Consider the following 72,089-nt stretch of genomic DNA (forward strand, 5'->3'; position numbering starts at 1 on the left):
CTCAGAGCAGGCGGACAGGTTATGGAGCAGCGGTCTTTAGTCATAAGTTGTTACCAACCTATGACCGGATGGTGACAAGGCTGAGGGGTGGGTCATGCAATGTAACACTTCACAGATGATCTTTTGGGCCTCATCAGTCATATGTAGCCATATTCCTCTAAGCACATTGGACAAGGAGTCCATGTCTGGTTTTCCCTTTTCTCTTAGGGAGACTTTTCCAGGGTCATATTACAAATACATATAGAAAGAGAAGTGCTCTACTGGGACAGAACACCAGCTCAATAACTTGTTAGCTTGTTCTATGGTGATTTACCAACTGGGAGAAGCTTCTTTTAGCCCAATAATGCTTTTCCCAAAAAATAACTTTCCTTAAGCATATCAGTCTGATCCCGCCTAACAAGTTCAGTCCAGCCCGAAATACCAGGCAAACCCTCTCTGTGCAAAGAACATGGCAAGCCCAGATGATCGTTTCAGCCTTCCATTGTAATCTAGGCCTATAGCTTTTTTTTTTTTTTTTTTTAAATAATTTTTTAGTGAGGCAAAAGGTAACAACAATAAAACAGAAGATATGTCCAGATACAAATCAGACTTGATGAAAATATCCATACCATTTTAGTTCAGAAGGGATATCAGTTCTAAAGACATTAACATATCAGGATAACTACTATACCAAGCCCACAAGAATAATAAATACATGCAGGTGAGAGCTTGGACTACATAGTGGGAAGTAAGGTAGTAACAGAGTAGTCTCTGACCAGGGTTATAACAATATGTCTGGGTTATGGGATGTAGATTGTGTAGATATATGGAGTTAAGAGTAAAATAAATTTATATGTGATAAATAGGAGTAACTGAGACACATACTAATGAGGCCTCGTTTTATAATCTTTAACATGAAAAAGATTAGAATAGTCCCTCATTTTGCTGTAGGAAGTATAAGGTAGTTTATCTGTCCGGTGCACATTGGGGCAAAATGGGGGGGGGTTAGTGTGGTGGTTTTATTTGGGGGAAAGGAAGTTCAGCGGGCAGGAGCCCCTTTAGTTGAAAAAGAGGGAAGGGGGGCGGAGCCGTCTTAAGTATCAGTCTAGGGGAGTTGCTAAGTCTTTAGGGGTTTTGTATACAGAATGAGGGGATGTGACTCCTGACAGGATTATGTGCACTAGAAGGAGAACTGATGCATGTTGAATGTTATTTGATGCAGGTACTCATAAACAGGTATAATAAATATAGAGCAATGTAGAAAGTATAGTATTTAGCATAAATACGTAAGTATGACACATATTACACAGAACGCCAGATACACCTGCTCATGTTACATGACATTAGCTAAGATATTGTGAGTAATTACATCCTAAATTGTATAATGTTCGTCTCTAGGGAGTAATACATAGTAGTGGCAGGTAAAAAGGAGGTATATTCACTTAGGTCAGATGAAGGTGACATTTTAAGCCCTGAGAAGCTAATAGTGGAGTTTTATCAATGCTTCACTGGGGAGCTAAATGAGATGGGCGAAAAAGAGGGGAGCCAACAGTTATGATAGACCTCAGTAATAGAGCGGAATTAGCCTAAGTATTACATAGTAGGGTCAGCTGTAAATGCAAAAGTGCTGAAGAACCCGCCAATGCTAGAGGTAAACAATACATATCCTAGTGCTGTAAAAAAAGGGTTTTCTGTGTTGTGAAGGAGTTGATATTAATAACCTAAGGTATTGATCTTATAGTCAGGAGTTGCTCTCACAGATAGAGTCATCTATAAGTTAAATCAAGAGGCCCACTTGAGACCTGTTGAAGAAAACAAGTAAATCTAATAACCCAGTTTGACATGAAAGGGGAATATAGAAGGTTAGACCCGTAGGAGTATGATTCTATCCCTGGATTGACCAGATAGTATGCTTCTGTCAAACTATATGAATGGGTTGCCTACCGACAGTAGTACTCCTGTATTGGGGCTAAAATAATATTGGTAATTCAGGAAATGGCACGGTGTGATTAAGTATTGGGGGGTATCACTATGAGTCTGCAAAATAGCTTGATAGTAATGTATAGAAAGGACTCCATGTTATTAATTTATGGCTAAAAGGTATAGTGTAAGAGGAGTAAACTGTAATTAGGAACAGGCCAAGTGCTCCAAGAGTTAGGTAGAAAGGGGGAGCCATATTGTCTCTACAGAGTATTCTCTAGTATAACACATACAGGACATTGTATCAAAAATAAGATATTAATGCCAATAGATGGCTATATTAAAAAGTAAATATGGGGGAGGTTTATGAAAATAATGTAGTCTGTAACTACAGAAGCCTATTAGTGAGATTCAGGATAATAACACATCTAGTGCGGGGTAAATCTTTCTATAGCTGTGTGGAGTATAAAGAGGGTACCCCTACAATACCAAAAACAGGAACAATAAAAGCAGATAAACCATGAACCAAGAACCATAAATCATGCAACATTTTCATCTAAACAATCATAAACAGAGATAGCCAATTTAAATGTCCAACATGTAGTAGTCTAGAGATAGGTAATAATAAAAAACAATCCTAAATTAGCTCCTATCCCTAGCATAGTGGGTTTAAGGTAATTTTCCCTACTATAAAAGTAGTAGGGGTAGGTAGAAAAAATATTGAACAGGGGGATGCAGTGGATACTAGAGCAGACAAGAAAAATGTTTGGACCAAGAACAGTCTCTCAAGCTGGGTAGTCAAAGGATGAGATGATTGAAGGTGTGGGATTAGCGTGGGAGATCCAGCCGTGAGTGCAAATATACGGAAAAAAAAACATAGGAAACAATAGTTAGTATAAACTGGAGAACAGGGAGACAAGTCTGGTGTCAGGCAAAATGGTGCCTCTCCATGTAAATAAATGTTGTTAGCCTATCCCAAATCGCATCTGCTCCTGCAAACGTCGCATGTCAGGAATCCTAGCCTGGAGGTTATGGATGTCTCTAAAGGGTGCCTTAGCAGCAAAGTTCCAGCCTCTGTGCAAAGAGCTCATATTGCGGTCGTCATATATGCGAAGACTCTGGGAAGCGGTGAGAGGGAGCAGGTCATTATAATCTAATTTGCCCTGGAGTCGAGGCAGCTTGTGGTATAATAAGTATACAGACCCATCGCACACACTGCAAGGCTGCATCATGGGCCAGAGGCGAGTTCCTATTTCTCGATCTAGATGCCGGTCTCTCCCCTTCTTACAAGTCTCCTCTTTAGAAAAAAACGGATGTGTAGCTGTAAAGAGCCAGCAATCAGGAGGGTCGTCCACAGTGAGGCTAAGCGCAGTTATGTCAACCTCAACTCCCGCCCCGACCGGCCGCTCCGAGGCAGGAGCCGGGTGAGTGGCGGAGGAGTCACAAGTGACATCAGACTGCCGGGGGAGTGCAGAAGGGTCTTGTCCAGTCGTATCCTCCATCTTGTCCTGCCGGTATGTGCCACCGACCAAAGGGGATAAGATATTAGAATCTCCCTCTGTTATGTCAGGAATTGTCTCCAACCTGAGCGATAGGCACTGGGAAAGAATGCTGAACTGCACATCCATGCGGCATCCCAGCATAGCTAGAGCTTCCAATATCATAGAGTCCATCTTCCTGGTTTGATATGAGATCAGGTCAACGCTCGGAGTATTAGCAGTAGAGAAGAGTCCAGATACTAGGTGCTTTTAAACCTAGGGTTTGAGAGCTCCAATATATAGATGATTGGTCTTTCTCTATTGCAGGGATTACCATTTTCTTGCCGCCATTGTCTCTACGAATATCTATTAAAAGGTCTTGTATCTCCTTAGCTAGGATATCATTTTAGGGCTATTTAGTAGCTTTTGATAGATTATTAGAGCAGGAGCTCCTAAAACCTGCATCTGCTCGGTTCAATAGTTGGCTCCGCCCCCCCGGCCTATAGTTTTTAAAATTATTTTCTCTCTGAATTTTATTAAAGTAATAAGATTTGCCAGACCCCAATTCAGGACACATCAGAACCACTTCATAAAATTGAGGAGTTGTTAAAAAAAAAAAAAATGTTTTAATTTATACATGCATGTCAAAACTAACAAAAAAAACTATTGCAAAGATAAAATTGTTGTTATCCTTACTGTAGCTCTAAGTGCTTCAACAGAGCCCTGGAGGTAGGCCTCGGACAGAGGGGCGGGTGACCCCTGGATAGGACCAATAGCAGGATGGTAAGAGGTGGGTCCCTGTGGGAGGTATTAAAAGGGGGTATAGCCCAGAAAAGAGCGCCAAAATCCCTTTGCAAGAAGCTGTGAGTCTAGCACCTACCTTGCAAAGTGATGTTGGCGCTTCCGGATCTGTTGGCTTCTGTTACGGCCTTGGCTAATGCCAGAGACCCTGGATGGGTGCAGCAGCAGATAGCGGCGATGGGTTCCATGCCCAGCGAAGGTCAGGAGGCCGCGAAGAGAGGACGAGAAGCATGGCCCTCTGGGGGAAGGCCTACCAGGAGGGCCCGCCCGCCGGAACGCCTGAGCCCGGAGCTACACGGCAGGCCCAGGACGCAGGGGCCGTGCTTGCGGAGGAGGAGCAGTGGGAGAGTGGCGGCTGCGGTGGTGGAGGCGGTGCTGCTGGATGCAACCCTGCACCCCCTCTCCCTTCCCTCTTCTTCCCCCCTTCTCCTCCTCTCCTCTCCTTCCCCTCCCTCCCCCCTCTCCTCTCCTTTCCCACCCCTCCTCCCCCTGCCCCTCTCTTATCTCTGTCTCCTGGTTCCCCCTCTCCCCCCCGTGGGTGTGTGGGCCAGGCTGGTGTATGGGTGATTAAAGTGGTTTTGCTGCCCACTGCCTTGTGTTACAGCCAGAGCGACGGAGGGGAGCAGGAGCAATGACGGCGTACCTGCGGAGCAGGGGACTCCCCAGAGGGAGCAAGAGTTCAACAACATGGACATGGATACCATCTTTCTGGGTGACTCATTTAATGAGTTTGATGAGGAGCTGCAGGAGAGTACGAGTGCGACCGGACCAGTGGCAATGGACCAGGTAGGGGACACAAGAGTTTTGGCACAACTGCTGCAGTTGATGTCGCCTGGGTCCGCTGGGATAGACGGGAGAGAGAATGTGGGGCAGAGTAGGGCAAGGGGCCCGAGGCCTGCGGCTAGCGGGAGCAGGGCTATTACGGCGTGGTCCGGGAGGACTGACCTTGATGGTGTGTTATCTTCACAGGCTGTAGCGGACCACGGCTTCAGAGTGAGCAGTCTAAGAGACGGTGGGTCGGGAGGAGACAGATGGAGGGGGAGGTCCCGCTCACCGGTGAATGTGGACAGACGGAGGGTTTCACATTCCTCCCCGACGTGGGGCAGGCTGGAGAGGTCGCCCAGTGCAGGGACACTGGAGAGAGGGAGAGATCGTGGGTCAGCATCAGTTCGATGGGCAGGCGAAGGGGCGAAGCGGAGCGTGAGGACAGAAGGTCAACAAGAAGAAGAAGGGAAAGAACGGAAGGTGGAAGACAGGAGGGCGGCAGCTATGGACCGGCAACGGCTCCTCCCAGTACAGGTGAGGTGTCACAAGCAGCAATGGGGAGCGCAATTACAACTAATAGCAATGTGGGGATGGGGACTGAGGGGGTTTTGGGTTTACTGAAAGGTTTGAAAGATTTGGTGGAACAAGTGGAGAAGCAGTGCAGTTCGGGAGTGGCGGGGGTATGGGGCCTGCAAGGGCAGGGTGCAGCAGGGGGAACAGGAGGGGCGGCAGCAGGGGGAGCAGGGGGGGCAGCAGCAGGCGGCACCATTAAGGTGGCAGAGGTGGCCTTGAGTAGGCCGTGCCTATGTACGATTGGTCCTCTGGGCATACACCTGACTCAGGATATCAAAGAGAAACAGGAATTCCTTGAGATATTTTCGCTGCTCCCTTTGGAGCAGTTTGTGGAGATAAAGGAGGATACTAAAGGCGAGCAGGGTAAGAAAGAGGAGGAGGAACGTAAGAAGAGATACAGGAAGCTGCCGAAGACATTCGGGAATTGGTCAAGGGCCTTTTGTATACTGGCAAGCGTGATGGCTGAGAAGTTCCCGGAGCAAGGTTCAGCTTTGTTCTGTTACTTCGATGAGATTTCGGCTGCCTATCGGACGTATGGGGGTATGGCGTGGTGGCGGTATGATGAGCAGTTCCGTCAGAGGATAGCGGTGAGGCCTGACATGCGGTGGGATGACTGCGATATGGAGATCTGGCTGGAGATGATGACCCCACTCCAGGGGCAGTCCTTTCGGGGGTTCGGAGGAAAGGGGACAGCGGCAAGTGGGCCTGGGGCTGCAGCGGCAATTAGGAAAGGCCTGTGCTTCCAGTTCAACGATGGACAATGCCGATTTGGGGGAGCATGTAACTTCAAGCATGAGTGCTCGTGGTGTGGAGGCTCTCACGCCTATGCAAAATGCTTCAAGAGAGGGAAGTTCCCAGGCAGATCAGGTGAGATGGGTACACAGGGCCAGGATGCCAGTGAAGGTCGAAAAGATGGTACCGTGGTTAAAATGGTACGCTAGGGGTAAGCAAAAGAGGGAGGGCACAGAGTTGTTGCTGACGGGTTTTAGCTCGGGATTTTGGATACCTTTCGTGGAGGGGGGAGGCTTTCGGGCCCGGGGGAATTTGAAATCGGCTAGGGAGTTCCCGGAGGTGGTTAGGGGTAAATTGGGAAAAGAGGTTGCATTGGGGAGAATGGCGGGCCCATTCAAGGATATGCCTTTGGTCAATTTGAGGGTTTCGCCTTTGGGCGTCGTCTCTAAGAAGGTTGCGAGACAGTTTAGGATGATCCATCACCTATCTTACCCAAAGGGGGCGTCAGTGAATGATGGGATTGACCCTGAGGCGGCGGTGGTTCGGTATGCGTCCTTTGATAGGGCAGTGGAGTTGGTTCAAGCAGCAGGGGCGGGGGCGAAACTGGCAAAGGTGGAAGTGGAAGCTGCGTTCCGGCTATTGCCGGTGCAACCGAGGTGTCACCATCTACTAGGGTGTTTCTTTGACGGGTCTTACTTCGTAGACTTATGTTTACCGATGGGCTGTTCCATTTCATGCTCTTATTTTGAAAAGTTTAGTTGTTTTGTGGAGTGGGTGGTTAGGCAAACGGCGGGGGTAGACTCGATGGTCCACTACTTGGATGATTTCCTGTTTTTTGGCCCGGAGGGGTCGGAGAACTGTGAGATCTTGATGAAGGCTTTCATGCAGGTGGCGGACCAGTTTGGGATCCCGGTGGCAGCTGACAAGACGGAAGGGCCGGCAAACTGTCTGAGTTTCCTGGGCATCCAGATTGATACGGTGCACATGGAATGCCAGCTGCCGGAGGACAAGGTGGAGGACCTATTGGACGCGATCGAAAGAGCATTGGGGAAGCCGAAGATAAAGTTGAGGGAGTAGCAATCGTTAATTGGAAAATTGAACTTCGCAAGCAGGATTATCCCGGTTGGAAGGATTTTCTCTAGGAAATTGTCATTGGCAACAGCCATCACACAGGATACGTTTGAAAAAGGAACTGAGGGAGGATTTGGAGGTGTGGAAGATGTTTTTGTCTGAATTCAGTGGGAAGGCCTTGATGCAGGAAGTGGTGGGTCCTGGGTTGCACTTGTATACAGATGCAGCAGGGGCGGTTGGTTTCGGAGCATACTTGAATGGTAGGTGGTGTGTGGGGCAGTGGCCGGCAACGTGGCATAGGGTAGGGTTAACAAAAAATCTGGTATTTCTTGAGTTGTTCCCACTGGTAGTGTCCCTGGAGGTGTGGCCACATCTCCTGGCAGATAAAAAGGCAGTGCATGTGCCAGGTAAGATAAACAGTATTGCTGACCCTCTTTTCCGTTTACAGTGGGATCGGTTTCGGGAATTGGTGCCGGGAGCCGAGGTGGAAGGGGATCGGTGTCCAGAATCATTGTGGAAGAGAGCATTCGTGACAGGTTGAATTTGGTGAGGGGGGCAGTAACGCCTGGGACATGGAGGTCATACATGCAGGTATGGGCTTTGTGGTGTCAATTTTTGCAAGGGTGTGCAGAGGTGAAAACTTCTGAGGGTAGAGCTGCGGCATTGTTAGGCTGGATGATGGAGTGGCGGAGGGCAAAGTTCTCTCGCTCTATGGTCAAGAGGCGGCTGGCGGCAATGGCCTTTTTGTTCCAGCTGATGGGGTGGGAGGATGTGTCGAAGAGGTTCATGGTCAGGTTGGCCACGAGGAGTCTATGTAGGGGAAGAGGGGTGCCGGACGGCAGGAGGCCAGTAGTGTATGAGGTCTTGTTGCGCATAGTGGAAAAATTGAGAGGTGTTTGCTTGGGTGATTTCGAGTATAAGCTGTTTAGGTTAGCTTTCGTAATGGCCTTCTTTGGGGCCTTTCGGGTATCGGAGTTGGTGGGAGTCAAAAGGCAGGACAAAGGGGGATTACAAATGGCAGATGTCATGGTGGAGGAGGAAGTATTGACGATATGGTTAAGAAGGTGGGTAAGGGTTGTCAGATAGCGCTAAGAGCAAAGGGAAAGTGCTGCCCGTTGTGCAGCTTTAGGGAATACATAGGGGTAAGGCCACAATTGGGATGGCCGCTGTTGATACATGGGGATGGGACCTCGTTGTCCTGTTTCCAATTTCAGGCAATATTTAAGAGATGTGTGGGGTTAGCACGATTGCAGCCGACTGAATTTTGAACACATTCCTTGAGGATAGGAGCAGCTACGGAGGCGCAAGCGTTAGGTTTAGGGGTTGCAGGGATTAAGAAGGTGGGGAGATGGGTTTCGAACAGTTATTTGTCTTACGTTAGACCAGCCTTGATATAATAGTAGTGGTGTTGTTGTTTTTTCTTTTGTTTACACAGGACCGGTTAATTGTTGGCTGATGGGACACTCTTACATTTACTGGGAAGGCTGCAGAGGTTAAGGTGCAAGGGGTTCAGTTGGGGTGGTCACCAGAGAAGGTCACCATCCATTGGCTCGGTTTCAGAGGCATGAGGTGGGACCAGTTGCTAGTTAAGGTGATAGAGTATGCCAGGCTGTTCTGCCCGCCTGATATATTGTTTATCCATGTTGGGGGTAATGATTTGGGCTTAAGGCCCCAAAAGGATCTAGTGGAGGCAATGAAGAGGGATATTGAAAGGTTGGGAGAATTGTTCCCAGGAATGATTATTTTATGGTCGGAAATTGAGCCGCGTTTGGCATGGAGAGCAGCTTGAGACATTAAGAAGCTAGAGGTGTCTCGAAGGAAAGTTAACAGGATGATGAGTGCGTTTGTTAAGAAGAGGGGTGGGTTGTCATTACGGCACGTAGAATTTGCAGGAGAGTCGGGCAGATGTTTTTTCCTTCAAGACGGGGTTCATTTAAACAAAATAGGTTTGCATTTGTTTAATTTTAATATAAAGGAAGGGGTTTCAAAGGCCTTGGGTTTAGTGGGCAGGGCAAGGCGGTGATGGCTTTGCCTGTGGCGGAGAGCTTGCCCGGGGGGATAGCAGTTTTGGTACCTCCTGAAGGCAGGAGTGTATTTATTTTAGATAAGTTCCTAGTGGAGGTGTCAACAGAGCCCTGGAGGTAGGCCTCGGACGGAGGGGCGGGTGACCCCTGGATAGGACCAATAGCAGAATGGTATGAGGTGGGTCCCTGTGGGAGGTATTAAAAGGGGGTATAGCCCAGAAAAGAGCGCCAAAATCCCTTTGCAAGGTCTGTGGGGAAGAACTCCCTCCCTCCCTGTAGAAGAGATTTCAAGTCGCAGCTAGATGGCGGAGAGCTTGCCCGGGGGGATAGCAGTTTTGGTACCTCCTGAAGGCAGGAGTGAATGGGATTGGAATATGTAGTGATGGAGTTATGTTTCTGCTATGGGCAAGCTTGGTTGGTTAGGATTTAAATGTGTGAATTATATGTTATGAAATAAAAGCTGCAGCCTTTGTACCCCATAACTGTGTTGTGTGTTTATTTTAGATAAGTTCCTAGTGGAGGGGTCAACCCCAAACATATTAGCTTAAGTATTCCAACCCATGCTGTAGCTGTGCTAAACTGGGATACACAACAGCGACCCCAGCTGGATTGGAGAAGTAATTGAAACTGATTTTTTGGAAAGTGAAATTCGTTCTTGCCATTTACACACTAGGACAAGGGACAGGAAACTAAATGGGACAATCCATTTTAGCTTTGCCCTTTAAGAATTAGGGACAGACTGACCAAATTCGGGACTATCCCAAAAAATAGGGACTTCTGATCTTCTTAATTTTATTTACTTTTTTATGGTAATTATAGAAAATTAGAGCTTTTTATCTTTAGTCTTTTGCAGATTGAATTTCAGCTCTGAACTACAATGAACATTAGAATCTTCAGGTTGTATTTGGATGTGAAAGAAAAGATACCACAACATTTATAACTAGAGGAAAAAAAAAACATATTTTGAGGACAGTAGAATCTGAAAAATATTATGTTACAGTTTGTCCCAGTTTCTGAGTCTCGAAACCTAAATGTGTCTTTCCCCAGGCTCATCATTTATTGGTACAGAGGCCAGAATGGGTGCATAGTTGTTCCTTCATGATAAATATTGTTCTCAGCAAGATACAGGTCATGAATTCAGGTATAAAATTCTGCAACTTCTAAAACAAATATTGGGTTGTTTTGCAAGCTGTCTCTGAAGATAAATGTAACCGCAAGTACAAGAAAGCAAAAGCTAGTGAAATATAACTTTTAAATCTTTCAAAACATTTTCTAAGTAAAACTTAGTTAAAAAATACAATTAAATAATATTCTCTGGCAGGTGTTGTGAACCTATGGCATAACTAGGGTTGCCACCCGCCCCATTCTGAGGCTCTTTGTCCTGTGTTCCGGAACTAGCATCAAATGCCCCGGGCTAAGCACTCCCCTGGCTTAGCAAGCAGCAGTGACCACAGACAATTAAAAAATTAAGCTGCCCAGAGGAGCGCTTAGCTCGGGGTTACAAAAAAACGGGTAGGTGGAGCCGTGGTGGAGTGCAGGAGAGACAGAGGGAGGGGGGAAGAGGATTGAGAAGGGGAGCAAACTCGTCACATCCTGCAGCAGAGAGAGGCAAGATATTGTGCGCGCCCACCCCACCACCAGTTTCTCTAGTCCGGCAGCAGACTATGTAGAGCTTCATGTCTCCTGTCCGTGAGGCTGGCTGGATGGCCGCAGGGCAGGAGGCAGGAAGGAATAGGATGGGCTGAAGAAAATGCACCTGCATAAGGTGAAGTGCACAACCAGAATCTGCTATGTAAAATTAGTAAATGTGAATTTCAAGGACACAATTTAAATGTATAATATAGTTTTACAAAAGAAGTGGAAGTATATGTAATATATATATATATATATATATATATATATATATATATATAGATTCATAATAAATTGGACACCAGGAGTAGCCACGCCCAAGCCACACCCCAAGCCACGCCCTGAGACACACCCTCTCCACGTCCACTTCAAAAATGTCCAGGAATTTTCTGGGCAAAAGGTGGCAACCCTAGGCATAACTTTGGTCTACAATTCTACTTACTTTAACTAGCTGCAAATTATTAAATTCTTTTTTTTATAAACCTATTAACTGTTGTATAATTGTTGATATATTTAATTGATTTCAACTTTAAAATATTTTAAATGTTTCTTGAATGTCCTTTATTTTTTTTTAATTTTTTTTTTTAAGAAGGTACAATAGGCATTTGAGATTTTTAGAATGTTGCATAGTTTTTTCTCACTGCAATAGATAGATAGATAGACAGATAGATAGATAGATAGACAGACAGACAGACAGACAGACAGACAGATAGATAGACAGACAGACAGACAGACAGACAGACAGACAGACAGACAGACAGACAGACAGACAGACAGACAGACAGATAGATAGATAGATAGATAGATAGATAGATAGATAGATAGATAGATAGATAGATAGATAGATAGATAGACAGATGGATAGAAATACAGAAAGATAGATGATAGATAGATAAATAGATGCTAGAAATGTGCATTCAGAGAATTGGAGGTTTCTCAAATCTGTAAATGTGGAAAAAGGCGGCTCTTTCGGCCAATCAGCTATTTTCATTGCTATATTAATTCTAGTGCAGCAGCAAGACGCTAAAATCTGTGCAAATCCAGATTTTAGTGTATTGCTGTTGTACAAGATTGAATTTTGCAATGAAAAAAAACCGAGCAGCACAAAGAACCGCCTTCTTGCGCATTCGTAGCTTTACAAAACCTCTGAATGCACATCTCTAATAGATACAAGAGGGTTTATATCTTTCCAAACACATCAATGAAAAGACATGAAAAGAATGCCCAAATTGACCAATATGCACATACATACTCAATCTGCTGGGGGCTCTTCCACTTATACTTTGGACTTCAGATACTTAAACAGAAATTCGCATTACAAGTTTAAAGTAAAATGTTTTCACTCTCGCTAAACTGCCGCACATAAAAAGATGAACTTCGAATATTGCGCATACCTTAACTTATTCCCCAATAGAAATCAATGGAGGAAAAAAAGGGGAAATACGAACACCCTAATCACACGCAAAACCAATCGCATATATTCAATTGTGCTCATTCTAAAGGAAAATATGAATATTTCACATTCCAATGTTCTTCACATAGAAGAATATGTTATATTTATTCATAAATACATATTCTTATGTATATCTGATAATATTTTGGTACAGTAATTATCTATATGATTATATATATATATATATATATATATATATATATATATATATATATATATATATATATTGAGCAGTATCGGGTTAGGTCACAAGCAATAGCTAATGGGCATTTCTTCAGTGCGCCTCTAATACGTCTATGGGGAGAAGAATTTAGCCTGGTTGCAAAATCTAAACTCCTTAAGATAGCGTGCGTTTGTCTTTCGCTCACAAGATAACTTTTGACTTTCATCTTGTAACACACATGATAATGTGGCAACAACAATTTTTTACTTTGAGTGCAGTTAGCGATCGAGGCCTCCATTACATATTCAGCATCGCCCGCAAAAGCCGGCGACGCCAGTTTTACGTGATTTTGCTATTACATATACGGCGTAGCATACAAGTTACGTGCGTATATTTCACCCGTCGCTCGCAATTATTACTCCCATAGGCTAACATGGGACCACGTCGTAAATCGGTATCCAATATCCAGCGCAAGTAATGGAGAAATCTTACTCCATTTTTACCTCGCCATAAAAGTCAGCCGTAGCAGGCCTTGCGCTGAATATGGGAGCATCGTAACTCCCGAAAATGCCTGCAAAAATAAACTAACACCTAATGCATGCGCAATGTCTATCTACCTGTCAACTGCAATCCCCCACCGAAATAACTAATAAAGTCTATTAACCCCTAAACCGCCATCAAACCCACACCGCAAGTAATAACTAAATTATTAACCCCTAAATCCGCCAACCCCAACATTGCACACTACCTCTTAAAACTATTAACCCTTAATCTGCCATTAACGCACAACGCAATAAACCTATTCAAGTATTAACCACTAAACCGCCATAGCCCACATAGCCTATTAAATGTATTAAGCCCTAATCTGCCGCCGCCAACGTCGCCGCCACTATAATAAAGTTATTAACCCCTAAACCTAAGTCTAACCCTAACCCTAACACCCCCTAACTTAAATATTATTTAAATAAATCTAAATAAAATTACTACAATTCAATAAATTATTCCTATTTAAAACTAAATACTTACCTGTAAAATAAACCCTAATGCCTAGATTTAGAGTTCTGCGGCCAAAGGGGTGCGTAGCTAACGCTGGTTTTTTTCTGGCCGCACCTTTTAAATACCGCTGGTATTGAGAGTTCACAGAATGGCTGCGTTAGGCTCCAAAAAAGGAGCGTAGAGCATATTTAATGCAACTTCAACTCTCGATACCAGCGGTGCTTACGGACGCGTCCAGCTTCAAAAACGTGCTCGTGCACGATTCCCCCATAGGAAACAATGGGGCTGTTTGAGCTGAAAAAAAACCTAACACCTGCAAAAAAGCCGCGTTCAGCTCCTAACGCAGCCCCATTGTTTGCTATGGGGAAACACTTCCTACGTCTGCACCTAACACTCTAGCATGTACCCCGAGTCTAAACACCCCTAACCTTACACTTATTAACCCCTATTCTGCCGCCCCCGCTATCGATGACCCCTGCTTTTTTTTATTAACCCCTAATCTGCCGCTCCGTAAACCGCCGCTACTTTCATTATCCCTATGTACCCCTAATCTGCTGCCCCTAACACCGCCGACCCCTATATTATATTTATTAACCCCTAATATGCCCCCCACAACGTCGCCTCCACCTGCCTACACTTATTAACCCCTAATCTGCCGACCAGACCGCTCCGCTATTATAATAATAATAAAGTTATTAACCCCTAATCCGCCTCACTAACCCTATAATAAATAGTATTAACCCCTAATCTGCCCTCCCTAACATCGCCGACCTCTAACTTCAAACATTAACCCCTAATCTGCCGACTGGAGCTCACCGCTATTCTAATAAATGTATTAATCCCTAAAGTTAAGTCTAACCCTAACACTAACACCCCCCTAAATTAAATATAATTTAAATCTAACGAAATTAATTAACTCTTATTAAATAAATTATTCCTATTTAAAGCTAAATACTTACCTGTAAAATAAATCCTAATATAGCTACAATATAAATTATAATTATATTATAGCTATTTTAGGATTTATATTTATTTTACAGGCAACTTTGTATTTATTTTAACCAGGTACAATAGCTATTAAATAGTTAAGAACTATTTAATAGCTAAAATAGTTAAAATAATTACAAAATTACCTGTAAAATAAATCCTAATCTAAGCTACAATTAAACCCTACAGTATCAATAAATTAATTAAATAAAATACCTACAATTACCTACAATTAAACCTAACACTACACTATCAATAAATAAATTAAATACAATATCTACAAATAAATACAATGAAATAAACTAACTAAAGTACAAAAAAAATAAAAAAGAACTAAGTTACAAAAAATAAAAAAATATTTACAAACATCAGAAAAATATTACAACAATTTTAAACTAATTACACCTACTCTAAGCCCCCTAATAAAATAACAAAGCCCCCCAAAATAAAAAATGCCCTACCCTATTCTAAATTAAAAAAGTTCAAAGCTCTTTTACCTTACCAGTCCTGAACAGGGCCCTTTGCGGGGCATGCCCCAAAGAATTCAGCTCTTTTGCCTGTAAAAAAACACATACAATACCACCCCCCCAACATTACAACCCAGCACCCACACACCCCTAATCTAACCCAAACCCCCCTTAAATAAACCTAACACTAAGCCCCTGAAGATCTCCCTACCTTGTCTTCACCTCACCGGGTCCCGATCTGTCCAGAAGAGCCTCCGATGTCTTGATCCAAGCCCAAGCGGGGGGCTGAAGAGTGACGTCCATCCTCGGGCTGAAGTCTGGATCCAAGCGGCGGCTGAAGAAATCCATCATCGGCTGAAGTCGGAAGTCCATTATCGGGATGAAGTCTTCTATCAAGCCGCATCTTCAATCTTCTTTTGTTCTGGAGCGGAGCGGAGCCATCTTCTTTCCAACCGACGCGGAACATCCTCTTCAACCGACGCCTACTCGACGAATGACGGTTCCTTTAAATGACGTCATCCAAGATGGCATCCCTCGAATTCCGATTGGCTGATAGGATTCTATCAGCCAATCGGAATTAAGGTAGGAATATTCTGATTGGCTGATGGAATCAGCCAATCAGAATCAAGTTCAATCCGATTGGCTGATCCAATCAGCCAATCAGATTGAGCTTGCATTCTATTGGCTGATCGGAACAGCCAATAGAATGCAAGCTCAATCTGATTGGCTGATCGGATCAGCCAATCGGATTGAACTTGATTCTGATTGGCTGATTCCATCAGCCAATCAGAATTTTCCTACCTTAATTCCGATTGGCTGATAGAATCCTATCAGCCAATCGGAATTCGAGGGACGCCATCTTGAATGACGTCCCTTAAAGGAGCCGTCATTCGTCGGGAAGTCGTCGGAAGAAGAAAATGGGTCCGCGGTGGAGGTCTTCAAGATGGAGCCGGTCCTCATCGGATGAAGATAGAAGATGCCGCTTGGATCAAGATGGTTGCCAGTCCGGATCGCCTCTTCTTCCCGGATAGGATGAAGACTTTGGAGCCTCTTCTGGACCTCTTCAGCCGCCAGATGACGAATGTCTATCCCCCGCTTGGGCTTGGATGAAGATTTTGGAGCCAGGACGGATCGGTGTGATACCCGGCGAGGTGAAGACAAGGTAGGAAGATCTTCAGGGGCTTAGTGTTAGGTTTATTTAAGGGGGGTTTGGGTTAGATTAGGGGTATGTGGGTGGTGGGTTGTAATGTTGGGGGGGGTATTGTATGTTTTTTTTTACAGGCAAAAGAGCTGAATTCTTTGGGGCATGCCCCGCAAAGGGCCCTGTTCAGGGCTGGTAAGGTAAAAGAGCTTTGAACTTTTGTAATTTAGAATAGGGTAGGGCATTTTTTTATTTTGGGGGGCTTTGTTATTTTATTAGGGGGCTTAGAGTAGGTGTAATTAGTTTAAAATTGTTGTAATTTTTTTCTAATGTTTGTAAATATTTTTTTATTTTTTTAAACTTAGTTCTTTTTTATTTTTTGTACTTTAGTTAGTTTATTTCATTGTATTTATTTGTAGGAATTGTATTTAATTTATTTATTGCTAGTGTAGTGTTAGGTTTAATTGTAGATAATTGTAGGTAGTTTATTTATTTAATTTATTGATAGTGTAGTGTTAGGTTTAATTGCAACTTAGGTTAGGATTTATTTTACAGGTAATTTTGTAATTATTTTAACTATTTTAGCTATTAAATAGTTCTTAACTATTTAATAGCTATTGTACCTGGTTAAAATAAATACAAAGTTACCTGTAAAATAAATATAAATCCTAAAATAGCTATAATATAATTATAATTTATGTTGTAGCTATATTAGGGTTTATTTTACAGGTAAGTATTTAGATTTAAATAGGAATAATTTATTTAATAAGAGTTAATTTATTTCGTTAGAATACAATTATATTTAACTTAGGGGGATGTTAGGGTTAGGGTTAAAATTAGCTTTAGGGGTTAAGTAGCGGTGAGCTCCGATCGGCAGATTAGGGGTTAATACTTGAAGTTAGGTGTCGGTGATGTTAGGGAGGGCAGATTAGGGGTTAATACTATTTATTATAGGGTTATTGAGGCGGAAGTGAGGCGGATTAGGGGTTAATAACTTTATTATAGTAGCGGTGCGGTCCGCTCGGCAGATTAGGGGTTAATAAGTGTAGGCAGGTGGAGGCGACATTGAGGGGGGCAGATTAGGGGTTAATAAATATAATATAGGGGTCGGCGGTGTTAGGGGCAGCAGATTAGGGGTACATAGCTATAATGTAGCTGGCGGCGGCGTGCGGACGGCAGATTAGGGGTTAATAATAATATGCAGGGGTCAGCGATAGCGGGGGCGGCAGATTAGGGGTTAATAAATATAATATAGGGGTCGGCGGTGTTAGGGGCAGCAGATTAGGGGTACATAGGGATAACGTAGTTGGCGGCAGTGTATGGAGTGGAAGATTAGGGGTTAAAAAAATTTAATAGAGTGGCGGCGATGTGGGGGGGCCTCGGTTTAGTGGTACATAGGTAGTTTATGGGTGTTAGTGTACTTTAGAGCACAGTAGTTAAGAGCTTTATAAACCCAGAAAGCTCTTAACTACTGACTTTTTTCTGCGGCTGGAGTTTTGTGGCGGCGATGTGGGGGGGGCCTCGGTTTAGGGGTACATAGGTAGTTTATGGGTGTTAGTGTACTTTAGAGCACAGTAGTTAAGAGCTTTATAAACCCAGAAAGCTCTTAACTACTGACTTTTTTCTGCGGCTGGAGTTTTGTCGTTAGATTTCTAACGCTCACTTCAGCCACGACTCTAAATACCGGAGTTAGAAAGATCCCATTGAAAAGATAGGATACGCAAATGACGTAAGGGGATCTGCGGTATGGAAAAGTCACAGCTGGAAAGTGAGTGTTAGACCCTTTCCTGACTGACTCCAAATACCGGCGGTAGCCTAAAACCAGCGTTAGGAGCCTCTAACGCTGGTTTTCACGGCTACCGCCAAACTCTAAATCTAGGCCTAAGATAGCTACAATAAACTAATAGTTACATTGTAGCTAGCTTAGGGTTTATTTTTATTTTACAGGCAACTTTGTATTTATTTTAACTAGGTACAAGAGTTATTAAATAGTTATTAACTATTTAATAGCTACCTAGTTAAAATAAATACAAATTTACCTGTAAAATAAATCCTAACCTAAGTTACAATTACACATAACACTATACTATCATTAAATAAATTAAATTAATTAACAAAAATTACCTAAAATTAAATACAATTAAATAAAATAAACTAAAGTACAAAAAAAACACTAAATTACAGAAAATAAAAAAAAATTTACAAGAAGTTTAAACTAATTACACCTAATCTAAGCCCCCTAGTAAAATAAAAAAGTCCCCCAAAATAATAAAATTCCCTACCCTATACTAAATTACAAATAGCCCTTAAAAGGACCTTTTGGGGGGCATTGCCCCAAAGTAATCAGCTCTATTACCTGTAAAAAAAAATACAATACCCCCCAACATTAAAACCCACCACCCACACACCCAACCTTACTCTAAAACCCACCCAATCCCCCCTTAAAAAAAACTAACACTAACCCATTGAAGATCACCCTACCTTGAGCCGTCTTCACCCAGCCGGGCAGAAGTCTTCATCCGATCCGGGCAGAAGTCTTCATCAACTCCGGGCAGAAGAGGTCCTCCAGATGGGCAGAAGTCTTCATCCAAACGGCATATTCTATCTTCTTCCATCCGGAGCGGAGCAGCTCCATCTTGAAGACATCCGACGCGGAGCATCCTCTTCCATCCGACGGCGACTGAAGAATGAAGGTTCCTTTAAATGATGCAATCCAAGATGGCGTCCCTTCAATTCCGATTGGCTGATAGAATTCTATGCAATCAGCCAATAGGATTGAGCTTGCATTCTATTGGCTGATTGGAACAATCAGCCAATAGGATTTTTCCTACCTTAATTCCGATTGGCTGATAGAATTCTATCAGTCAATTGGAATTGAAGGGAAGCCATCTTGGATGACGTCATTTAAAGGAACCTTCATTCTTCAGTCGCCGTCGGATGGAAGAGGATGCTCCGCATCGAATGTCTTCAAGATGGACCCGCTAAGCTCTGGATGGAAGAAAATAGAAGATGCCACCTGGATGAAGACTTCTGCCGGTCTGGATGTCCTCTTCTGGCCAGATCGGATGAAGACTTCTTCCCCTCTGGAGGTCCACTTGTGCCCGGCTGGGTGAAGACGGCTCAAGGTAGGGAGATCTTCAAGGGGGTAGTGTTAGGTTTTTTTAAAGGTGGATTGGGTGGGTTTTAGAGTAGGATTGGGTGTGTGGGTGGTGGGTTTTAATGTTGGGGGGTATTGTATTTTTTTTTTACAGGTAATAGAGCTGATTACTTTGGGGCAATGCCCCACAAAAGGCCATTTTAAGGGCTATTTGTAATTTAGTATAGGGTAGGGAATTTTATTATTTTGGTTTTTTTTTTTATTTTATTAGGGGACTTAGATTAGGTGTAATTAGTTTAAACTTCTTGTATTTTTTTTTTATTTTCTTGTAAAATTTTTTTATTTTCTGTAATTTAGTGTTTGTTTTTTTTGTACTTTAGTTTAATTTTTTTAATTGTATTTAATTTTAGGTAATTGTAGTTAATTATTTTAATTTATTTAATGATAGTGTAGTGTTAGGTGTAATTGTAACTTAGGTTAGGCATTATTTCTACATGTAAATTTGTATTTATTTTAACTAGGTAGCTATTAAATAGTTAATAACTATTTAATAACTATTGTACCTAGTTAAAATAAATACAAAGCTGCCTGTAAAATAAAAATAAATCCTAAAATAGCTACAATGTAATCATTAATTATATTGTAGCTATCTTAGGGTTTATTTTATAGGTAAATATTTAGTTTTAAATAGGAATAATTCACGGCTAGATTTAGAGTTCTGCGGCCAAAGGGGTGCGTTAGCTACGCATGCTTTTTTCCCCCCGCACCTTTTAAATACCGCTGGTATTTAGAGTTCACAGAAGGGCTGCGTTAGGCTCCAAAAAGGGAGCGTAGAGCATAATTTACCGCCACTGCAACTCTAAATACCAGCGGTGCTTACGGACTCGGCCAGCTTCAAAAATGTGCTCGTGCACGATTCCCCCATAGGAAACAATGGGACAGTTTGAGCTGAAAAAAAACCTAACACTTGCAAAAAGGCAGCGTTCAGCTCCTAACGCAGCCCCATTGTTTCCTATGGGGAAACACTTCCTAAGTCTGCACCTAACACCCTAACATGTACCCCGAGTCTAAACACCCCTAACCTTACACTTATGTACCCCTAATCTGCCACCCCCGCTATCGCTGACCCCTGCATATTATTATTAACCCCTAATCTGCCGCTCCGTACACCGCCGCAACCTACATTATACCTATGTACCCCTAATCTGCTGCCCCTAACACCGCCGACCCCTATATTATATTTATTAACCCCTAATCTGTCACCCCCGCTATCGCTGACCCCTGCATATTATTATTAACCCCTAATCTGCTGCTCCGTACACCGCCGCAACCTACGTTATCCCTATGTACCCCTAATCTGCTGCCCCTAACACCGCCGACCCCTATATTATATTTATTAACCCCTAATCTGCCGCCCCCAACGTCGCCTCCGCCTACCTACAATAATTAACCCCTAATCTGCCGACCGGATCTCACCGCTACTCTAATAAATGTATTTACCCCTAAAGCTAAGTCTAACCCTAACACCCCCCTAAGTTAAATATAATTTAAATCTAACAAAATAAATTAACTCTTATTAAATAAATTATTCCTATTTAAAACTAAATACTTACCTGTAAAATAAACCCTAATATAGCTACAATATAAATTATAATTATATTGTAGCTATTTTAGGATTAATATTTATTTTACAGGCAACTTTGTAATTATTTTAACCAGGTAAAATAGCTATTAAATAGTTAATAACTATTTAATAGTTACCTAGTTAAAATAATTACAAAATTACCTGTAAAATAAATCCTAACCTAAGTTACAATTAAACCTAACACTACACTATCAATAAATAAATTTAATAAAATACCTACAATTATCTACAATTAAACCTAACACTACACTATCAATAAATTAATTAAATACAATACCTACAAATAAATACAATGAAATAAACTAACTAAAGTACAAAAAATAAAAAAGAACTAAGTTACAAAAAATAAAAAAATATTTACAAACATTAGAAAAATATTACAACAATGTTAAACTAATTACACCTACTCTAAGCCCCCTAATAAAATAAGAAAGACCCCCAAAATAAAAAAATGCCCTAACCTATTCTAAAATTAAAATAGAAAAGCTCTTTTACCTTACCAGCCCTGAAAAGGGCCCTTTGCGGGGCATGCCCCAAAGAATTCAGCTCTTTTGCCTGTAAAAAAAAACATACAATACCCCCCCCCCCAACATTACAACCCACCACCCACATACCCCTGATCTAACCCAAACCCCCTTAAATAAACCTAACACTAAGCCCCTGAAGATCTTCCTACCTTATCTTCACCACTCCGGGTTCACCGATCGATCCAGAAGAGCCTCCGATGTCTTGATCCAAGCCCAAGCGGGGGCTGAAGATGTCCATGATCCGGCTGAAGTCTTCATCCAAGCGGGAGCTGAAGAGGTCCATGATACGGCTGAAGTCTTCTATCAAGCGGCATCTTCAATCTTCTTTCTTCCGGATCCATGTTCATCCCGCCGACGCGGAACATCCATCTTCAACGACGACTTCACGACAAATGATGGTTCCTTTAAGGGACGTCATCCAAGATGGCGTCCCTCGAATTCCGATTGGCTGATAGGATTCTATCAGCCAATCGGAATTAAGGTAGGAAAATTCTGATTGGCTGATGGAATCAGCCAATCATAATCAAGTTCAATCCGATTGGCTGATCCGATCAGCCAATCAGATTGAGCTCGCATTCTATTGGCTGTTCTGATCAGCCAATAGAATGCGAGCTCAATCTGATTGGCTGATCGGATCAGCCAATCGTATTGAACTTGATTCTGATTGGCTTATTCCATCAGCCAATCAGAATTTTCTTACCTTAATTCCGATTGGCTGATAGAATCCTATCAGCCAATCGGAATTTGAGGGACGCCATCTTGGATGACGTCCCTTAAAGCAACCGTCATTCGTCGGGAAGTCGTCGGTGAAGATGGATGTTCCGCGTCGGCGGGATGAACATGGATCCGGAAGAAAGAAGATTGAAGATGCCGCTTGATAGAATACTTCAGCCCAATCATGGACCTCTTCAGCTCCCGCTTGGATGAAGACTTCAGCCCGATCATGGACCTCTTCAGCTCCCGCTTGGATGAAGACTTCAGTCGGATCTTGGACATCTTCAGCCCCCCGCTTGGGCTTGGATCAAGACATCGGAGGAGCTCTTCTGGATCGATCGGTGAACCCGGCGTGGTGAAGACAATGTAGGGAGATCTTCAGGGGCTTAGTGTTAGGTTTATTTAAGGGGGGTTTGGGTTAGATTAGGGGTATGTGGGTGGTGGGTTGTAATGTTGGGGGGGGGGGTATTGTATGGGTTTTTTTTACAGGCAAAAGAGCTGAATTCTTTGGGGCATACCCCACAAAGGGCCCTTTTAATTGTAACTTAGGTTAGGATTTATTTTACAGGTAATTTTGTAATTATTTTAACTAGGTAGCTATTAAATAGTTATTAACTATTTAATAGCTATTGTACCTGGTTAAAATAAATACAAAGTTGCCTGTAAAATAAATATTAATCCTAAAATAGCTACAATATAATTATTATTTATATTGTAGCTATATTAGGGTTTATTTTACAGGTAAGTATTTAGCTTTAAACAGGAATAATTTATTTAATAAGAGTTAATTTATTTCGTTAGATAAAAATTATATTTAACTTAGGGGGGTGTTAGGGTTAGGGTTAGAATTAGCTTTAGGGGTTAAAAAAGTATTAGAGTAGCGGTGAGCTCCGGTCGGCAGATTAGGGGTTAATGCTTGAAGTTAGGTGTCGGCGATGTTAGGGAGGGCAGATTAGGGGTTAATACTATTTATTATAGGGTTATTGAGGCTGGAGTGAGGCGGATTAGGGGTTAATACATTTATTATAGTAGCGGTGCGGTGCGGTCGGCAGATTAGGGGTTAATAAGTGTAGGTAGGTGGCGGCGACGTTGGGGGCGGCAGATTAGGGGTTAATAAATATTATGTAGGTGTCGGTGGTATTAGGGACAGCAGATTAGGGGTACATAGGGATAACGTAGGTGGCGGCGGTGTACGGAGCGGCAGATTAGAGGTTAAATTTTTTTAATAGAGTGGCAGCGATGTGGGGGGGCCTCGGTTTAGGGGTACATAGGTAGTTTATGGGTGTTAGTGTACTTTAGAGCACAGTAGTTAAGAGCTTTATAAACCGGTGTTAGCCCCGAAAGCTCTTAACTACTGACTTTTTTCTGCGGCTGGAGTTTTGTCGTTAGATTTCTAACGCTCACTTCAGCAAAGACTCTAAATACCGGCGTTAGAAAGATCCCATTGAAAAGATAGGATACGCAAATGGCGTAGGGGGATCTGCGGTATGGAAAAGTCGCGACTGCAAAGTGAGCGTTAGACCCTTTCCTGACTGACTCCAAATACCAGCGGGCGGTAAAAACCAGCGTTAGGAGCCTCTAACGCTGGTTTTCATGGCTACCGCCAAACTCTAAATCTAGGCCTACGTTAATAATAGTACATTTATTTAGATTTATTTAAATAATATTTAACTTAGGGGGTGTTAGGGTTAGGGTTAGACTTAGGTTTAGGGGTTAATAACTTTATTATAGTGGCGGCGACATTGGCGGAGGCAGATTAGGGGTTAATACATTTAATAGGCTATGTGGGCTTTGGAGGTTTAGGGGTTAATACTTGAATAGGTTAATTGCATTGTGGGCTATGGCGGTTTAGGGGTTAAAAATTTAGTTATTACTTGCGGTTTGGGTTTGATGGCAGATATAGGGGTTAATAGTTTAAATAGGCAAATTGCCTTGTGGGGGGTTGTCAGTCTAGGGGTTAATACATTTAATATTAGTAATGAGAGGGGGGATTGCGGATATAGGGGTTTTACGTGTCGGGCTTATTTTTGGGAGGCGTGTTAGACTTTTACGGGAGATTTGATATTTTCTTTACTTTTCTTAGGCACCGGCAGCTTCTAAAGTGCCGTAAATCACTGGCGACTCCAGAAATTTGTATTTACGCTCATTTCTGGACATCGCTAGTTTATTCGACTTACGGCACTTTATGAACTGCCGGCGCTGTATATGTAATACCCCGATGTGCGAGGTGAAATTACGGGCGGCGCAGGTTCCCACGCTTGCTCCGAAACCTGCACCGTATATTTGATCGCGCCCCGAGAGAGAAAAAAGTTAGCTTGCCACTTGTAATCTGCCCCCATATCAGAATAGATGTAACCGTTAGCAGGGACTACTACTATGGTATATTGCATATAATAAAGAACCAAGCACATCAGTAACCAAGACCAGATACCGGACTAGTCAATGTGAGCATAATCTGCTGGCTGCTAATTAATCAGTAGAATAAATTATTCCACTAGATATCAAGCTGTTTATTGTAACAAAGCTTAGGTTTACTTAGCTCCAACCCAAATTCCATCTCAGAAATGGTCCCTGGAGGAAAAACTTGAGGATTTCTTCTTACACCAGTATTATGAACAGCAATGCTCTGAGAATGAGGATTTTTTCCTTAAAGAAATCAAGACTTGCTGAATTGAATTAGCACATCTGGTACTATATGAAAATTAAACAACTCACAACATGATAAAATTGGAATTTTACTGAGATACAGACAACTGTACAATATACTTCAGAACAAAAAGATAGACAATCTTCATACTTACAATGTTGCCATTTACAGTTGAACCGCTTGTACAGGTGCAAGGTAATGTGCACAGTGACAGCGCTGTCATTATAGCTTACATGGATTTAACATGAACATCCTAATCCTGTGCAACATTATAACAAAGTTTTGTAGATGAAAGCAAAGTTCAGTTTTTATCATTTTCAAGCTGGAGACAATTTGGGCCTGGCATACAGCACAGATATAACACACGTGCTGTCAGGAGGTGAGACCTGCCTGATTAATTGCCTTATTAGAGATAAATTATACAGGTAGCTCTTGTTTGTGCCTGACAGCTGTTTGGCAGCAGGATTCTGCCATAGGGAGATCTTAAAGATGTTACAGAGAGCAAGAAGGAGCCAGCTTCACATACAGCAAAAACGCTGGTACTGCTGCTCGCTGCTCAACAGCTGTTCCACTGGAAACAGCAAATCAGATCTTCACTTTGTACAAAGGACTTTAAATCAGGTGTCAGCTGGGACACAGGGACTCACACATTCCTTCCAAAACATTCTGCAAACTATTGTGAGTCAGAAACAGAGCCCTGCAGAAAAGGGGGGCATATTAATATTTAACGATACAGTTGCCAAACAGAATGAAAACTGCTATGAAAAAATCAGATAAAAGGAACATGCTAGATTTGTACAGCATCAAATACTTTGTTTTAAATTATTCATTCAGAACAAATATTTTTAAAATGTAGTTTTTTCAGAATATTTGTTTGCTGCACTATTCATTAAAAAAGGCTTATACTTATTTATAGCGTCCAGGAAAATGCCAATAGAAGGCTTAATTTGAAGCTAAGCCCCCTATTAGTGCAGAACTAAACCGTCTATTAGTCCGATGCTAAGCCTCCTATTAGTGCAACGCTAAACCTCCTATTAGTGCGATGCTAAGCCTCCTATTAGTGCAACGCTAAGCCTCCTATTAGTGCGATGCTAAGCCTCCTATTAGTGGTGACACTAAACCTCCTATTAGTGTGAATCTAAGCCTCCTATTAGTGCGATGCTAAGCCTCCTATTAGTGCGAAGCTAAGACTCCTATTAGTGCGATGCTAAGCCTCCTATTAGTGCAACGCTATGCCTCCTATTAGTGCGATGCTAAGCCTCCTATTAGTGTGAAGCTAAACCTCCTATTAGTGCGAAGCTAAACCTCCTATTTGTGCGATGCTAAGCCTCCTATTAGTGCGATGCTAAGCCTCCTATTAGTGTGACGCTAAACCTCCTTTTAGTGTGACGCTAAACCTTCTATTAGTGCAATGCTAAGCCTCCTATTAGTGCGATGCTAAGCCTCCTATTAGTGTAACGCTAAGCCTCCTAATAGTGCGAAGCTAAGCCTCCTATTATTACGATGCTAAACCGCCTATTAGTGGGACACTAAGCCTCCTATTAGAGTGATGCTAAACCTCCTATTATTGCAACGTTATGCCTCATATTAGTGCAACACTAAACCTTCTATTAGTGCAATGCTAAACCTCCTATTAGTGCTACGCTAAGCCTCCTATTAGTGTGACGCTAAGCCTCCTATTAGTGCAACGCTATGCCTCCTATGAGTGCGACGCTAAATATCCTATTAGTGTGACACTAAACCTGCTATTAGTACGATGCTATGCCTATTTTTAGTGTGACGCTAAACTTTCTATTAGTTGAACGCTATGCCTCTTATTAGTATGATGCTTTACCTCCTATCACTGCGAAGCTTAGCCTCCTGTTAGTAAGACGCTAAACCTAGTATTAGTGCAACACTAAGCCTCCTATTAGTACGACGCTAAACCTCCTATTAGTATGACGCTAAACCTCCTATTAGTGCAACACTAAGCCTCCTATTAGTACAACGCTAAACCTCCTATTAGTACGACGCTAAACCTCCTATTATTGTGACGTTATGCCTCATATTAGTGCGACGCTAAACCTCCTATTAGTGCAATGCTAAACCTCCTATTAGTGCGACGCTAAGCTTCCTACTGCTAACATGCTAAGCCCCCTATTAGTGTGACGCTAAGCTTCCTATTAGTACAATGCTAAACCTCCTATTAGTGTGACGCTAAGCTTCTTATTAGTGAAACGCTATGCCTCCTATTAGTACGGCGCTAAACCTCCTATTAGTGCAACACTAAACCTCCTATTAGTACGACTCTACGCCTCCTATTAGTGTGACGCTAAACATTCGATTTGTGCAACGCTAAGCCTCATATTAGTGGGACGCTATGCCTCTTATTAGTATGATGCTTAACCTCCTATTAGTGCAACGCTAAGCCTCCTATTAGTAAGACGCTAAACCTCCTATTAGTGGGACGCTAAGCCTCCTATTAGTGGAACGCTAAGCCTCCTATTAGTACCACGCTAATTCCCAATTAGTGTAACGCTAAGCATCCTATAAGTGTAACGCTAAGCCTCCTATTAGTGCGACGCTAAGCCTCCTATTAGTGCGACGCTAAACCGCCTATTAGTGGGACGCTAAGCCTCCTATTAGTGGAACGCTAAGCCTCCTATTAGTACCACGCTAATTCCCAATTAGTGTAACGCTAAGCCTCCTATTAGTGCGACGCTAAGCCTCCTATTAGTGCAACACTAAACCACCTATTAGTACGATGCTAGCCTCCTATTAGAGTGACGCTAACCTTCCTATTAGTAGCACGCTAATTCCCAATTAGTGTAACGCTAAGCATCCTATAAGTGTAACGCTAAGTTTCCTATTAGTGCAATGCTAAGCCTCATATTAGTGCGACGCTAAACCTCCTATTAGTGCAATGCTAAACCTCCTATTAGTGCAACGCTAAGCTTCCTACTGCTAACATGCTAAGCCCCCTATTAGTGTGACGCTAAGCTTCCTATTAGTACAACGCTAAACCTCCTATTAGTGTGACGCTAAGCTTCTTATTAGTGCAACGCTATGCCTCCTATTAGTACGGCGCTAAACCTCCTATTAGTGCAACACTAAACCTCCTATTAGTACGACTCTACGCCTCCTATTAGTGTGACGCTAAACATTCTATTTATGCAACGCTAAGCCTCCTATTAGTGGGACGCTATGCCTCTTATTAGTATGATGCTTAACCTCCTATTAGTGCAACGCTAAGCCTCCTATTAGTAAGATGCTAAACCTCCTATTAGTGGGACGCTAAGCCTCCTATTAGTAGAACGCTAAGCCTCCTATTAGTACCACGCTAATTCCCAATTAGTGTAACGCTAAGCATCCTATAAGTGTAACGCTAAGCCTCCTATTAGTGCGACGCTAAGCCTCCTATTAGTGCGACGCTAAGCCTCCTATTAGTGCAACACTAAACCTCCTATTAGTACGATGCTAGCCTCCTATTAGAGTGACGCTAACCTTCCTCTTAGTAGCACGCTAATTCCCAATTAGTGTAACGCTAAGCATCCTATAAGTGTAACGCTAAGTTTCCTATTAGTGCAATGCTAAGCCTCATATTAGTGCGACGGTAAACCTCCTATTAGTGCGACGCTAAGTTTCCTACTGCTAACATGCTAAGCCCCCTATTAGTGTGACGCTAAGCTTCCTATTAGTACAACGCTAAACCTCCTATTAGTGTGACGCTAAGCTTCTTATTAGTGAAACGCTATGCCTCCTATTAGTACGGCGCTAAACCTCCTATTAGTGCAACACTAAACCTCCTATTAGTACGACTCTACGCCTCCTATTAGTGTGACGCTAAACATTCTATTTGTGCAACGCTAAGCCTCCTATTAGTGGGACGCTATGCCTCTTATTAGTATGATGCTTAACCTCCTATTAGTGCAACGCTAAGCCTCCTATTAGTAAGACGCTAAACCTCCTATTAGTGGGACGCTAAGCCTCCTATTAGTGGAACGCTAAGCCTCCTATTAGTACCACACTAATTCCCAATTAGTGTAACGCTAAGCATCCTATAAGTGTAAAGCTAAGCCTCCTATTAGTGCGACGCTAAGCCTCCTATTAGTGCGACGCTAAGCCTCCTATTAGTGCAACACTAAACCTCCTATTAGTACGATGCTAGCCTCCTATTAGAGTGACGCTAACCTTCCTATTAGTAGCACGCTAATTCCCAATTAGTGTAATGCTAAGCCTCCTATAAGTGTAACACTAAGCCTCCTATTAGTGCAACGCTAAGCCTCCTATTAGAGCGACGCTAAGCCTCCTATTAGTGCAATGCTAAACCTCCTATTAGTACAATGCTAGCCTCCTATTAGTGTGACACTATGCCTCCTATTAGTACGATGCTATACCTCCTATTAGTGGGACGCTAATCCTCCTATTAGTGGAACGCTAAGCCTCCTATTAGTACCACGCTAATTCCCAATTAGTGTAACGCTAAGCATCCTATAAGTGTAAAGCTAAGCCTCCTATTAGTGCGACGCTAAGCCTCCTATTAGTGCAACGCTAAGCCTCCTATTAGAGCGACGCTAAGCCTCCTATTAGTGCAATGCTAAACCTCCTATTAGTACAATGCTAGCCTCCTATTAGTGTGACACTATGCCTCCTATTAGTACGATGCTATACCTCCTATTAGTGGGAAGCTAAGCCTCCTATTAGAGTGATGCTAAACCTCCTATTATTGCAACATAATGCCTCATATTAGTGCGACGCTAAACCTCCTATTAGTGCAATGCTAAACCTCCAATTAGTGCTACGCTAAGCCTCCTATTAGTGCGACGCTATGCCTCCTATTAGTGCAACGCTAATTCTCCTATTAGTGGAACGCTATGCCTCTTATTTGTATGATGCTTAACCTCCTATTACTGCGAAGTTAAACCTCCTATTAATGAAACACTAAGCCTCCTATTAGTATGGCGCTAAACCTCCTATTAGTGCAACACTAAACCTAATATTAGTACTACTCTACGCTTCCTATTAGTGTGACACTAAACATTCTATTTGTGCAACGCTAAGCCTCCTATTAGTGGGACGCTATGCTTCTTATTAGTATGATGCTTAAACTCCTATTAGTGCGACGCTAAGCCTCCTATTAGTAAGACGCTAAACCTCCTATTAGTGGGACGCTAAGCTTCCTATTAGTACCACGCTAAATCCCAATTAGTGTAATGCTAAGCCTCCTATAAGTGTAACGCTAAGCCTCCTATTAGTGCGATGCTAACCTTCCTATTAGTACCACGCTAAACCCCATTTAGTGTAACGCTAAGCCTCCTATAAGTGTAATGCTAAGCCTTCTATTAGTGCGACGCTAAGCCTCCTATTAGTGTGATGCTAAGCCTCCTATTAGTGCAATGCTAAGCCTCCTATTAGTACAACGCCACGCCTCCTATTAGTGTGACGCTAAACTTTCTATTAGTGCAATGCTAAGCCTCCTATTAGTACAACGCTAAGCCTCCTATTAGTACAACGCCACGCCTCCTATTAGTGTGACGCTAAACTTTCTATTAGTGCAATGCTAAGCCTCCTATTAGTACGACGCTAAGCCTCCTATTAGTGTGATGCTAAGCCTCCTATTAGTGCAACGCTATGCCTCCTATTAGTACAACGCTAAACCTTCTATTAGTGCGACGCTAAACCTCCTATTATTGCGACACTATGCCTCCTATTAGTGTGATGCTAAACCTCCTATTAGTGCGACACTAAGACTCCTATTAGTACCATGCTTTGCCTATTATTAGTGCAACACTAAACCTCCTATTAGTACCATGCTAAGCCTCCTATTAGTGTGACGCTAAGCTTTCTATTAGTACAACGCTAAACCTCCTATTAGTGCAACGCTAAACCTCTTATTAGTGCGACGCTAAGCCTCCTATTCGTACCACGCTAAGCCTCTTATTAATGTGACGCTAAGCTTCTTATTAGTACAACGCTAAACCTCCTATTAGTGCAATGCTAAGCCTCCTATTAGTGCGACGCTATGCCTCTTATTAGTGCAACGCTAAGTCTCCTATTAGTGTGACGCTAAGTCTCCTATAAGTGTGATGCAAAATGGAAGAAAGAGAGGGGCGCCTCATGAATTTTACAGTTTTTCCAGTATCTTCTTTGAAGAGGAGTGCAGCCATCATTCAAACTGAGGACATACCTGATTTTTTGCACTATCATAGTGACTTTCAACATGGGACTTTGATATAATTGTATGTTAATAGGTACAAGTGCCATATATTGACTGAACTGTGTATGTTATATTTTGAAGTTGTACAGTGTACAACTTTTTAATCTGAATTTTATGTGATGGATCAGAACACAATAGTCTAAGTTGGTGAAATGAAATGAGAAAAATATATACATAAAACTATTTTTTAGAAATAGAAAACAGAAAATGGGCATATGCGTATGTTTTCACCCCCTTTGTTATGAAACCCATAAAAAGCTCTGGTGCAACCAATTACCTTCATAAGTCACATAATTAGTGAAATGATGTCCACCTGTGTACAATTTAAGTGTCACATGATCTGTCATTACATATTTTTTTGAAAGGTCACAGAGGCTGCAACACCTAAGCAAGAGGCACCACTAACCAAACACTGCCATGAAGACCAAGGAACTCTCCAAACAAGTAAGGGACAATGTTGTTGAGAAGTACAAGTCAGGGTTAGGTTATAAAAAAATATTCAAATCTTTGATGATCCCCAGGAGCACCATCAAATCTATCATAACCAAACGGAAAGAACATGGCACAACAGCAAACCTGCCAAGAGACGGCCGCCCACCAAAACTCACGGACCGGGCAAAGAGGGCATTAATCAGAGAGGCAGCACAGAGACCTAGGGTAACAGAGGAGGAGCTGCAGAGTTCCACAGCAGAGACTGGAGTATCTGTACATAGGACGACAATAAGCCGTACGCTCCATAGAGTTGGGCTTTATGGATGAATGGCCAGAAGAAAGCCATTACTTTCAGCAAAAAACAAAATGGCACGTTTTGAGTTTGCGAAAAGGCATGTGGGAGACTCCCAAAATGTATGGAGGAAGGTGCTCTGGTCTGATGAGGCTAAAATTGAACTTTTTGCCCATCAAAGAAAACGCTATGTCTGGCGCAAACCCAACACATCAAATCACCCAAAGAACACAGTGAAACATGGTGGTGGCAGCATCATTCTGCGGGGATGTATTTCAGCAGCTGGGACTGGGAAACTGGTCAGAGTTGAGGGAAAGATGGATGGTGCTAAATACAGGGATATTCTTGAGCAAAACCTGTACCACTCTGTGCATGGTTTGAGGCTAGGATGGAGGTTCACCTTCCAGCAGGACAATGACCCCAAACACACTGCTAAAGCAATACTTGAGTGGTTTAAGGGGAAACATGTTAATGTGTTTGAATGGCCTAGTCAAAGTCCAGACCTCAATCCAATAGAAAATCTGTGGTCAGACTTAAAGATTGCTGTTCACAAGCGCAAACCATCCAACTTAAAGGAGCTGGAACAGTTTTGCAAGGAGGAATGGGCAAAAATCCCAGTGGTAAGCTGTGGCAAGCTCCTAGAGACTTATCCAAAGCGACTTGGAGGTGAGATTGCGGCAAAGGTGGCTCTACAAAGTATTGACTTTATGGGGGGTGAATAGTTATGCACATTGACTTTTTCTGTTATTTTGTCCTATTTGTTGATTGCTTCACAATATATAAAAAACAAAAACATCTTCAAAGTTGTGGGTATGTTCTGTAAATTAAATGATGCCAATCCTCAATCAATCCATGTTAATTCCAGGTTGTGAGGCAACAAAACACAAAAAATGCCAAGGGGGGTGAATACTTTTGCAAGGCATTGTATATATAGTGTATGCACCCTCTCTTATCTTTGATATAAGTGTGACGCTAAGCTTCCTATTATTGCAACGCTAAGCCTCCTATTAGTGCGACGCTAAACCTTCTATTAGTGCAATGCTAAGCCTCCTACTAGTAGGACGCTAAGCCTCCTATTAGTGTGATGCTATGACGCTAAGCCTCCTATTAGTGTGACGCTAACCTTCCTATTAGTACAACGCTAAACCTCAATTAGAGTAATGCTAAGCCTCCTATAAGTGTAACGCTAAGCCTCCTAGTAGTGTGACGCTAAACCTCCTATTAGTGCGACGCTAAGCCTCCTATTAGTGCAATGCTAAGCCTCCTATTAGTGCAACGCTAAGCCTCCTATAAGTGTAACGCTAAGCCTCCTATTAGTGTCACGCTAAGCCTCCTATTAGTGCAATGCTAAGCCCCCTATAAGTGTAACGCTAAGCCTCCTATTAGTGTGACGCTAAGCCTCCTATTAGAGCAAAAGGCCCTTCTAAGGGCTATTTGTAAATTAGTATAGTAGGGCTTTTTATTATTTTGGGGGGCTTTTTTATTTTATTAGGGGGATTAGGTTAGGTGTAATAAGTTTAAAAAACATGTAATTATTTTATTATTTTCTGTAATTTAGTGGGGTTTTTCTTCGTACTTTAGATCATTTTATTTAATTGTATTTAATTGTAGTTAATTTATGGAATTAATTTAATTATAGTGTAGTGTTAGATGTAATTGTAACTTAGGTTAGGTTTTATTTTACAGGTAAATGTGTCTTTATTTTAACTAGGTAGCTATTAAATAGTTAATAACTATTTAATAACTATTCTACCTAGTTAAAATAAATACAAAGTTGCCTGTAAAATAAAAATAAACCCTAAACTAGCTACAATGTAACTATTAGTTATATTTTAGTTATATTGTAGCTAGTTTAGGGTTTATTTTATAGGTAAGTATTTAGTTTTAAATAGGAATAATTTAGTTAATTGTAATCATTTTATTTAGATTTATTTAAATTATATTTAAGTTAGGGGGTGTTAGGTTTAGGATTAGATTTAGATTTAGGGGTTAATAACTTTAATATAGTGGCAGCGGCGTTGGGGGAGGCAGATTAGGGGTTAATAAGTGTAGGTAGGTTGCGTCGACATTTGGGGGTGGCAGATTAGGGGTTAATAAATATAATGTAGGTGTCGGCGATGTTGGGGGCAGCAGATTAGGGGTTTATAAGTATAATGCTCGTGGCGGCGGTGTCCGGAGAGGCAGATTAGGGGTTAATAATATAATGCAGGTGTCGGCGATGTCAGGGGCGGCAGATAAGGGGTTAATAAGTGTAAGATTAGGGGTGTTTAGACTCTGGGTTCATGTTAGGGTGTTAGGTGCAGGCATAAATTTTATTTCCCCATTTCCCCATTTCCCCAAACAATGGGGGGGGGGAAATCATGCATGAGCACGTTACACCAGCTCACCGCTGACTTAAGCAGTGCTTAAGCTAACTGCTTGTCTGCATAGCCTCTAATGCAAAACTCGTAATCTAGCTGAATGTGTTTAGTGTATGTATGTCTTTAAATTCATATATACACAAATAAATACATAAATAATTATATATATATATGTGTGTGTGTGTGTGTGTGTGTGTGTATACATTTTAAGTTATGCTTATGTATGTATCTCTAGGGGAAAGTCCTTTGCAGCCCATTTTACACCTTCTAACTTTTTAAAGCAATTTATTTATGGGACAGTATGCACCAATTTTTATATAACTGCATGAAATAGACAATGCTATAAAGAAGAATATGCACAGATACTGATATAAAAATCCAGTATTAAACCTCTTAAAAATTTACTTAGAAACTCCCAATTTTGCACTATTGATTACGTTAGGCTGGGACACCCACTGAAAGGGGCTGAGAGCAGAACCTCTACTCTACTCTGTATATGAAAAGACCCATTATACAAACAGAAACATCTGAAGTCTGCATACATCAGTATACATCTAAAACTTTGCGGCTTGGTTAGAAGTCTGAAAATCAGCACAATGTTATTTAAAAATAAGTAACACTACATTGTTACAAAAACACTCACAGATGGGCTATATAAATGTATCATCTACAAAATATTCATTGAAAGAAAAATCTAGTGTACCATGTCCCTTTAAGAAATAATTCTTTAATAAATGTTGCAATGCACTACTGGGAGCTAGCTTAACACATAGGTAAACCAATGACAATGTATGTGCAACCAGCAATCAGCAGCTAGTTCCCAGTTTATAATCCTACCTAGCTATCAGCTAGATTCCGAGTTTTGTGTTATCACTCAAAAAGCATCGTTATGCTTCATAACGCTGCTTTTTCCCTAATGCTGCTATTACAAGTCTTGTAGGTATAGGTGTACCGCACACCTTTTTGTCCATCACGTAACGTCAGTACCGCACTTTTAAAAAAGCGCTGCTATTATGAATTTTGCGGTGAGGCCAAAAAGTGAGCGGTACACTCTAAAATGACAAGATCCGTACCGCCATCTAAAGTCAGTAGTTATGAATTTAGTTGAAATAAGTTTTTATTGTCATACACATCAAAAATTACAGATCACAGTAACCCTCCGAACGTATCCCTTCTCTCCCCTTAATCTCATGTGGTTATCAGAAGTCCAGCAGTCTTTCTTCTAGTGTGGGGATGGTTTCAGAAAGTCTATTAGTTCAATAAAGCTATTAAACATTTATAATTCAATGCAAACTTTAGGGCCCGTGATGTCTGTTGAAATTCAATTTGATCGGGGGATTGGGGACAGAGACGAGGGGACAACCAGGGAGAAAAAACAACAACTAGGGCTTCATAAGAACGAGTCCCCCTCCCTCCCCCCCCCCCCCCCCCGGCTTCTATATTGTGTAAATTTTCATTCTTTTCCAATAACATTCCAATAACAAATAATAACCTTACCTCTTAAACTTCATTGAACTTGTCCGCCATGCCGTCCCTCCGCCACCGAGTCCAGAATAGGGGCCTCTCCCAGGATTTGGCCTAATCTAAGCATTTGAATCAATAAACTATCTATGACAGCTAGTGAACTTTTTCTATTGCTTACTCTTTTGTTATTGGTTATGTGCTCACACTTCTCCTAGATTGTTAGTGGCCTGCCAAAATCCAGTAATTCCACACCTTAAAAAATTGATCCTGGTTGTTCTGACTAAAGGCTATCGTCTCTGACATTTTGTAGGTGGCCTGAATTTTGTGTTTAACTTCCCCCCATGAAGGTGCCCCCGTTTTCCAATGTCTAGCTACGCATATTCTGGTGGCAGTGCAGAGAATGCGAATAAATGTGTTGGTAGCTGTATTGAGTTGACTAATCCTATCGTTTAGTAGTGCTTGTGATGCAGATAGGGAAATATTTACTGAGAGTACCTCGGTAATCAATTTAGACAATTGGGTCCAGATCTGATTAATCTGAGGACATTCCCACCACATGTGGATATATGTTCCTGTTTCAGTGCAACCTCTATAACATTGCTTGTTACCTCTATGAGTGTAATGGGAATTGATGACAGGGGTAAGATACCATCGGAAGGAATTCTTGATTCTGTTTTCCCTGAAATCTGCACTAATTAACCCTTTGCTAGAAGTGTAAAAGATTTTTTCCTATTCCTCTCGGGTGTGGATTATATTGAGTTCTTTTTCCCATCTTTCCATCACAGATGATTTAGTAGAGAATGTGGATTGCTGAAGTGATAAGTATATTGCAGAAATTAATTTTTTGAGTCGTTGTGATGTGTTACAATAGTGTTCGAGGGTAGTTAATTTTGTGTTGGTGTTAGATGATTTGTATTTGGTTACAGCCAATGCCACTTGTAAATATAGGAACCATTGCAATTTGTCAGGGTAGATCTTATCCTGAATTTGTTGGAATGTAGCTACTTTATTGTTGACCATAAAATCTGCGACTCTGTATAATCCTTTATTTTCCCACTTTCCCAGCTGTACGTGGAAGTCTACGTTTAAAAGGGTCCTCAGTGGTCTAACCACCGAGTCCCCTGGAATTAGATGAAGAGAGTCGGCCACTGAGGACCAAGTCTGCATCATCTCTATAGTAAGCTTTGAAGTGTGTATGCCCCGAAAGGGTTGTCTCAACCGTCCCCACAAAATGTCATCTGGTCTTTTGTACCCTGCTAATGTTGTCTCCACCTTCACCCATATAACATCCTCTGATTTTATAATCAATAGGGTAGTCTGCGCCAGCCTCGCTGCTTGATAATAGTGAATTAAATTTGGTACTCCTACTCCGCCTAGTTGTCTATGTTGTTGAAGGACGTTAGAGGGGATTCTGACTTTCTTGTTGCCCCTTAGAAATCCTATCAGGTCTGTTTGTATTCTTTTTAAATCTGGTAAGGGAACCCTAATTGGGAGGGCCCTAAAGAGATATAGTATTCTTGGGAGGATATTCATTTTTATTGCCGACAATCGGCCGTACCAGGAAAAACCTCCCCCCCCTCCATTTAGTGATGTCTTTGCGGATCGTTTTGTATAAGGGAATATAGTTTAAATTGTAGAGGTCTGCAATGTTACCTGACAGCTTAATCCCCAGATATTTAATTGCTGTGTGGGCCCATTGGAATTCAAAATTAGCTTCAATAAGTTTTTTGGTGTGGTCGGGAAGAGCGATAGGGATTGCCTCGCATTTATCTAAGTTAACTTTATATCCCGATATATCCGAGTATTCCTGTAAAATTCGGTATAAGTTAGGGAGAGATATCAGCAACTTGGTTAACGTGAGGAGCACATCGTCCACGAAGAGAGAGATTTTAAATTCCTGATATCTAATTTTAACACCATGAACATCTGGGGATGAGCGTATGGTAGCAGCTAGGGGTTCTATACACATTGCAAACAGGAGCGGCGACAAAGGGCACCCCTGTCTCGTGCCGTTTAAGACCTCTATAAGTTTTGATTGGTAACCCGCTGTTCTTACGTTAGCTGTTGGGTGAGAGTATATGCTTTTAATAGCCTGAATAAATTCTCCATGAAAACCCATCCTATCTAGTACCTTCAGCATGAAATTCCAATCTATCCTATCAAACGCCTTCTCCGTGTCCAATGAGAGGACCAGAGAAGGCGTTTTTGTTTTGCTAAGGTAGTCGACCAGGGAGATCGTACGCCTTGTATTATCGGGAGCTTCTCTATCTTTAATGAATCCCACCTGGTCCGGGTGAATCAAAGTCAGTAAGTGTGCTTTTAGTCTGTTGGCTAAGATTTTGGTAAATATCTTGATGTCTTGATTTATTAATGATATGGGGCGGTAACTTTGGCATAGTTTTGGGTTTCTCCCTGGTTTGTGTATAACTACTATTTTGGCTTGTAAAATTTCTTTGGGGATCTCTTTGTCTTGCATGATATCATTACAGAATGAAACCACATGTGGGATTAAGATAGATCTAAATAGTTGGTAATATTCCCCTGGGAAACCATCTGGACCCGCTGCTTTCCCTGGCTTTAATTATTTTATGGCGGTAAGGACCTCCCTGGTCGAGATCCCAGCATTTATCTCTTTACTGACCTCATTGTCTAAGGGTGTAAGTTTAGCTTCATCTAGGAATTTTGTCAAGAGTTGGTTAGTCTGGCTCCCTGGTTTAGTTTTTTTGCCGTCATAAAGATGTGCATAATAATCCGCGAAAGTGTCGGCTATCTCCTGGGGGTTGGAAGTAAGAGCTCCATCATTTTTTTGTATATATGGGATAGTGAAAGATTTCGTCCTCTCTCTTAGTTTATGGGCTAAATATCTGTCCGGTTTGTTGGAATATAGGAAGTATTATGACTTCAATCTATGGGCTGACCTTATAGAGGTTTAGCTTGTAGTTGTGTATATGTCGATGGTGAGAGAGTTTGTTGGTGTAATTTGGATAGGGTGGTTATTTGGGTTTGTAAGGTATCTGTCAGAAGTCTGTTGGCTCTGGTAAGAGCAGTTTTTTCTTTAATCAATAAACCTCGAAGGTAGGGTTTATGTGCTGCCCAGATAGTGATAGGGTTAGAGGTTGTCCCTACATTGAAGTCCCAATATTCAGTTAATGCCTTGGCTATAGGTTCCCTTACTGTGGAACCTTTTAAGATATATGGATCATAGGTCCAGGATCGAGTTGCACTAGTGTGAAAGATTTTTTTTAAGGTCTATTTGTACTATCGAATGGTCTGACCAAGCACAGGCATGTATCTTGGAGGAGACTAGGTCTGGTATCATAGTTTGGCTTATATAGATGTAATCTAGTTTTGAATAGGATCTGTGTGCGCTTGAGTAATAGGTGTAATCCTTAGTCCTCCCATATAGGGTGTCCCAAGAATCCAAAATGTTATGTTCCAAAAAGACCTCTTTTATTTTTTTAATTGTAGAATTGTGTCTTTGTTGTGTTTGAGACAATGGGGTCTTACCTTGACAATATTGTGTGTATATTGAAACATTAAAGTCCCCACCTAAAATGATTCTAACATTTGACCACTGGGTTAATAACTGTGAGATGCGAACAAAGAATGGAGCTTGTGTTTCCTTTGGAGCATAGATATTGCATAGCACAATCGGTTTGTCGTGTATTCTACCCTGGAGTAGCAGGAATCTACCTTCAGGATCCCTAATTGTTTCCTCTGCTATGAACCCGACCGTCTGATGTATCAATATGGAAACCCCCCTCTTTTTTTTGTCAGTTATAGAGTGAAAGTGTTGTGTATATCCTTTAGACCAATATTTTGGTATGACTTCCTTAGTGAAGTGTGTTTCTTGTAGGAATATGATGTTTGCCTTTAATCTAGTATATTGGTTCATAGCTGTCCTACGTTTGAGATCTGTGTTTAGGCCTCTAACGTTATGTGAAATTAGCTTTAGGTGGCTAGTCATTACTCACTGTTATGTTGGTGAGGATTCCCCCCCCCCCTGGATCTTTGTTACCTTTTCTTCTCGCAGCTGTCTGCAGGTATCGAGATAGTAGTTTTCTATCAGTAGATGGGGCTCGGTGGCAAAGTGGACTGCACGGCGGGACACTAACAAAAACATTAAAAAAAACAAAAATATTAATAAACATTACAGAGTGTACCCCAACATCTTTATACAGAACGTGGCTAATACTTTCGTGGACTTTATGTTGGGATAGTACCCAAAGGAAAATACAGAAAAAAAACCTTATAACTCCTCTCTCCACATACAAAAATTTAGTTATGGTTTAAAAGTAACATTATATAGTGCTAAAACTGTAAATGTTTAAACTATCTAACATTTGGCATCAGATGAATTAGTAGTTATTGGTAACTGAACATTCCATACCATATCACCTTTCCATGCAGCTACATACCCTCTAAGCTTATTGTATTTAGAATGTTTATCTTTTATCTATACCTCTTCCCTCCCTAGCAATGCTATAGATCAAAAAAGAAAGGGAGACAATGATAAGAAACCTCTCTAGGTAACCGTCCATTACTGAAATGTGTTAAGGCTTGTTCTTTCTTTTCGGAACTTTGGTCCATTTTTGTCTCTTTGAATTAGACGGGTCTAGTTGCACTTGGGGCCTATCTTCTCCTTTCTCCATCTGGGGGGTATCAGGTGGTTCTAGCTGCAATCTTCGGCACATATCTGGGATCTCTGTGACTTCTTTAAGGTTCAGGGAGTTGCCATTGTGAAGAATGTAAAGATTAAAAGGGAATCCCCAACGATATCTAATCTGGTGTTTTCTTAAAAGAGTAGTTAGGGGTCTTAGGTTACTTCTCATCTGTAGGGTCCGTATACAGAGGTCTTGGTAGAACTGAATAACCGTGCCCTGGAATTTAAAAGTGGGATGTTTCCTTGCCGCAGTGAGTATCTCTTCCTTTTCTGGGAATCTAAGAAATTTAACGATTACATCTCTGGGGGGAGCATCTTCTCTTGGTTTAGGTCTAAGTGCTCTATGAGCCCTTTCCGTTTGGAATTTCTCATCGCCCCCTTCTCCCATAATTGCCTGAAATAATTGATGTAGATATATAGGTAGTTCTTCCGTCGAGACGGATTCAGGAATCCCTTTCAAACGTATATTACATCTACGAGTCCTGTTTTCAAGGTCCTCCAGCTTATCATGTATCTCACTTACTTCTTGTTCATGTGAAGACAGCTTTTGTGTAAGATTGGATAGTTCATCGGCGGTGGAGGCCAGTAGTTATGAATTTAATGCTACAAAGCTGTACCATAAAACTCATAACTAAACTGTCACAAAGTACACTAACACCCATAAACTACCTATTAACCCCTAAACCCTCCCATATCGCAAACACTATAATAAAATTATTAACACCTAATCTTCAGCTCCGGACATTGCCGCCACTATTAAAATGTATTAACCCCTATTCCTCCACTCCCCGACATCGTCGCCCCTATAATAAACCTATCAACCCCTAAACCGCCCCCCTCCCGCATCACAAACACTATTATATTATTAACCCCTAATCTGCCGTCCACCCGCACCGCCGCTATAATAAACCTATTAACCACTAAACCGCAAGCCCCCCCACAACAAAATATACTAAATTAAACTATTAACCCCTAAACCTCTGGCCTCCCACATCACTACATAAATATATTTACCCCTAAACCTAACCCTAACCATAACGTAACTCTAACCTTAACCCTAACACCCCTAACGTAAATATAACTAAAAATAAATCTAAATAAAACTTACAATTATTCCCTAAATAATTCCTATTTAAAACGATATACAAACTTACCTGTGAAATAAAACCTAAGCTAGCTACAATATAACTAATAGTTACATTGTAGCTATCTTAGGTTTTATTTTTATTTCACAGGTAAGTTTGTATGTATTTTAACTAGGTAGACTAGTTAGTAAATAGTTATTAACTATTTACTAGCTACCTAGTTAAAATAAATACAGTTACCTGTAAAATAAAATCTAACCTGCCATTACACTAAAAACTAACATTACAATCAAATAAAATTAATAAAATTAATCAAATACAATTATCTAAATTACAAAAAAAATAAACACTAAATTACACAAAATAAAAAACGAAATTATCAAAAATAAAAATGAATTACTCCTAATATAATAGACCTATCAAAATAAAAAAGCCCCTCACACTAAACTGCCAATGGCCCTTAAAAGGGCCTTTGCAGGGCATTGCCTCAAAGAAATCAGCTTTTTTTTACCTGTAAAAAAAAATACAAACAACCCCCAACAGTAAAACCCACCACCCACCCAACCAAACCCCCCCAAATAAAAAAAAATCTAAATAAACCTAAGCTAACCATTGCCCTGAAAAGCAGGCATTTGGATGGGCATTGCCCTTAAAAGGGCATTTAGCTCTTTTACATTGCCCAAACCCTAAGCTAAAAATAAAACCCACCCAATAAACCCTTAAAAAAACTTAACACTAACCCCCCATGATCCACTTTCAGTTTTTGAAGACCGGACATGCATCCTCATCCATGCGGCAGAAGTCTTCATCCAAGCAGGCAGAAGTCCTCATCAAAGCCGGCAGAAGTCTTCATCCAAGCAGGCAGAAGTCCTCTCGAAGCTGACAGAATTCTTCATCCAAGCGGGCAGAAGTCTTCATCCAGACGGCATCTTCTATCTTCATCCATCCGGCGCGGAGAAGGTCCATCTTCAAGACATCCGGCGTGGAGCATCCTCTTCTTCCGATGGTCGCTGTAGAATGAAGTTTCCCTTTAAGATGGCGTCTCTTACATTCCGATTGGCTGATAGAATTCTATCAGCCAATAGGAATTAAAGGGAAAAATCCTATTGGCTGTTGATATCAGCCAATAGGATTGAGCTTTCATCCTATTGGCTGATCCAATCAGCCAATAGGATTGGGCTTGCATTCTATTGGCTGATTGGGGTTAATAGTTTTGTTTAGGTGGCGGTTATATTAAGGATGACAGATTAGTGGTTAACAACTGTAACGTAGGTGGCGGCTATGTTAGGGGCAGCAGATTTGGGGTGTTTAGACGTGGTTTTTATGTTAGGGTTTAAACGTAACTTTTTCTTTCCCCATAGACATCAATGAGGCTGCGTTACGGATTTTGTTCCACAATTGCAGGTGTTAGGCTTTTTTTTTGCTGGCTCTCCCCATTGATGTCTATGGGGAAATCGTGCACGAGCATTTCAAAGCAGCTCTTGTTTTTGGGTGAAGCATGGAGCTCAACGTGACCATATCGCCCGCGCAAGCCTGCTTTTTAAAAACCTGTATAAGCAGCGCTATGAAAGGTGAGCAATGAAAATAACGTACACAAAATTAGCGAACAGCCATAACATGTAATCTAGCTGTATGCTTTTAACAAAGCGTATCAAGAGAATGAAGTAAATTAGATAACAGAAGTAAACGGAAAGTTGTTTATTATGTTCTGTTGTATCTGATTCATGAATCAAATTTGGGGTTTTATTTCCCGTTAACCCCAATCATAGGCATAACCATAAACAAGTTCACCAGTCATAGAGATGGATTTACAGCAACATTGTGCTGGGTCTAAGGCTAATAGGAAGTGGTGAGTGGCCTATAAATTATCCAGAACTCTTTTTGGCTAATGAGCCACTTACACCTGGCCTTTGCATTGGAGGCTGAGTAAGCTACTATAACTCTTAGGTCTTACAGCTGGCTTCACATTATGTTGCTTTATGAAGCAGCCAGGTGGTTATTTGAATACCGGGACCTCTGTATCTCTCTCTCTCTCTCTCTTTCTCTCTCTCTCTCTCTCTCTCTCTCTCTCTCTCTCTCTCTCTCTCTCTCTCTCTCTCTCTCTCTCTCTTTCTGTCTGTCTTCCATTCTGTCTTTCTCTTTCTTTCTTAATCCCCATAATCATGTAACCAGACTTTCTCTCTCTCTATGAAACAAAATACATCTCTCCTAGAACTGTTACGTTATTGTAACATTACTTTTCTCATACTAATGCAACCTCAGGTGTAGCACATTGAGAATCTGCTAATCTCTGAGATGCACAGGGATTTCAGTACAGATGCATTAAGTTAGTTACGAATACACATTTTTTTATGAATATATGGATATTCATTTTGTTTAAACTAAACCAATATATGAATAAATACACTGACTAATTAAAAGAATAACAAACAAATACTAATTAAACTCATTAATATATATTTATTATCCTTATAATTAGGTTTTAAAGGTTAAATACTTCCCTATAGCGCATGGAAAACTCATTTTTGAGAATATTCGTTCTGAATGATTAATCTGAAATGAATTATTCAGTGCTGCCCATGTTTAGATTTCAGGGTGATCTATCTCTGCCACTTCAGAGCATTACATTTTATAGCGGTATTTTATCCTGCACTCGAGCACAACACTTAGCTAACTACTTGTAATATCAGCAAAATGAGTGTGCTAATAACTCTTCCTGCTCTATAATATATATATATAAATTTAAACCCATCCCCGTGCACCAGATTATGCATTATTCTTTGTTTGAGATTGCGCAAAAGAGTACCCTATGCTATCGATTGTGCTCCACTTGTAATCTAGCCCAATCAGTTTAGTACTAATTTTATCTGTGCATAACTATGGGGACTTTGTGGAAATTGTCTATAATAACTTGCATCAAAAACATTTTTGGAGTAATTGTGTTATTATAAAAAATACTTGTAGTTGTCTATCATTTCTCATGAAACATCCAATGTAAGTGGGCTCTGCCTGGCTATATTTGGAAGCTATTAATTCAATCTCTTCACATCTCCTACCTCCTTGGTAGCAGGTAACATTTAGCAAGTCTCCCCAGAGGATTCACGATTAGGAAACACAGCTGGTGCTCTTTTGTGTTCCGTGGTCCAGCTAAATGCCAGCTCTGGGCTACGACAGTGAGACAGGTGGCACTCTGAATGTCTCCTTAATTGATGTCCAGACTGGCACATACTTTCATCCAGACAGCAACATGCAAGAAACACTATGAAAAGAAGGATCAAAAGCAATACATTTAATATAGGCTTTTTTATGGATCTATTCTTCACAAGGGACTAAAATCTAAAAATAAGAAGGAACAACTTAAATATATGCATTCAAGTTGTTACAAGTTGTTGAGACAGTTGGTCTGATACATTGTACCATAATAGAATTATAGAATGTGTCACTCTAATGGTCAGACATCTGTATCAAGCAAATGTGTTCCATGTCTTTCCATCAGAGACAACATTTACTTCCTTGTATACAATAGAGCTTGAGACTTTAATAATGATAATAATATAATAATAATAACAAATACTACAAGTTAGATAAAAAAAGTTTTGAAATATAAAAAGAACAATTGTTGTAAAAATATAACAGTCAATAAGAAATAAACCTAATAAATTAACTGGAGTAAAATGTGTTATCATTTATTTTTATAAGGCTCATTCTCCTGGGCATACCTTAGTATGCTCTCATGATAAGGAGCTTAGTTTCAAGAAATTATATGAGGAGAATGAAGTAATTGAGGACAGAAGTAGAAAGGTTTATAAAACTGTGTGCAATAACTGAATCATAACATCTTAATTCTGACTTCCATGTCATGTTATGGTCCTGCTCACTTACGATCTAAAGGTGACTAGCAGAGGCAACAAGTGAGGAGACCATCTGTAGGGGATCGTGGTATCATTGGGCAGAATCCATAAGAAGAGGTTGTGTAGGATTCAGCGTTTTCCCCCACAGATTTATTGATGGACCCTCTAGTCAATGCCTGTAGTTGTTGGTGCACAATTTACAAAATCTGACATGAAACGACTGGCATGTTTCCCAGGTCCCAGAGTTTTATATTAATTTCATTTCTGTAAGTTGGTATCAGTATTAAGGGAAAAAATATTTATGTGCACAAATAGTCAATCATGTAAGAATCTAGTGATATGAAGGCACATATATCTGTTGTTAATGATATGTAAGAAATCCCGCCCCAGCTATTGAAGGTTTGGCTCCACTACTAAACACCCAATCTCACCAATGGAAAGCCCAATCCTTCCCCTACCTTAACAACCCCACTCCCAAAACACTGAATAATTAAGCCACTGTAATACCACTATATAGGCCATGTTATGAGGGGTAATGTCTATGTAATTGTGAAATAGACAAATGTTTGTTTTTATATAGGAAAGTAGTCTCACTCAATAGAATTAAAGGGGTTGTGATTTACAGTGTGACTAACACCAATCACATGCAGTTCTTGCCTTCTGAAATTTCTCACCTAGTTCTTCTTTCTCGCTATTGCAAAACTAGCAATGCATTTTTTTTTATTTTTAGCACTTCATGAAATGTTATGCTTAAAATGATGGTAAATGTCTTTCTTTGTATAAACAGATTTGAAATGTTAACGATATTTTAGATGATATTGAATTCCTCACTTGTAATGAAGATGAGCTTTAACTTACTTCAAAAGTATTTTTTTGTTTGTTTGCTAATGGTTTGAACTGTTCTCCAATCGGCGCTCTAGCTACAAAAAAAAAAACTGTGTGTGTCGTATGACTAGAGTGCCAATTGGAGAACAGTTCCAACCATCAGCTCATAATAAAAAATAGTTTTGAAGTGGGCGGATGAAGCACAGGGTATTAGAATTTCAGCGCTAAATGAAAAAGTAAGTTATAGCACATCTTCATTGCAAGTGATGAATTAAACTACATCTAAAAATATCACTAACATTCCAGATATTTTTATACAAAGGGGAACATTTACCATCACTTTAAGTTGTGGTTTATCAAAGTATGTTTTGCAGCATTTGAAGGAGGTTTTGTGATTCTGGTTTCTGTCACAGTGCTATGCTCTGAGAGGGGAATGTTAACAAGATAGATGCTGCGCCACTGGTTGTACTGGTGAGTCACTCACAGATTTGACGAGGGGTCACAAATCAATTTTATTGAATGTGAGTCAATGACATAGAGTATGTCCTATAGAATCATACAGATCTTTCACCCTTCAACCATTATTATTATTATTATTATTATTCTTTATTTATAAAGCGCCAACAGATTCCGCAGCGCTGCCCATGGGTACAAGGATAAAAGTACAACGGAGAAACAATACAATAAGAGACAAAATTTTACAGAAAAATACAGAGGGAATTGAGGGCCCTATTCCCATGGGAACTTACAATCTAGATGGGTGGAGGATGGGAAACAGGAGGTGGGGACTGCAAAGGTGAGAATGATATTAGTGAGGAGATAGATGAAGGAAACTTGTTGGGTATGTGAAGTTAGTTTGTTAATGAGTCTGGTGATAAGCTTCCCTGAACAAAAAGGTCTTTAGGGAACGTTTAAAAGAGGAGAGGTTATGGGAAAGTCTGACAGCTCAAGAAAGTGGGTTCCAGAGGGTTGGTGCCGCACGAGAGAAGTCCTGTAGTCTAGCATGAGAGGAGGTGATGGTAGAGGACGCAAGAAGCAGGTCATTGTTTGATCTTAGGGGGCGGGTTGGGGTATATTTGTTGATGAGTGAGGACAGGTAGGGTGGGGCAGTGTTGGTGAGGGATTTGTAGGTCATGGTGAGAATTTTGAATTTAATTCTGCTGTGAATGAGGAGCCAGTGAAGGGACTCACAGAAACAGAGCGTCAAGAGAGGTAGATAAGCCTTGCAGATGCATTTAGGATGGATTGAAGGGGAGAGAGGTGGGAGAGAGGGAGGCCAGATAGTAAGTTATTAGAGTAGTCAAGTCAGGAAATTACCAGGGAGTAGATTAGCTGTTTAGTAGTTTCAGCACTCAGAAACCGACACATTTTGGAGATATTGCATAGGTGGTTGTGGCAGGATGAAGAGAGCAATTTAATGTGGGGAATGAATGACAGATTTGAGTCAAGTGTGACTCTGAGGCAGCGGACTTTGGGTGATGGGGAGATAGTGGTGCCACCAACAGTGATGGAAAAATTAGAAACTGGAGTAGAGTTAGAGTAGTTTGCTTTTGGACATGTTTATTTTTAGGTGGTGAGAGGCCATCCAGGAGGAAATGCCAGATAAGCAGTCACTGATGTGAGAATTGACAGAAGGAGAGAGTGCAGGGTTGGAAAGGTAGATCTGGGTATCATCAGCATAGAGGTTGTAGTTGAAGCCATAGCTGTTGATAAGTTTACCCAGTGAAAAAGTGTAAATAGAGAAGAGTAGAGGACCCAGGACAGAGCCTTGAGGTACTCCAACAGACAGAGGCAATGGAGAGGAGGAGTCACCAGACTGAGAAGAATCTGTTAGAGAGATAAGAGTGAATCCAGGAGAGGGCAGTATCACAGAGCCCAAGAGAGCTGAGAGTCCATAGGAGAAGGGGATGGTCAACAGTGTCAAAGGCAGCAGAGAGTAAGTAAGATGAGTATAGATTAGTAGCCTTTGTTTTTAGCAGAAAGTAGGTCGTTAGTAACCATGGTGAGGGCAGTATCAGTTGAGTGTTGGGGATGAAAGCCAGATTGCAGGTGGTCGAGCAATGAGTTGGAGGACAGGAAGTGGGTTAGGCGATCAAAATCTAGTTGTTCAAGGATTTTTTAAGCTAGCGGGAGCAGTGATATTGGGCGGTAGTTTGCAGGAGAGTTAGGGTCAAGGGAGGGTTTTTTGAGGATGGGGGTGACCTTTGCATGTTTGAAGGAAGCAGGGAATGAGCCGGTAGAAAGGGATAGGTTGAATATATGAGTAAGAGCTGGAGTGAGGGCGGAGACAGAGAAGGGGTATTAGATGTTGTGACAGACCCTTCTGTCAGGACTGAAGGAGTTAATTGTGTTTAGCTAAGAAACTAATTTCTAAAGACAGGTTTTCTGGCCTCAGCTATTGTGTGCTATAATTACATTTAAGTAATAAACAGGCCATTGTTTAATCACCCTCAGAGAGCAGACGCTAGGTGATAAGACAAGCCAAATGTGTTTAAGTTGTTATCTGCCTAAGTAAAGTATTTAAGTAATGTAATTCTACTGTTTCATAAAAGGGCGTCTTCCCCTTTTTATCTAAATGTACAAGAGTCTTTAAACCCCCCCATCTGGGGTCAAACCTGTATAAATACTAGGCATCTAGCCTTTAATAAATGTCATTCTGTTTTTAAACCTGAAACTGGCTGGGTTGTGAATTGCTGATTCCCTATACAGGACATTGTTCATCTGGTATTAACCCTTAGTACACTGTTGGTACCGTAACATTTGGTGGCAAGCGACGGAATGAACCTTATCGCCCAGAAGAGCAACTACACAAGCCAGTAACCTCAGGAAGAGGGGGATTATTACAATACTGACTAAGATGGAAAGAGTACCAGGAACAGAAGGAACCAATGGGCCCAGCATAGCAGACAGAACCCCTGAAGAAGCAAGCTTTGATCGGGCGGTTAAAATAAGACTGGCATATTATGGCCCCAACCCATCTGCGGAAATTATCGACCGGGTCATAGCAGCTGTGGAGGCCAACCTACTTCGCCAAAGCGGCGCTGCAGCAAACCCAGTGGAAAAGAGAAAAGTAAATTTTGCAGCTTTTAAAAACTTCCTGGAAACAGAAGGAGAGATTGATGGGTACCTTGCGGATTTTGAGAGGCAATGTGCACTACACAAGGTACCCACAGAGGACTGGGTCACGATATTATCTGGAAAATTATCCGGCCGGGCCAGTGAGGCTTTTCGGGCCATTCCAGATGAGGAAGTCGGGGATTATTATACTGTAAAAGAGGCTCTGCTCTCCAGGTATGCGGTTACACCGGAGGCATACCGGAGGCGGTTCAGAGACACTGTTAAATTAGCTGGAGATTCCTACCTTGAGTGGGCATGTAAGGTGCACCGCACAGCAACTCACTGGATAGCGGGGTGCCAAGCCGTATCTGGGGAAGAGGTGCTGCAGCTATTCCTGTTGGAACATTGCTTCGACAAGTTACCCGCAGGAGTTCGAGAGTGGGTTCGGGACCGTAAACCCTCCACCCTGCATGAAGCGGCTCGCTTGGCAGATGAGTATACGGATGCCCGCAAACTGGACACTGCTACCACTAAGCCCCCTGCTAGAGTGGAGTACAGACCCCCAGTCACCCCAGCAGCTGCCAGTTACCAACCCCCGGCGCACCGCTATACCACACGGCATCTGGCCACGAACTACCCTCAGAGAGCCTGGTTCAATTCGCGGGGCTACTCACAACCGATTCGATGCTTTGGATGTAAGCAACTAGGGCACAAAAGACCAGAGTGTCCCCTAAATGCAGCGAACCAAGCACAGTCCTGGAGAAGACCTGCCGGCGGAATCACACGTAACCCTCAGCCTGCGGCCCGCTACGTAGAGGCGCATGAATGCTGGAGCATCCTACATGAGGCAGACCTTGTGCAAGCTGCCCACCGGAATAACCGACAACTGGTTAAAGTGAATGGGAAGAAGGTCAGTGGTCTACGGGATACTGGTGCTACCATGACCTTGCTTCAAAAGAACTTGGTGTCTGAGAAACAGTACACTGGAGACACTGTGGCTGTGAGGGTAGCAGGGGGCGATGTGTTCAGCCTACCTGTTGCCAGGGTACATTTGGATTGGGGAGTGGGCGCTAGACCTGTGAATGTGGGGGTCAAGAAGGACTTACCTGCTGATGTTCTTCTTGGAAATGACTTGGCTCCCCTTGTTTCTGCCTATGCTCCCATGGGTCCCGCTGATGTTAACCCTGTGACTACCCGTGCTCAGATCCGTGCAGCAGAGACTGACCCCCCTGCTGCTAAGCCCCAGGACGCTGAGCTCAGTAAATCTCTATCCGCTATTGATACGTGGAAGTCCCATTACAATGCGCTGATGAAGGAGAAGAGGAGCGCAGAGGAAAAAGCACGTTTAGAACGTGAATCTCTGCTAGACAAGCTGCACCGACAGACTGCAGAAAACACCAGCTTGAGAGTGGGACATGAAACATTAAAGACAAACTTAGCGACACTTGAGGAGAAGCTGACGCTGGCTCATAGTGAGGTGCAGCAACTCAAGGGCACCCTATGTCAGTATGAAGGGATTGTGGATACCTATAAAGAGCAGGTACAGAAAACTCGTAAAGAAGCTGATGGGATTTTGAAGGACTGTTTAGCCCTAGTCTGGGCACTGAGGAAGTTGAACCCTTCTTTGTATGGACAGGAATTCTCTCTCATAACGGGAATATAGATGGATTGTCCTGGCAAACTGACATGCCTACCACCTCCTAGTCCGGTCATCCCCAGGTTGACCCGCCAAAGGGTCAAGCCGGGTCTGCCGGAGTGTTCCACAAGGGGGGAGATATGTGACAGACCCTTCTGTCAGGACTGAAGGAGTTAATTGTGTTTAGCTAAGAAACTAATTTCTAAAGACAGGTTTTCTGGCCTCAGCTATTGTGTGCTATAATTACATTTAAGTAATAAACAGGCCATTGTTTAATCACCCTCAGAGAGCAGACGCTAGGTGATAAGACAAGCCAAATGTGTTTAAGTTGTTATCTGCCTAAGTAAAGTATTTAAGTAATGTAATTCTACTGTTTCATAAAAGGGCGTCTTCCCCTTTTTATCTAAATGTACAAGAGTCTTTCAACCCCCCCATCTGGGGTCAAACCTGTATAAATACTAGGCATCTAGCCTTTAATAAATGTCATTCTGTTTTTAAACCTGAAACTGGCTGGGTTGTGAATTGCTGATTCCCTATACAGGACATTGTTCATCTGGTATTAACCCTTGGTACACTGTTGGTACCGTAACAGATGTGAAGAAATATGGTGTTGAGTGGGCAGGTAGTGAAGTGTGAGGAAGACAATAGGGAAGCCACTTCACTCTCAGTGGTTGGAAGGAGGGTGCAGAGAGCGGCAGAGGGGGTGACTGGGAGAAAAGTTTGTAGATTTCAGGTTTGTGTTGGGATGTTTCTTTGGATGGTAAGTGTTTTATTGAAAAAGTAGTCAGTCAGGTCTTGAGCACTGAATGCAGATGAGGGGGGAGGTGCAGGTGGGTAGATGAGAGATTTAAAAATGGAGAGGAGTCTTTTAGGGTTTGAGGAGTGAGTGGATATAAGAGAAGAGAAGTAGGTTTGCTTAGAAAGGTGAAGGGCAGAGGTGTAAGAGTGAAGAATGAACTTATAGTGCATGAAATCAGGTTCAGAGCGGGATTTAATCCAAGAAGTTCAGCAGTGCTGGAGCATTTTTGCAGGTGGCGTGTTTGCTGGGAGTACCAGGGCTGGAGCTGACAACGGGAGGCTTTGCGAAGTTGGGGAGGAGCGAGAGTGTCAAGTGCAGAGGAGAGGGTATTGTTATAGTGGGTGATAGCAAGGCAGGATATCATGGAAGTGTGGGGGAGACACATTTGAGCAAGGCTGGAGAGTTGGGGAGGGTCTACAGTGTGGAGAGTTCTACAGGTGCGGGGCAAGTGGGGGAAGTAGGTTTAGTCTGTATATTAAGATTAAAGGTGAGCAGATGGTGGTCTGAGATGGGAAATGGTCGACAGGCAACATCAGACAGATCAGAGATAGGAGAATACCAGATCAATAGAGTGTCCATCATGGTGGGTAGGGAATAGGGTGGATTGTAAGAGGCCTAAGGAGTTAGTGAGTGAGAGAAGTTTAGAAGCAGCAGGGGCAGATGGGTTGTCAATGGGGATGAAGTCCACTAGGATTAGAACAGGTATATTTGTAAAGAGAAAGTAAGGAAGCCAGGCAGCAAAGTTGTCAAGGAATTGGGAAGTTGGTCCAGGGGGGCGATAGATAACTGCCACTCTGAGAGAGAGGGGGAGAACAGGCGAATGCAGTGGACTTCAAAGCAAGAAAAGGAGAGAGATGGAAATGGGGATAGGTACTGATAGGAGCAGGAGGGGGAGAGTAAGATGCCAACACCATTACCATGTCTCTCACCTGGCCTAGGTGTGTGGCTAAAGTGGAAACCACTGTGTGTGAGAGCAGCAATGGAAGCAGTGTCAGAGGAAGATAGCCAGGTTTCAGTAATAACTAAAAGGTTGAAATCGTTGGAAACAACCAGGTTGTGAACAGTTGTAAGTTTGTTACAGACAGAGCGAGCATTCCAGAGGGCACAAGAAAAGAGAGGGGATAAGTGCTGCGGGTTACTGGAGATGAGATTGTTGGTATTACGTGACCTAGAGTTTTTGCAGTGGGAGACAGAGCGTGAGTGTAAAAGTGTGGTGATTGCTGCAGGGCCAGGATCAGTAGAAGAATAGTTATTATGTTTACCTGTTAGTGGGACTGCAGTTTCCACCTCCAGTTTCTAACTCCAGTGAGTAACTCTGTGAGCTACTTGTAACAGAGAGCTACTTAGAATCAGTCTTGCAATCTGCATATTACTAGCATAGAGTATAATTTAACAGTATCTATCTATCTATCTATCTATCTATCTATCTATCTATCTATCTATCTATCTATCTGTCTTTCTGTCTGCCTGTCTGTCTGTCTCTGTCTATCTATCTATCTAGCTTTGAAATGGTGACGTTAAATAACATCAGCAATGGTTTTTTTTTTGCATTTCTCTCTGACCTGCAAGAATTCCCAAAAAAGGCCAGAGAATGCCTTGTACTTCCTCCTCGCCAGCATGGGAACGGCTGCAAGTGCTTTTTAACACTAACTTCTCCAGAAAGTCAGTGAACATGTTAACTTATGAGTTTTAGTTTTGGGCTTTAATCTTTATGAATTTACAGAGGGGACTCTCATTCCTGACTAGGTAGCTCATTATTCAAAAAGCTATCAATAGATCTTGGTCAATGTGTACAACACAGGCTATATATTGGCCCCGATTAACAGACACGAGGTTACCATGAGGCCTCATTGTAAAGGTGAAATCACCATTCACTGAGCATCACTTCCCACCATTTTACCAGCATTTCAGTAGTGGGTGTTTCTGCCAGTAACATCCATAAATGTGTGAGTTATCCAATACACAAAATCCCCTCATCAAACTCAAACAACTAGCCATACAAAAAGCAGTAATCATCACAACTCCAACAATCAGGAAACCCAATAGCAAAATAGTTTATGTAAATGTTTGTTATTGAAAATTGTTCCCTGGTCTATTGTGTTATGTTTAAAGGGCCATGATACCCACATTTTTTCTTTCATGATTTAGAAAGATAATGCATTTTTAAACATCTTTCTAATTTACTTCTATTATCTAATTTGTTTTATTCTCTTGATATTCTTTGCTGAAAAGCATATCTAGATATGCTCAGTAGCTGCTGATTGGTTGCTGCACATAGAAGCCTCATGTGATTGGCTCACCCATGTGCATTGCTTTTTCTTCAAATAAGGATATCTAAAAAATGAAGCAAAATAAATAATAGAAGTAAATTGTAATGTTGTTTAAATTTGTAGTAGTTCCGCTGGATAGAAAGGTATTTCCAGTGATTGGCTGTTGGCTTTTGTGCCATTTTAGAAGGTCGGGATTTTTCACCGATACCTCAGCAAACCTTCCAAGACTCAGAAAGATTATTTTCATTGTAGGTAAGATTTGGGATTTTGCAGAACGGGGGAGGCAGATGACTTCAGCGTAAATGATTAAATAAAATGTATACCAGTGCCAATAAAGAAAATATATACTCACACAGAGCAGATTTTATTCTTTACTCCAATAAACAATTGTTTTGTACAGATTTTCTCCCACACGAACAACCCAGAAGAAAACACAAAGTGCAGATGTTTTCAGCAGACCTGTATCGTTTGTGTAGAGATATAGGAGCACTAAATTATAGGGATTTCTGCTATCATTTTGGAAAGTTCACAAACATTCTCTGTGTCGCTGTTTCTAAATGTCATTTCTGAATTACAATCATCAGTGTAAAATTGTTCTGCAGGGTTAAAAGTTGGACAAAATACCACACTAAAGCCAAGGCAGCCATATGTTCCAAAAAAGGGAAAATTTCACTGTTAACTTTTTTTGTGGTGTTTTTCTATTACAAATATTTAACTTCTATAAATAGCGACCCTGCAAATGGTTTTTATCTCATTCTTTCTAGTCAATATGTTTTTTTTTTCTTTTCTCTCTTTTTTTGGTCTCAAAATAAATTATTCCCCACAAATATATATTATATTGTTCTGTAATATTATATCATTTTAATATTATCTATAAGGATAGGAGTTGTATGTAATTCCCATATCATTTTACTATTTGATTAGGAGTCTGGCATGAACATACTGTACAATAATTTATTTTTATAATACATTTCCTGTTTTTGTCCTGACATAATATGCAGTGAAGGTGCTGTGTGTAGCATCAACTGTGTTGTGTGCAGTGACGGTGCAATGTAGAGATACCAACCATCAGGTGCTAACTGTAGTCAGGGGCCCTATGTTTTCAGGGGTCCATGCCCAGCCCCAACCATCAGAGCAGTGCTGCTGCAGCACTGTTTGTCTCAGAAGATTTGCATATACTGGGTTAAGTGTAAGATAATATTTGTGTGTGTATCACACAAATACACATACTTATTGTTAAACATACTCTAAAATATTCTAAATAATCCATAGAATATATCTATATATTTTTCAGAATATTTAATAATTTTTTTATATTTTTTATTCATTTTTAAAATATTTTGGCCTAGATTACGAGTGAAGCGCAAAATTGCTATTTGCACTACACTCAGTAATACCGGCGCTCGCAAATCTGCGCTGGTATTACAAGTTGATTACAATGCATGCTTCCAAAGGCTCCAATGGGAGCTTCATTCTCATGCCATTTAGGGGGTAAGTCAGGCAGCATTACCAGAGATTTTCTATGGGGTTCAAGTCAGGTGACTGTGATGGCCACTGTAGAATCCTCCAGGACTTCTTCTGCAACAAAGCCTTGGTGGAATTTGAGGTATTCTTGTGATCATTGTCCTTTTGGATGGTCCAATCACGCCCCAAGCTTCAGCTTCCTAACAGACAGCATGACGTTTTCTCCTAGGATCTCCTTATACTTCAATAAATCCATCCATCTTGCCTTTCACACACCGTAGGTTTCCATTTCCAGAGGATGCAAAGCAGCCCCAGATCATCACCAAGCTACCACCATGCTTAACTCTAGGCAGAATGTTCTTTTCAGCGTATACTTCATTCTTCTTCCTCCAGACATACCGCTAATCCATCAGCCCGAAAAGTTCCAGTTTTCTTTCATCGCTCCACAGAACAGAATCCCAAAACTTCTGTGACTTAATTATATGATTTTGAGCATATTGGAGCGGACTTTTCTTGTACTTTTGGGTCAGTAGTGGTGTACTGGAGTTCCAGCATGTAATTCTTCTGCGTTTAGTACGCATCTTACTGTGCAAACTGAAACCTCACTGTCTCTTGCCACCAAGTCTTGCTGCAGGTCTTTTGCAGTCACTCAAGGGTTTTTCTCAACCGGCCTTCTCAGAAATCTGGTTGCAGCAGTTGATAGCTTCCTTTTCCTGCCCCATCCAGGTAGTGTAACCACTGTTCCTTTAACTTTGTACTTTCAAACTATGCTTCCAACAGTGTCTATGGGAACATTCAGTGCCTTTGCTATCTTTTTGTATCCATTTCCTTGTTTGTGAAGGGTGATGATCTCTTCTCTTAACTTTTTGGACCATTCTTTTGACTTAGCCATATTTCTAACATGAAGTCAAACGTGACACTCAACAAACCTCTAGCCGGTTCAGGTATTTCATGTGTTCTAGCTCAAGCACACCTGGTGCAACTAATAAAACCCTTCCGGCTAGATTTAGAGTTTTGTCGGTAAGGACCCGCGTAGCTAACACCATAAAAATAACTCTGGTATTGAGAGTCAACATAAAGGCTGCGTTAGGCTCCAAAAAAGGAGCGTAGAGCATATTTAACGCAGCTTCAACTCTCGATACCAGAGTTGCTTACGCAAGCGGCCAGCCTCAAAAACGTGCTCGTGCATGATTCCCCTATAGGAAACATTTGGCTGTTTGAGCTGAAAAAAAAAAAACACCTGCAAAAAAGCCGCGTTCAGCTCCTAACGCAGCCCCATTGTTTGCTATGCGTAAACACTTCCTACGTCTGCACCTAACACCCTAACATGTACCCCGAGTCTAAACACCCCTAACCTTACACTTATTAACCCCTATTCTGCCGCCCCCGCTATCACTGACCCCAGCATATTATTATTAACCCCTAATCTACCGCTCCGGACACCGTCGCTACTTACATTATCCCTATGTACCCCTAATCTGCTGCCCTAACATCGCCAACCCCTATATTTATTAACCCCTAATCTGCCCCCCACAACGTCGCCTCCACCTGCCTACACTTATTAACCCCTAATCTGCCGAGCGGACCTGAGCGCTACTATAATAAAGTTATTAACCCCTAATCCGCCTCACTAACCCTATAATAAATAGTATTAACCCCTAATCTGCCCTCCCTAACATCGCCGACACCTAACTTCAATTATTAACCCCTAATCTGCCGACCGGAGCTCACCGCTATTCTAATAAATGCATTAACCCCTAAAGCTAAGTCTAACCCTAACACTAACACCCCCCTAAGTTAAATATAATTTACATCTAACGAAATTAATTAACTCTTATTAAATAAATTATTCCTATTTAAAGCTAAATACTTACCTGTAAAATAAATCCTAATATAGCTACAATATAAATTATAATTACATTGTAGCTATTTTAGGATTAATATTTATTTTACAGGCAACTTTGTAATTATTTTAACCAGGTACAATAGCTATTAAATAGTTAAGAACTATTTAATAGTTACCTAGTTAAAATAATTACAAAATTACCTGTAAAATAAATCCTAACCTAAGTTACAATTAAACCTAACACTATACTATCATTAAATTAATTAAATAAAATACCTACAATTACCTACAATTAAACCTAGCACTACACTATCAATACATTAATTAAATACAATATCTACAAATAACTACAATGAAATAAACTAACTAAAGTACAAAAAATAAAAAAGAACTAAGTTACAAAAAATAAAAAAATATCTACAAACATAAGAAAAATATTACAACAATTTTAAACTAATTACACCCACTCTAAGCCCCCTAATAAAACAACAAAGCCCCCCAAAATAAAAAATGCCCTACCCTATTCTAAATTACTAAAGTGCAAAGCTCTTTTACCTTACCAGCCCTGAACAGGGCCCTTTGCGGGGCATGCCCCAAGAAGTTCAGCTCTTTTGCCTGTAAAAAAAACATACAATACCCCCCACCCAACATTACAACCCACCACCCACATACCCCTAATCTAACCCAAACCCCCCTTAAATAAACCTAACACTAAGCCCCTGAAGATCTTCCTACCTTATCTTCACCATACCAGGTTCACCGATCGGTCCTGAAGAGCTCCTCCGATGTCCTGATCCAAGCCCAAGCGCGGGGCTGAAGATGTCCATGATCGGGTAGAAGTCTTCATCCAAGCGGGGCAGAAGAGGTCTTCCATCCGATTGAAGTCTTCATCCAGGCGGCATCTTCTATCGACATCCATCTGGAACGGAGCGGCAGCATCCTGAAGACCTCCGACGCGGAACATCCATCCTGGCCGACGACTGAACGACGAATGACGGTTCCTTTAAATGACATCATCCAAGATGGCGTCCCTCGAATTCCGATTGGCTGATAGGATTCTATCAGCCAATCGGAATTAAGGTAGGAATATTCTGATTGGCTGATGGAATCAGCCAATCAGAATCAAGTTCAATCCGATCGGCTGATCCAATCAGCCAATCAGATTGAGCTCGCATTCTATTGGCTGTTCCGATCAGCCAATAGAATGCGAGCTAAATCTGATTGGCTGATTCCATCAGCCAATCAGAATATTCCTACCTTAATTCCGATTGGCTGATAGAATCCTATCAGCCAATCGGAATTCGAGGGACGCCATCTTGGATGACGTCATTTAAAGGAACCGTCATTCGTCGGATCATGGACATCTTCAGCCCCCCGCTTGGGCTTGGATCAGGACATCGGAGGAGCTCTTCAGGACCGATCGGTGAACCTGGTATGATGAAGACAAGGTAGGAAGATCTTCAGGGGCTTAGTGTTAGGTTTATTTAAGGGGGGTTTGGGTTAGATTAGGGGTATGTGGGTGGTGGGTTGTAATGTTGGGGGGGGGGGGGGGTATTGTATGTTTTTTTTACAGGCAAAAGAGCTGAACTTCTTGGGGCATGCCCCGCAAAGGGCCCTGTTCAGGGCTGGTAAGGTAAAAGAGCTTTTAACTTTAGTAATTTAGAATAGGGTAGGGCATTTTTTATTTTGGGGGGCTTTGTTGTTTTATTAGGGGGCTTATAGTAGGTGTAATTAGTTTAAAATTGTTGCAATATTTTTCTTATGTTTGTAGATATTTTTTTATTTTTTGTAACTTAGTTCTTTTTTATTTTTTGTACTTTAGTTATTTTATTTCATTGTAGTTATTTGTAGGTTTTGTATTTAATTAATGTATTGATAGTGTATTGTTAGGTTTAATTGTAGGTAATTGTAGGTATTGTATTTAATTAATTTATTGATAGTGTAGTGTTAGGTTTAATTGTAGGTAATTGTAGGTATTTTATTTAATTAATTTAATGATAGTATAGTGTTAGGTTTAATTGTAACTTAGGTTAGGATTTATTTGACAGGTAATTTTGTAATTATTTTAACTAGGTAACTATTAAATAGTTCTTAACTATTTAATAGCTATTGTACCTGGTTAAAATAATTACAAAGTTGCCTGTAAAATAAATATTAATCCTAAAATAGCTACAATGTAATTATAATTTATATTGTAGCTATATTAGGATTTATTTTACAGGTAAGTATTTAGCTTTAAATAGGAATAATTTATTTAATAAGAGTTAATTAATTTCGTTAGATGTAAATTATATTTAACTTAGGGGGGTGTTAGTGTTAGGGTTAGACTTAGCTTTAGGGGTTAATACATTTATTAGAATAGCGGTGAGCTCCGGTCGGCAGATTAGGGGTTAATAATTGAAGTTAGGTGTCGGCAATGTTAGGGAGGGCAGATTAGGGGTTAATACTATTTATTATAGGGTTAGTGAGGCGGATTAGGGGTTAATAACTTTATTATAATAGCAGATTAGGGGTTAATAAGTGTAGGCAGGTGGAGGCGATGTTGTGGGGGGCAGATTAGGGGTTAATAAATAAAATATAGGGGTCGGCGGTGTTAGGGGCAGCAGATTAGGGGTACATAAGGATAACGTAGGTGGCGGCGCTTTGCGGTCGGCAGATTAGGGGTTAATAAGTGTAGGTAGCTGGCGGCGACGTTGTGGGGGGCAGGTTAGGGGTTACTAAATATAATATAGGGGTCGGCGGTGTTAGGGGCAGCAGATTAGGGGTACATAAGTATAACGTAGTTGGCGGTCGGCAGATTAGGGGTTAAAAAATGTAATCGAGTGTCGGCGATGTGGGGGGACCTCGGTTTAGGGGTACATAGGTAGTTTATGGGTGTTAGTGTACTTTAGAGTACAGTAGTTAAGAGCTGTATGAACCGGCGTTAGCCCAGAAAGCTCTTAACTACTGACTTTTTTCCTGCGGCTGGAGTTTTGTCGTTAGAGTTCTAACGCTCACTTCAGCCACGACTCTAAATACCGGAGTTAGAAAAATCCCATTGAAAAGATAGGATACGCAATTGACGTAAGGGGATCTGCGGTATGGAAAAGTTGCGGCTGAAAAGTGAGCGTTAGACCCTTTTTTGAGTGACTCCAAATACCAGAGTTAGCCTAAAACCAGCGTTAGGAGCCTCTAACGCTGGTTTTCACAGCTAACGCCAAACTCCAAATCTAGGCCTTCATTTGTTAAATCAGGTGTGCTTGAGACAACATCTGTTTTGCATATTTGTGCTGTTTTGAGAGATTCTATTAAGGGGTTTGAATAATTTTGAGACTGCAGAATTCATTAAAAGTTGCATTTTTGGTTACATTTGGGAAACCACTTGAAGCATTCATTTTGTAGAGCTATTTCAATTGCTTTTGTTTGATTTGCTCATTGCAGACAGCTGAAAAACTGTACATTTTGACAATAAACCTGATTTGCAATGGGAGTTGAATAATTTTGATTACATATATATATATATGTTTATGTGCATGAACATATGTAGTTGTGTGTTTTACTGTCTATTTACTGTACACATTTCACTTACAGGATAATGTTATTTTTATTCTCTGGTTAATAAATAAAATGTCACTAAATTTCGCCCAAAATAAAGTGTACATTTAATTTATTAATTTATACATTGCGGTCTATTGGGTAGAGTCAAGTGAAATTGTTGGTTAACCCAGAGCTTATTGCGGATTGTGTTTTGTACTGCAAATATATATGTATATGCTCATATACATATATATTTATGTATTAATATGTGTATATACAAACACAAACACATACATATATATATACATTTACATATATATTTTAAATTTGCTGCCCAACGCTGCCCGACTGACCCCCTAAACTGCACGAGATTCTTTGCTGTGTCTTTGTGTTTTATTTTAAATTTAAAAAATATATATTAATAAATTAACTGTACACTTTATTTTGGTCGAAATTTGGCGACATTTTTTTTCATTAACCAGAGCATAAAAATAACATTATCCTGTAAGTGAAATGTGTACAGTTAATAGATAGTAAAACACAAAACTTATTCACACACATAAACATACAGTATATATATATACATACATATACAGTATATATATATATATATATATATATATATATATATAGAGAGAGAGAGAGAGAGATGGAGAGATAGTTGTAATCAAAAAATTTCAACCCCCATTGCAAATGGAAACGCGTTTACTTTCAATTTGTAATCCGCACGCTACTTTCAACGTGTGCAAATATCTGCGATAAACCCAATATCACTTGCACGCAACTGTTAGTGCGCCATTCGTAATCTAGCCCTAAGATAGTGTATGATGTGCTTTGAAAACTGTATTAATATGTAATTAAAGGGACACTGAACTCAATTTTTTTTCTTTCGTGATTCAGATAGAGCATGCAATTTTAAGCAACTTTCTAATTTACTCCTATTAGCAAATGTTCTGCATTTTCTTGGTATATTTATTTGAAAATCAAGAATTTAAGTTTAGATGCCGTCCCATTTTTTGTGAACAACCTGGGTTGTTCTTGCTGATTGGTGGATAAATTCATCCACCAATAAACAAGTGCTGTCCAGGGTTCTGGACTTTCTTTTTCAAATAAATATAGCAAGAAAATAAAGAAAAAATGATAACAGGACTAAATTTGAAAGTTGTTTAAAACTGCATGCTCTTTCTGAATCACAAAATAAAAAATTTGGGTTCAGTGTCCCTTTAAATATGTGACAAGAGAAAAAAAACATATCTTTATTCTCTCCTCCTTTTATTTGCCTCCTTTCTCTATCATTACTACTTCACTCTTTCTCCTTGCTGGTTTCTCCCTCTATCTCCACTATCCCTCCATTACTCTTCTCTTTCAATTCTCTCATATCCTTGGATCAAACCTGGATCTCCGGCATGCAGGCTGGTTGCTCTGTGTAGGTGCTACTTGTGCTTTTAAAGCGACACCGAACCCATTTTTTTTCTTTTGTGATTCAGATAGAGCATGCAATTTTAAGCAACTTTCTAATTTACTCCTATTACCAAATTTTCTTCATTCTCTTTGAATCCTTATTTCAAAAGCAAGAATGTTAGTTTAGATGCCGGCCCATTTTTGGTGAACAACCTGGGTTTTTCTTGCTGATTGGTGGATAAATTCACCCACAAATAAACAAGTACTGTCTAGTGTGACTGAACCAAAAATTGGCTAGCTCCAAGAGAAAGAAGATAGCAAGAGAACGGAGAGAAAAAAATGATAATAGGAGTAAATTAGAAAGTTGCTTAAAATTGCTGCTGTATCGATTGTATGCTCTTGAGAGCTAGAGGTTCCGGTGGAGGTGGAGCTACACAGGTGCTGCTGAGCAGGTGTGCTGCACAGGTGCTGCTGAGCAGGTGTGTTGCACAGGTGCTGCACAGGTGTGGCTCAGGATTCAGCTCCAGTCCCATACACAGTGGCGGTGGTTTGTTCGCGCCCTACCCCAAGTCTTGGGGTAACAGTCTCGGATAGTCAAGGATTAACTGATCCGGAACCTTCTCCAGTGGTCTGTCATCCCACTGATGGTTGTCAGTTTTTAATTACCTGGACCCTCAACTTTTCCTGCTTTCTTGGTAGTAGCCATACGCTCTCTTACCTTATAGTGGAACATACTACCTTGCCTCTCCCTTGTTACCCCTGCTGATATTTTGGCTGTATGATTAAACAATCTCTCTCCCCCCTGCATGCCAGCTGACCCCGCCGGACAAAATCTGCAATTCTCTTATTTCAACTTAAGCCTACCCGCTGCCCTGTGTGGGCTCAGCTGCTGAGTCGTACCCCGGCTCCTTTTTTGGTTCTCCTCCCTCCCTCCCCCACCGGTGCTGCGTGGGAGGGAGCTGGGTCCGGTGTAGGAGCTTTCTGTCTGGCTGGCTGCGGTGTTGGTCCGGTGCTGCTTTTCCCCTCCCACCGGTGCTGCGTGAGGGGAATTAGCTTTGATTACCTCTTGGAAGGACGAACAGGAAGCGGAGGAGCTGACTTCACTCTGGGACAAGCTTTTGTTGGAGACAGTGCCTAACAACGGAGATGCGGACGGCTGGCATGCACATAGGGGGTGAGTTTTCTATGGTGATAATATATACCTGACTTACTTGCTGGCTGAATCATCTGATATAATCTTCCAGAGGGGACAAGCTGTGTAACCTGGAGAGAGCTAGGGATATTCTGAAAGGAAAGGATACTAAATAAGACTCTTTAAAAGCTTACTGGGATCAAGTGCGGTCACTGACTGAGACTGTTAAAAGGATACATTTTTTTACTTTCCTAAGATATCAAGGCCATACAGAAAATATCAACTGATTTAAGACTATTCAAGAGAGGATAAGAAAATAGTTGTCTTTTGCGAAGTTACAAAAAGCAAACATTTTTCACATGGCTAAAATGTGTAGTAATTCAACATATAGATGCAGTTAATTATTGATTCTTGATTGTAGCCTTTTTGTTCTTTTTTACTTTTTCTTTTTTCTTTTTTTTCTTCCTTCTTTCTCTTTTTTTCTCTCCTCTATTTTTTTTTTTTTTCTGAGGTTCCTGCTCCTTTCTTTTTTTTCAACATATATCACTGTGTCTTAACACTCAGATTATGGCATGAACACACTTTCTGCAAGCATTAGTTTTATTTAAATCTCAAGGTTTATAAAAGCAGTAAGAACAGTTTTTATAATATTGGCCTACGTTGGTAGCATAGCCCAGCAGAGATTTCTATAAAGAGTATAATAACCAACCCTTTTTTTTCAATTGAATCTAGGACTTATATATAAACGGTTCCTGATTATAGGGTTTGAGATCCTTTTTTTGGAGGAGAGGGGAAAAGAGGAGAGGGAGAGGGATAAAGGGGCTCCTTACCCTTACAGCTATGCTATATATTTTAAAAACTAATTTACTGTGAATTTATATGTATAGCTGTCCTTCAGGTCTTTTTAGAGCCTCCTGGTCCTACCTAATTTAACAGCCTAACAGACATTCTGTATTAGTGCCTGTGTAGGAAAGACAGGCTAAGAAAACTCCCCACTCTGTTAATTACATGCTGTGGGCTGCTCCTGTATGTTCTTATCCTTAACAACTAACAACTAATTTGACCTATTTAAACTCATGAATTATTAGCTTGTTCTATAAATAAGGTTGCTGATATTTTCTCAATTTATCCAATCTATCCATTTTTCTGGTATTGAATCCTAAGTTTTGTACTGTATCTATATATCTACATCTCAGAATTTAATTTTCCAAGTAGAAATTGTTGTTCTATATATGTCCTGGATGTTGAACTGAAATGATGTGTTCTGGGCTGTTGATTGATTTAAAGATATTGCCTGATTATCTGTTTATGCTTTATAACAATTAATATCTGTGTTAAGTTTTGGCAAAACTGTTTTGATTTAGATAGTGGGTGTAGCAAGATAAAAAGGGGTTTAGGAGGAAGACATATAAAGGCAGAGAAACAGTTTATAAGACTATGACTTAAACAGTTAAAAAAGCTGAAATAATTTCTGGGACATGTTTGCATTAGCCTTTCTTTCTAGAGATTACCCGTGAACAAGGGTATATCCCTCGCTATCTCTAGACAGCACTAGAGCTCTATTTAAAGTAGAGTAACTAGATTACTTTTACCGGCCCTATTGGCAATATCTTGCTGTGACCCTACTACTACTATTAGACCTGGTGGATCTGATGATATGTATTTTACATATCTTTTCTCTGGTACTCGCATCCGTGGCCGGACCTCACTGCACAATTAACTAAGTATCACTAGCTTGTTCACTTTCCCCCTCCCCTCCCCCCTTTTCTCCCCTTTTTTTTTTTTTTTTTTTCTCTTCCTCTCTCTATCTCCCTCCCCACACTTGGTCGTCACTTTCACACACCTATCCTCACATGTCAGCTTGGTAGCGTCTCTCGCTCTCAACTTAAACCCACAAACACCTCTGGTTTTTCACTAACTTTCACGAATTTTTGGTTTAACTTCTTTTTTCTTTTTCCTTTTTTTTTTCCCCTTCTTCACAATTCTCTATCATTGGCACATGGATAAATTTTTCCACGTTTCACCTAGAACCCCTTCTCCGGCCATGGCAGCGAGGCAGAGAGATAGGAAAATGAAAGGTAATCAAGAGACAAACATGGACACGCAGTCAGTTCCACTAGTGGCGCAAGAACCTATTAATATGCAAAACCTTGTTGCTAATATATCTGAAGCACTCTCTCCCAAGTTTGAAGCTCTAAGAGCTGAAATTAAACAAGACTTCCTTTCTTTAACACAGGAAGTTCGCCAATTTTCCAATAGACTGCAGGAAGCCGAGCAAAGAGTCTCGGACCTGGAAGATCTAACAATAACGCATAGTTCCAATTTAGAATCTGTGAATACCAACTTACAAAAAATACAGAATAGGCTAGAAGATCTAGAGAATCGCTCTAGGAGAAACAATATAAGAATCATAGGACTCCCAGAAGAACAGCAATATGACAATCTTGTTGACTTTGTATCAGAAACTTTGCCTAAAATTCTAAAATTGCCACCCACTTCATATCCTATTCCAGTGGAGAGAGCGCACAGATTAGGCTCATTCCATGTAGGGAACAAAGCCAGAACTAAACCTAGACCTATTATAGCTAAATTGCTAAATTTCCAAGACAAACTTACCTTACTTCAGCTCTATCGTAAACAACAGTCAGTTAAAGTCGGAGGTATCACAATCCTCTTGTTTCAGGACTTTTCTGCTGACACCGCTGCAAAAAGAAGGGAGCGCGCTCCCATCTGCACTAGGTTTATACAGAAAGGATTCCAGGCAACTATAATATTTCCATATAAACTGAAGGTTAAAGTTAATGAAGTTTTTCATTTTTTTGAGGAGGCTCATTTAGCTGAAAGCTTCTACAAAACACTGAATTCCCCGGTCAGATGATATTAGGTTTAAAACATGAAGGTCTCAGATAAAATACAATATGTTGAATTTCTTCTTTTTTTTTGCTCTCCACGTTAGGGGAGAGCAATGGCTGCTCAGATATGAGCCGCAGTCCTTAGATCCCTCCGGTGCGGAGAGGGCATATACTCATTTTGTATCAAAGGAAATGAAGAGGAATCTCTTATTTTTGCCTCTTAAAACTAAGGACCCCCTTCCCCCCCTTTTTTTATTTTTTTTATTTTTTATTTTTTTTATTATTATTTATTGTTCTTCCCTCTGCCCCTTATTCTCGGAAACATAAATGAGTACAGGCAGTGATAAATGCAAAATTGTGTCATGGAATGTGGGTGGTATATCTACCCCAATTAAGAGGAAGGCAATTCTTACTCAGCTTCGGAAAATCCGGACTGACATAGGTTTCATTCAAGAAACTCATTTATCTGCGGAAGAATCTTTGAAGCTTAGGTCAGCCTGGGTGAAGGAAATATATTTTGCACCTAGTGTTAAGAGGAAGAGGGGAGTAGCAGTATTAATTGGGAAAAAAATTGATTCAGAAGTAATACATTTTGAGGCTGACCCAGGGGGGAGATATGTTATGCTGAAAATAAAGATCTCTCAGAGGATGTATACACTGTGCAATACATATGGCCCTAATATACTCGACCCAAATTATTGGACCACTCTTCAATCTAAGCTTTTAGCTTACACGGAAGGGTGCCTGATTATGGGTGGAGATTTCAACATGGCACCACAAAGCCCAATTGACAGATTAAGGCGAGATGTTAAACAACTGAAACAAAAAAAGGATAATTTAGAATCTAAGCTACTTAAAAAAATTATGCAAATTTTATCTTTGCGAGATGTTTGGAGACATCAAAATCCCTCTAGCCAGAGCTTTACTTGCCTTTCTAAGGCGCATAAGACTCTTTCTAGAATTGATTTGTTTTTAATTGATGAACGTATGTTAATGAATGGGGTAAGATCAGACATTCTGTCAATTCTCCTCTCAGATCATGCACCAATTGTTTTGGAGTTCCAGTTTTCTCGCCCACGCCCCGCTCTATCGCGCTTCTTTTTTCCTTATTATTTAATGGCAGAGATAAAATTTAAGAATTGGCTCGTAAATAAGTACAAGGAGTATGTACATTTTAACAAGGAATTTCTGAGTCAGCCTGAATTGTTTTGGGATACTGCGAAGGCAGTAATGAGAGGGGAAATATTGTCATATAGTATTGCCTTACAAAAGAAAATTAGACGCAGAGAAAGAGAATCATGCCAATGTCTGACTAATGCTTATAACCAATATCTTCTTGATAAAACTCCATTAAACTGGGGGGCGTGTCCTACCAGCGGCTCGGTGTAGTCGCACTTTCCATGAGCTCCGGGAGAGTGGCCTTTAATCCGCTGTACAAAGTACCACAACTACAGCATCTGACTCCAGCAAGAGATTATTCGGACACTTAAACAGCATATAACAAAATTTGGAGACATTTAGTTGTATTTATGACCCCAGGGCCGGAATTGGACAATTGAGGCCTGTAGCAGCGGTGATCTACACAGGCAGCGTCCCCCCCCGGTATACCGGGGTGACTCACCAGGACTGACCGCACATCTGAATCTATCCTGACACCTTAAACTAATTATAACGTCTTTTATAACGTTACTGAGTGGAGGATCATGGAAACCGGTACGGTAGCTCCCCTATTGGCTGACACATGGGATAAGAGCCCCTCCACTACGCTTGACATTATCTTCCTCAAATTGGAGAGGATCTTTCAGCCTCTGATAGAGAAGGCACCTTCGGCACATGAGCTTCAGATTCTTATGAATAAGATACCGCCTACAACAACGGAGGTGCCGACAACAAATCCATCTGCAACATGGGAGCTCGGCCTATCCCTAGGGCCCGGGGGGGCCGTGCAGCATGAAGCTTCGTTGGCTGGAGATCTGCATCAACTGAGCACCTCCCAGCTGTTGGCACAAACGGACATTGATCCCTCAATAGAGATCGTAAATAGGGTAAGCCAGCAGGCGCCTTGTTTTTTTTTACCAACAGCCTACAGGGAGAAAACACGGGCTAGCTATCAGTTTGAAGCAACACTTGCTCCAGCACAGCATACAGAAAAGCTAAAAATCTTCAATGGCTATGCCGACAATACCGGAACTATACATGGAGTATCTTATGATCTCCCTCACTTCGGGGTTAATGGTGGAGCTGCACTAATAAGACTAAAAGCTAGACAGGGACTGGTTTCTGAGCGGCTGCCCCGGGATTTTGGGGAGGGATCCTGGGAGACCGCGGAATCAGTGTCATTTAGAGCTTGGCCCTCTATCGATCCACAAAATGGTGCTCTATGGTGCCTGGAAATATCAAACTTATTTTACCCTAAGGTTTGGTATCATATGCTGAAAATCCCTGAAAAATTGTAATTTTTGGACTATGTGGAGTTTCTATATAATCAGAAACAGGCTTCCTATAATGCACAAATGCCAGATGCTTATATCTTAAAGAGATTTTGTTTTTGTATGGTATCTATACACTATAACCTAAGGAAATAGGGAGAATGTATATGCAAATATTATTTTCAATACCTGCGGGTTCCCAAATTATTATAGCCCCAATGTATATAATTCTTATTGAGAACTTGGGAACTAAGTGTAGTTTTTGCCCTTAAAGACAAGCTAGAATGTTTTACCTGGTTATAACATCACCCCTTCACCAAACTGTCCTTATTTATATAATTCCAAAAAGTTAAAGCAAATAGTTGACCACAGTATCAACAGGGTGGGAACTTAATACCACAATTAGATTACAATATCCACCACCTTCAGAAGTTCCTAATTATATTTTTATACGGTGACAATCCTTTAATTATCATGTCTATAGTTAAAATAAGTTAGGCATACTTTGTACTTTGGTGTCTGGCCTTCCCTTGCGTTGTCGGCGGCCGAGACGGCATGGGGGAGGGTTTCAGTATATCTGGCGTAGAAACTGCCTTTATTTAATTATACAGACATGTCACTTATAATTCTAAAGATGTAATTTTGGATCACCGGTAATTTTATATTCTCCTATAATCTATTTACATAGTAAAACATATGTGTGGCTATATTTAATGTTTAATCAGTCAGTCCTGGTGTTTTGCATCTTTTTTTTTACTACAGTTACATTTGTTGTGCTTGCGTAACAATCCTTTTTTCCTTATTACATGATGCAGAGTTCTATGTTATGTTTGTTATATATATGTACCATGTTTAATGTATACCCCTTGTGACTTTTCATCCTGTTATTATTGGACCAAGAGTGTCCAACTTCACCTAGGGGATAAAAATGAGGACTGAATTTTCTTAAATCTGAGTTTATCAAATATGAAGTTAATATAGGCAAGATTGTATATTGTATTCATGATGTAACTTTATATTATATGTACTGTCCTCAATAAAAAATTTAAAAAAAAAAAAAAAAAAAAAAAAAACTCCATTAAACTGGACGAGATATGTCAAAGCAAAAAATGAAAGGGATTCTTTTATATTGTCACAAGAAACACAAAGAGAATTAAGAATGGAAGCCAAGCTATATAGATTTGGGAATAAGTCGGGTAAGATGTTAGCCAAATTAATTAAAAATGAGAAAAAACAACCTGTAATAGATAGTGTGCAAGATAAAGGGTTACAAATTTCAAACTCGGATGACATTCTAAACATATTTTTTGAGTACTATCAAGAGCTGTATTCATATAAAACAAGTGACTCACAGAAATCTTCAGATTTCTGGAGGGACCTCAAACACCCCACAATTACACTTGAAATGTCTAATAATTTAAATGCCCCCATCTCCATAGAGGAAATAGAAAAAACAATATCTGTGCTTTCACTAAATAAGGCAGCAGGCCCAGATGGTCTCCCTAGTGAGTTTTACAAGATCTTGTCTAGTGAAGCTACCCCACACCTCTGCAATCTTTTTAATAGTTTTTTTGCAAATGGTAACTTGATTCCTTCTTCATTTTCTAGCTCATATACAACCTTGATTTTAAAAGGTGGAAAGGACCCGTCCTGCAAAGAATCTTATAGACCAATTGCTCTCCTAAATTCCGATTATAAAATTCTCACTGCGATTTTAGCACATAGACTCCAAGGGATCCTTTCAGAAATCATACACACTGATCAAGCAGGCTTTTTAAATAACCGTAATTCAGCTGCGAAAATAAGAGAAGCATTGCTTGTGGTAGAATATTTTGAGGCTACTTCTCACCAATACAGCGGGGGGGAGGGCCTACCTGATCTTGCCATTATCTCCATCGATGCTGAAAAAGCCTTTGACTCCGTATATTATGAACATATTAAAACATCATTAAGACAATTTGGTATTAGGGGGAATTTTTTTGAATTCGTTGGAAATCTCTATAATCAGCCATCTACAAAATTAATAGTAAATAATACCATCTCCCCTTCTATCTCTTTGGGTAGAGGAACAAGGCAGGGCTGCCCTCTCTCCCCGCTTTTATTTAATATTTCCATAGAGCCTCTGGCAATCAAAATTCGCCATCTTTTAGAAGGTATAAAAATTCGTAGCACTGAAATAAAAATCGGTCTATATGCAGACGACCTGCTGCTTTATTTGGCAAACACTAAATTGAATTTACCGAAACTTTTCCAGATACTGGAGCAATTTGGCTCATTCTCTGGCTATAAAGTCAACATGGCTAAGTCAGAGATATACTGGCTCAGGAAAAATAATACCTCCATCCTGAATACTCCTTTTCATCAAGTAACAGATTCCTTTAAATATCTAGGGATCCATATCCCGATAAAAATATCGGATCTATATGCTTTGAATATTCCCCCGGTAATAAAAACAATTAAGGAAAAACTTTTGACTTGGCAAAAACTCCCATTATCACTTTCTGGCAGGATAGCCCTCTTCAAAATGGTTCTCCTTCCAAAACTACTGTACATCCTTCAAAATACACCAATAATTCTCTTAGGAAAGGATATCCGATCGATTAACACCTCTCTTACTCAGTTCCTTTGGCAAAACAAAAGGTCAAAGATCTCTCTTATGAAGCTTTCGCTACCAAGAGAAAGTGGAGGTCTTGCTTTACCTGACATAAGGTTCTATAACCTTTCCTTCTTAGCACGAAATGTAATGGATTGGATCTCGGTTAATAATTATGTACTGAACAATGATCTTGAGTCTAGTGTATGTCACCCATACTCTTTAGCAGCATTAATACATTTAGAACCTAAAGAAGTTCCAGCAGAAATTAAAAAACTTAAAACTATTTTCAATCCACTCAAAGCTTGGTATAAGATAACGTTTTCCTTATCAATTAATAATAGAGCTTCCTGTATCTTACCCATAATAGGCAACCCTACTTTTCAAGCAGGCTTAGTCTCGGAAGTTTTTAGAAAATGGCACACGGCTGGACTAACAAAGGTACTTCAAATTATAGATAAAGAAAGGAAATGTATTAAATCATTCCAGAACTTAAAAATAGATTTTGATCTGTCTAATAAGGACTTTTTTGCATATTTGCAATTAAGGCAATTTGTCCAAGACTTGGTTAAAAAAGTGGGCTGGGAATGGGGACTGGGCACATTGGAGAACTGGCTAGCTTTGACAAGAAATGGTCATGTGTCAATTGCACCGTGTTATCATCTCCTGAGCATAAATAAAGGAGCCTCGATACGGGCAAACTTGGTCGCTTATTGGAATGAATTAATTCCACAAAACAATATTGAAATAAACACTATTCAATTATCAATTAAGAAAATCTCGCAAGTAACACTATCTGCAACCTGGAGAGAGGCGCACGTCAAACTCCTGCATGGGGCATACTTTACCCCAAAGAGAGGGTTCAAGTGTGCCAACATGGGATTTTGCAAATGTCCAAAATGTTCACTTCAGGCAGCTGACCTAATCCACATGTTTTGGCACTGTCCAAGGATTAAAAACCTATGGGCCAGGGTCGAATACTGGTTCAAGAATGTACTCAAAATAGCTAATCTTTCACTCACATTGTATCAGATAATATTTTGTCTTAAAGAATCTGGTAGGCAGAGCGATGAGAAAGTGGTAATCTCTGGCATTCTTGCTACTAGATATTTAA

The sequence above is a fragment of the Bombina bombina genome, chromosome 4 (assembly GCF_027579735.1).
Source record: "Bombina bombina isolate aBomBom1 chromosome 4, aBomBom1.pri, whole genome shotgun sequence".
NCBI classification, from domain to species: Eukaryota; Metazoa; Chordata; class Amphibia; order Anura; family Bombinatoridae; genus Bombina; species Bombina bombina.